Source organism: Haliotis rubra, unplaced genomic scaffold, assembly GCF_003918875.1.
Source record: "Haliotis rubra isolate DU_JTF1 unplaced genomic scaffold, ASM391887v1 Scf2, whole genome shotgun sequence".
In the NCBI taxonomy this organism is placed as follows: domain Eukaryota; kingdom Metazoa; phylum Mollusca; class Gastropoda; order Lepetellida; family Haliotidae; genus Haliotis; species Haliotis rubra.
Window position 1 is genome coordinate 483,294 of NW_025766002.1, and position 72,089 is coordinate 555,382.

General features: G+C 40.1%; 4 protein-coding genes across 4 annotated transcripts; 2 read left to right on the plus strand and 2 right to left on the minus strand.

Moving 5' to 3' along the window:
- The first annotated feature begins 566 nt into the window (after window positions 1-566).
- Window positions 567-4,927, plus strand: LOC124275288. The gene is made up of 4 exons (XM_046710770.1): window positions 567-737; window positions 1,462-1,574; window positions 2,194-2,383; window positions 4,530-4,927. The coding sequence occupies exons 1-4, from the start codon at window positions 604-606 to the stop codon at window positions 4,627-4,629; spliced, it is 537 nt and encodes a 178-aa protein (XP_046566726.1). The 5' UTR covers window positions 567-603; the 3' UTR covers window positions 4,630-4,927.
- Window positions 4,928-9,334: 4,407 nt separating this feature from the next.
- LOC124275241 (ATP-dependent RNA helicase DBP2-like) lies at window positions 9,335-35,229 on the minus strand. Its single transcript, XM_046710723.1, has 25 exons — window positions 34,790-35,229; window positions 33,492-33,547; window positions 32,615-32,726; window positions 31,843-31,923; window positions 30,173-30,253; window positions 27,501-27,556; window positions 26,959-27,070; window positions 25,776-25,844; window positions 25,395-25,481; window positions 23,321-23,402; window positions 21,500-21,588; window positions 20,647-20,702; window positions 20,179-20,232; window positions 19,927-19,991; window positions 19,049-19,159; window positions 16,719-16,860; window positions 14,834-14,934; window positions 13,959-14,046; window positions 12,727-12,786; window positions 12,420-12,490; window positions 11,853-11,918; window positions 11,525-11,632; window positions 10,789-10,863; window positions 10,325-10,412; window positions 9,335-9,580 (listed from the first exon to the last, which is right to left on the minus strand). Exons 1-25 carry the CDS (start codon window positions 34,989-34,991, stop codon window positions 9,335-9,337), a joined length of 2,358 nt encoding a protein of 785 aa, XP_046566679.1. The 5' UTR covers window positions 34,992-35,229.
- A 2,063-nt stretch (window positions 35,230-37,292) lies between these two features.
- LOC124275286 (MRG/MORF4L-binding protein-like) lies at window positions 37,293-45,431 on the plus strand. Its single transcript, XM_046710767.1, has 4 exons — window positions 37,293-37,384; window positions 41,596-41,717; window positions 42,946-43,084; window positions 44,590-45,431. The coding sequence occupies exons 1-4, from the start codon at window positions 37,303-37,305 to the stop codon at window positions 45,024-45,026; spliced, it is 780 nt and encodes a 259-aa protein (XP_046566723.1). The 5' UTR covers window positions 37,293-37,302; the 3' UTR covers window positions 45,027-45,431.
- Window positions 45,432-58,081: 12,650 nt separating this feature from the next.
- LOC124275287 (keratin, type II cytoskeletal 1-like) lies at window positions 58,082-61,804 on the minus strand. Its single transcript, XM_046710768.1, has 4 exons — window positions 61,442-61,804; window positions 59,477-59,532; window positions 58,848-58,968; window positions 58,082-58,516 (listed from the first exon to the last, which is right to left on the minus strand). Exons 1-4 carry the CDS (start codon window positions 61,716-61,718, stop codon window positions 58,434-58,436), a joined length of 537 nt encoding a protein of 178 aa, XP_046566724.1. The 5' UTR covers window positions 61,719-61,804; the 3' UTR covers window positions 58,082-58,433.
- Window positions 61,805-72,089: the final 10,285 nt, after the last annotated feature.

Sequence of the window (72,089 nt, forward strand, 5' to 3'; positions counted from 1 at the left end):
ACTAGTAGGTACGTGTGTTATCACTCAGGTGGGAGGGGAGGGAGACATCAATGTAGCGTCTGTAACTAGTAGGTACGTGTGTTATCACTCAGGTGGGAGGGGAGAGAGACATCAATGTAGCGTCTGTAACTAGTAGGTACGTGTGTTATCACTCAGGTGGGAGGGGAGAGACATCAATGTAACAAAATGAGAGTCTCAGACACTTTAATATTATTATTGATACTATGTTGTAATGTTGTTCTTATTCAGTTACTGTTATTGTATATATTTTGTATCATGATCATCATATTGTTACAGTAATCAAATTTCAAATGATACCATAACCTGGCTAGTAGCAGATTCAGTTATCAACTTATTGTTACTTGATCGAAACTGTTACAAAAAGTATTTGGGCATTTTCTGCGTTCGTTGTCAATATATATGGGTATAGGACGCAGGAATTCAGGTCCTGTAAATCCTTGCTCAGGTGGGAGGGGAGAGACGTCAATGTAGTGTCTGTAAAACATACGTGGCAGACGTGTACGCAGTTAATATTCGACCTTGACCCTGCGTGTTTAAGCTCAACACGTTCCAGCTGATCTGACGTTTGACAACAGTGGAGTAATGTACGTCCTTCTCACCGAGGAGATATCCACCTACTTCGAGCAGATCGAAAATATCACAACTTCTCCCGTCGTTACAAACATGGGCGCTTCCCTTGGTCATGGCAGACGACTCTCGATTGATTCTGCCAACAGGTAATTAGGACGTGCTCGTCGTGGTGCATTTGGAGCACTGGGCCCCGTTTCACAAAGCTCTCGTAAGCCTAAGATCTCGTAACTTTTCTCGTAGCAGTCGTATCTCCTATGTTACAGTATAGGAGATACGACTGCTACGAGAAAAGTTACGAGATCTTAGGCTTACGAGAGCTTTGTGAAACGGGGCCCTGGGGTATAACGCGAGTGAGTGAGTGAGTGAATGAAGTTTAAACCAATTTCTGTTTCTGGATAAATTAATGTGACGATAACGGTTATGCTATTTATGTCTCCTTGCACAGCAGGGAGTGACTTCCGTTTGAAGAGTTGTGGTTTTCGGGGTGGTGAAAAGGTATTGGGAAAGTAAAGCATAACACAGTCTGGTGAATGAGCCGCTTTGAACTGTAATCCATTTATGTCATGGAATGTCAGTTTAATATGGGAGGAAAACCCGAAGCAATGCATGTACCAGGCGTCTACCTACCATGTTGGTGAAACTCACGTGTAAGTGTTTGCTGACAAACCTAAACCGATAATCAATTGGCTGATCGGTGTGAATAGGGACTCGAACCCACGTTTCTCACCCCGAATAGCGGCATCTTAGGTGACTAAGCCACCCAACTCCTAACACAGAAGGGTAAGACAACCACAATAATACAAGAGGGGCAACGGACAATTAAACACATGACAATCAAGATATAAAACGTTAACATGAAATCTATTGAAGGTTAATATACTACACCTCGTCTGCGGGCGTCAGCGTGTTCGACATCAGCGCTAACACACACACCGAGATCAGCGACGCCAATAATGCTTTCGGAATCGGTTATGACGCCATGGGTAAGCTCCCGATTGTTATTACTGAATGGTAATGGTGAATCGATGTTGCATAGCTCACGATACAACACATCGATTAACATCTCATGTATCGCAATACATACAACTGATTACAATACGCTTTATTTTGATGTAGAAATGTGAATAATAACAGAAACTAATGCCTTTCAAGAACTGTTCAAGAACCAGTTATGTAGATTCTCCACAATTTTCTTATTGGCTATGAATAGCAGAATCTATACAGTGCCCCCTAGCCGAGAGCCGCGATGCGGTCTAGTCAAGCATCGCGGCTCTCGGCTAAGTGCCCCCAAGCTTATACGTTTCTCCTCTTCAGTATCTCATTTTTGCAGTGTGAAATTTAACCGTCAGTGATGTATTTAATACGGGTATCTTGGCCTTCTTTTGGACCGTGTTAGTTTTGCAGCGTTACGGCGACTATTTTGATATCATCAGCATTATAATTGCGGCACCGGAAGTGATGCTAGTTTTGACGTTTACCACTTTAATGAAACGAAGAATATAAGATTGTTAATCAGGCTCAAAGCATCCACTGATCCATATCCTTTCTGTATTGGCCCTTTGACTTTGTACTGAACCTTACGCTTCTCTTCACGTGCTGCAGACAACAAGGCAGTGTACTGCTTCGGCGACAGTGGTGACCTCGTTGTCTACAACCCGGCAAATCAGACATCAAGTACGACATCACGTGGAGGATCCGGCTGCTCCGACCTCGCTGTAAGCTCTTCATTCCCAAATGCTCAGGTCGCTGGAGTAAGCAACGTCTTTGTCTACATAACCGCTAACGATCAAAAGTAAGTCAACTTTTAGTTCAAGCTGGTCATCAAGCGTTGCTTCACGCTTAAAGGTAACTTACACCATCATTATAAACATACGGGATTATATATACAATTCCTTACAGGTGGATATAACCGGGAACTCAACATAAGATGTTACATAGGCTCATTGTTTAACACAGGGGATGACCTAAATTACATGGTACTCCTTCATCACGTCACACCTGTATACTCCTTACTCCTTCACACCTGTATACAGGTCCTTCATCATCACACCTGCCTATTCATCCGTCACATCCTTACTCTTCATCATCACCTGTTCCAACACCTGTATATCTTACTTACTCATCATCGTCATATCCTCCTCATCACCTGTCACACCTCACGTCCACACCTGTATACCCCTCCTTCATCACATCATCCTTACTCCTTCATCACGTCACACCTGTATATCCTTACTCCTTCATACATCCCTTCATCACGTCACACCTGTATATCCTTACTCCTTCATCCATCATCCCTGTATATCCCATTCCTTCATCACGTCACACCCTACTCCTTCATATGTCACACCTGTATATCCTTACTCCTTCATTCATCATCACGTCACACCTGTATACCCTTACTTCCTTCATCGTCACACCTGTACCCACACCTGTATACCCTGTATATTTACTCCTTCATCACGTCACACCTGTATATCCTTACTCCTTCATCACGTCACACCTGTATACCCTTCATCACTCCCTCATCACTTCACACACCTGTATATACCCTCATACTCACACCTTCATCCTACTCCATCATCGTCACACCTGTATATCCTCCGTCCTTCCTTCACGTCATCACTCCCTGTATATCCTTACTCCTTCATCACGTCACACCTGTATACCCTTACTCCTTCATCATACCCTTCATCACGCCACACATGTATCTCTTACTGTCATCATGTCACACCTGTATTCACGTCACACCTGTATATCCTTCATCACGCCACACCTGTATACCCTTCATCACGTCACACCTGTATACCCTTACTCCTTCATCATCACGTCTTATCACCTGTATATACTCATCACGTACTCCTTCATCACGTCACACCTGTATACCCTTTACTCCTTCATCACGTCACACCTGTATACCCTTACCCACTCCTTCATCACGTCACACCTGTATTCATCACGCCACAGCTGTATACCTTATACCTCCTTCATCACTTCTTCATCACCTGTATACCCTTACCCTTACTTCATCCACATCACATCACCTGTATACCCTTACTCCTTCATCACGTCACACCTGTATATCCTTACTCCTTCATCACGTCACACCTGTATATCCTTACTCCTTCATCACGTCACACCTGTATACCCTTACTCCTTCATCACGTCACACCTGTATACCCTTACTACTCCTTCATCACGTCACACCTGTATACCCTTACATCCTCACATGTATATCACACCTGTCATCACTGTATACCCTTACTCCTTCATCACGTCACACCTGTATACTCCTTCCTTCATCACGTCACACCTGTATATACCCTTACTTCCTCCTTCATCACGTCACACCTGTATACCCTTCATACTCCTTCATCACGTCACACCTGTATACCCTTCACGTCACAACTGCATACTCCTTCATCACCGTATCACACCTGTATACACCCTTACCCTTACTCCTTCTCCTTCATCTTACTCCTTCACACCTGTATCATCTCCTTCCTGTATGTATCACACCTGTATCCTCCTTCATCACGTCACACCTGTATACCCTTACTCCTTCATCACGTCACACCTGTATGCCCTTACTCCTTCCAGTCATCCTTCATCACGTCACACCTGTATACCCTTACTCCCTTCATCACGTCACACCTGTATACCCTTACTCCTTCATCACGTCACACCTGTATACCCTTACTCCTTCATCACGTCACACCTGTATACCCTTACTCCTTCATCACGTCACACCTGTATATCCTTACTCCTTCATCACGTCACACCTGTATACCCTTACTCCCTCATCACGTCACACCTGTATATCCTCTTGAATTCCTTCTACTCCTTCAGGCACAGGTGTTAGTACTTGCTGGGGCTGCACAATTTGATCACCCACACCCCACTAAGCGGTCATGATTTTAAAATCCCGTTCTTTCTTTCAGCCAAGTGTTTGTGTCCCGCCTTGACGGAGACACCGGTGTACCCCAAATGACCAACGTCTTCAACACCGGCAGCACCATAACTTCCATCACCCTCGTGTAACTGCCGGATGCCAACAGACGTTCTCCGACCGATGCAGGGACATGGCCCAACACACTAAACACAATCAACGATACACAAACATGTCCTTTGTTTTTTCTCTTATAATTCAGTTATTTGCGAACCGATGTGCCGCCGAATTAGACACCACTATATTAGGGATATTTAATGGATGTTCGAATCATGAGTATTACTGAAACACTGAAATCGTGTTTATATTCTGGCAAGCCTCTGTTCAGTGTGGCGTTAGTGTGTTGTGGCGTGTCCTGGATTCTTCCTTTTATTTCTATGATATACTTCGATGCAGATCACCATCGCTTTGAGGTAATAAAAACGTATGTAAATCAAAGTATTCGTGGATTTACCGAAACACATACATAATTCTTGTTACATTTCGGAGCGATATTTACATTTCTCACCACACATGCAGTAGGGTATACCTGATATTTGTTGTGTCTATTTCGTACTAAGAACACCATTCTATTAAACGAACACTTTTGAGAATGTGAGATGAGGTAAAATGGGCTTTAATAACTTACCACACCGATATGATCCGTGAAGATCCGGGTTAGAATTGGTCCACAGCAACCCATGCTTGTCGTAAGAGGCGACAAACGGGGTGACATCGTATCCAAATTGCGTAGATCGATGCTCAGGCTGTTGATCACTGGACTGTCTGGTCCAGACTTGATCATTTGCAGACCGCCGCCCCATAGCTGGAATATTGCGGAGTGCGGCGTTAAGCAACAAACCGCACTGATATATGGAGGTAAGAGCGAACCACCGACTTTTCAGCTCTGGGGACAAACGCTCCATTCGCTAAACCACGGAGGCGGTTTAATTTCTCATGTTCTGGTACCTTTTATATTTGTTACGTGGATCTCGAACGTTGCTATTGATTTAAGCTGCATTAATCCCGAGGATATGTTTTCTGAACAAAGTATTATTTTAAGAGTTTGTCTAAAACGCAGAGGTGCAAGATCTAAAATATCGCGAAAAAATTGGAAGTTGTCATTATCAGTGTCAACTATACACACACACCACATTTTAGTCCATTTTTGCCAAATTGCGGTCCTTAATAGTTTGATATGCTGGTTGTGGACCAAATTCTGGAAATCGGATGCACACCCCTTGAACACATTCACGTGTTTCACCTGTTGAACCAGATATGCCAGGTATTGTCTTCACTCGTTCACCAGCTTCAGAGATATTGTTACAAGTATTCTCACTGGCCACGTGCCCAAAGAAAAGACTAAAACATTACATCATTGTAAACAAATTCTGATAAAATGTTCCTACAAGTATTCACAGTACATGGTTGATATGTGCTCTAAGTGTCTTGACAACAAGAAAAACAACATTTTATTTCAGTCAATTTTGTTGAAGTGGTGTCAGCTTTACGTAGGAGGAAATCCCGAAGTAACACAGATCTCAGATACTTTGTTGAAACCCACATGCAAGCCTCAAACACGGAACAGCTGATTTGGTCTTGAAGGTCTAAATAAGATTGAAACATTAGATTGAAACCAGAGTACATGTTTAGGTCATATCTACACATTTTATGTGGATATAATCTCAAACGTTTGTTTCAACCTAAGGGGTAGCTATCGAGTGAAGCGTTCGCTCGTCACGCGAAACACAATTCCCCACACTGGTACAATACGTGAAGCCCATTTCTAGGTAACACTAAAGGGGCGTTAAACCATACTTGCATACACGAACAATCTGTGGGGATGGTGGCCACACATCTCTCGAGAAAACGGCGCAAATCAGTCCAGTAAGTATTCATTTGACTTGTAGTGAGTGAGTGAGTCAGCAATATTCCAGCTATATGGCGGCGGTCTGTAAATAATCGAGTCTGGACCAGACAATCCAGTGAGCAACAGCATGAGCATCAATCTACGCAATTGGGATACTGTGACATGTGTCAACCAAGTCAGCGAGCCTGACCACCCGATCCCGTTAGTCGCCTCTTACAAGCATGGGTTACTAAGGATCAATATTCTAATCCGGGCTTTCTTCACGGGTAGTGGGACAATGAACATAAAATATTAATATGAGTGGACATAATAGAACTAGACGTGTGTATAATACAAACTTAGTTATTTTGTGCAAAAATAACAAGAATGATCGCAGAACTGTGTACATGTATGTGTCCGAATGTAAATTCATGATAATCAAATGTTTCGTATGTGTTTATGTACACGTACATCACTTCAGTAAAAACAGTGAAAATGCAGTAATTTTATACAAATACCAACTTGAATAGGTGAACTGGTACGTTTTGACCAGAAGCCGTTTTTGCCTGGCATCCTCCCCACCAACCCATGGAGTGTTTGAGTAAGTGAGTGACTTTACTTTTACGCTGCTTTTAGCAATATTCCAGCAATATCACAGCGGGGGACACCACAAATGGGCTTCACACATTGTACCCACGTGGGGAATCTTACCTGGGTCTTCAGAGTGACGAGCGAAAACTTTAATCACTAGGCTCCCACCCATGGACATAACAGTGGCAATTCTAAGGTTTTGGGCCAACATCACATTAGGTTGCATGTACCCATGGACTTTAGTCAGAGTAACTAGGTCTCACTGATTTGTGATTTCCAGGGCTTAAACAAGGCATCAAATGTGTGAGAATAACACCATGTTGTTGTACTGTCATAACACACAAAAGAACAACAAGAACAACACATTTGGTCCCATATTAATTCTTTAATGTGCCATTAGGATAAACAATGACAAATAATGACTAACCTGGAGAACAGATCTGTTTTAAGTGTCAACATACAATTAGATCAAGATAACAAACTCAAATAACCTTAAAATAATCTTTGTTATCTGAACATGCTACCTGACAATAATCCAGTCACTGCCCTTTGTTTCTTGTTCTTGCCAACAGGTCTTCTAACTAGCGGCTGAGGCCTTAGTTTCCATACAGCTGGGATAGATTAACTCAAAATTCACACTGCTTAACACAGCACTGGGCAATATTCCAGCCATCTGGCAGCTGTCTGTAAATGAATCTGGATTCAGCAATTGAGGTCAAGAGCATCAATCTACACTCTTTGGGTACGATCTTTGGGCATTAAAGGAAAACAGAACTCCCTGGATGCCAATTCTTTGAAGTTGTACTATTGACCTTTTTTACCAATCCTTATTTCGATGCTTCCAAAGTAGTAGTTTTGTTTCCTTTTAACCATATCAGTGAGCCTGACCACCCAATCCTATTCATTGCCTTTTACAACAAACCTGGTATGCAGAAGCCCAACTCAGACCTTCAAAGTGCAACAAGGGCTGATAACTCAAACATTAATGGCATAGCATTTTCTGTGATTGTATTTAACTGACAAGAACCAGTAAGATACGATTTATTTAGCAATGAAATGATGTGAGGGAGTATGGTTTTACGCCGCTTTTAGCAATATTCCAACAATATCACGGTGGGGGACACCAGAAATGGGCTCATTGTACCCATGTGCGGAATTGAACCTGGGTGTTTAGTGTGACGAGCGAGCAGACACTTAAACCACTAGGCTACTCTACCACTCTTGCAATGAAATGAACACCTGGATTGGAAACTACGAAACTTCATCACTGCCTAGTACTCCATAGATCAAGATGATAATAAACAAGTCATCTGGAGATAACATATCCCACTGGTTTGTTGTAGTTCAGTTTGCCTTCATATACCCTACTTTTGATTCAGTGCCATTGGATACCTTGACTTCAGTGCAGGATGAGTAAGTGAATACTGTATCACACCACATTGAAACCAGAGTAAAACCTTTGGCAATAAGACACTGGGGACACCAGAAATGGGCTTCACACGCTGTACCCATGTTGGGAATCGAACCTGGGTCTTCAGTGTGATCAGCAAACACATTTACCACTCGGCTACCCCACAGCCCCAGTTCAGTGAAGAAGGACATGTTGCATATGTTTCAGTATCCGAAATCAATAAAAGGCACCAGTTAACCACCAGACTAATCTGTATTACAAGTGCCCCATATTTAACTGTTTTGGAGTTCTGCAGTAGAAATTCATTTTCAGTAACGATCCAACAAAATAAGAGAAGAAAATATAAAAAATTAGAAATCCCAGTTCATCACTAGACTGAATGGTTTATTAGTTCTTCTCTGTAAATGAAAAACAGGCGGCTACATATGGAACCATCTGTCACAAAAGCTAATTGCTACATGCCCTCATTTTACAATGTGTGGGGGGATAAGGGGAACCAGGCAACCAGAAAATACTTCTGTCATTTGTTTTGGTCAGCTCCTATTCGTTTAGTCTACTTTCATAAACCATACATACCAGCTTGTCCATACTTCTCAGTTTAAGAACACATATAACTGTCACCATTCGTTCTTCACAAAATAACACACATAGAAGATCTTTTCAAAACATATCAATGCTCCAATCAGGTCCATGAAAAAGTAAGTAGTCCATTATCTGTGAATGAATATTACAAATTAAATAAACAGGTCCGCTGTGATGGACTGAAAATATGTAAGGGACAAAAGCTCTGGCAATAGCTTTTGTTATATTCTGTAAGTCATGAAATATGACAGATTTGCGTCTTTGCTTGAAGTGAGATTTGACTGATAGTCTCACAATGCTGAAAATTTATTCAACATATGCAGTCCATTCCGTCAACTACATCTTCATCCAGCATCACCAGCCAATATGGATGTCGTATTCCTTGTCACGTCGACCCCTGCCACCCCCCACCTCGGAAAGCCCCTCTACCAAACCCCCCACTGATGAACCCATCATCGTCTCCCCCTCCACCAAATCCTCCTCCTCTTCTACCCCCACCAAAACCCCCTCCTCCTCCTCGTCCCCGTCCACCACGTCCTCCCCTGCCTCCGAATCCTCCGCCTTCCTGAGCCATGCGCTCTCGGTGGGCCTGATATCTTTCTGCCATTTTTATCAGGTTGTCAGGGATTTCCTGGAACGCAAAAACAAAATAAGTGAGTTCTTACACGCATTTAAACAGAATGTCAGTAATATCATGGCACATACGTTACTTTAGACCTATGAAGATTTGGGTAAGAAATTTGTCTTCGGCCACCCATGCTTGTCGTAAGAGATAACTAATGGGATCGAGTGGTCAGGGCTGCTCTCTTGGATGATGTGTGTCATGTCCTATTTGCCTAGGTTGATGCTCATGATGTCACTGGATTGTCTGGTCCCAGACTCAATTATTTACAGAATGCCATCGTAAAGCTGGAATATTGCTGAGTGTGGCATAAAACAACGAATGTACAAAACGTTTCTTTGGGAGGAAGACATGCTTTAGACATTTATCCCCACGAACACTGAAAATCCCTAACAAATGTTGTGTAATATATTATCTATCCACTTGAGTATCCAACTTTTTCCTGTGAGGAGGGATGGACAGCGTCTACTGCCATCTCTAGTGACAAATTTCACCCACCATTGGGTAATAACACACTTTGTCTGCTATAGACTGCATTCAGTAATACGTTGAAGCTATGTATTGAAGCTATGTCCCAGGAGCCTGTAAACTGGAATGGGATTCTAAAAACAAATGTCGATGATGTTGATGTACCCATTATTTATTTCTTGGTCTCCTGTGAAAATGGAAGGATAAAAAATACTCCGATTATAAGACATTATTGTTTCCAAAATAACTTTAGTTAGGGTCCTGAATAAAGAAACATTGTCTCACCTGGTCAGCTTCTGCCATGATGTCAATGAGTTTCTGTGCCTGACGCCAATCTCCCCTTGTGACGAATGTAATTGATGTACCTGTATTCCTGGATAAAGAACGCAATTCTATGCAAAACAGGGTTTGTTCAGATTATCACATTTATCAATTTAATCAAGAATCTTAAGGCCCCTTAGAAACACACGAGAAACGTAAGTAGTTGGATGAACATGAGATTGATGGTCGTAACTCTTAGCTACTATAGTGTGCTAGAAAAGTCTGTGAGGTAAAATTTTTGACATACTTTTTTATACCAACTGACAAATATGTCTGTTTCAAAAACAATGCACACACTTTGTGTACATTCACTATTCACGCAGTCTGCACACTGTTAAACCTCCAAAAATATAAAAATAAGAAAGTCAATTTTTAAATCGCTTTAGGCACAGCAATTATGCAGGTTTCCCCTTGTCAGAGTTACCTACCCTGCTCTGCCCGTTCTGCCGATCCTATGTACATATTCTTCAATGTTCCTTGGGAAGTCATAGTTCAAAACATGCCTGAAAAACATGGTCCGAAATAGTGATAACTCATGCATGTATCAACATCTACAACATAGGGACAATGGTCAATCATCAAACTGTTTTGTAGCTAGCAGTGAACTCAACTGAAGAGGTGAAAGAGCGGAACTCTGCTTTGAACAGTATTTCAGTCATATAACAGCATGGTTTTAGTTTTTTACCACACTGGTGAGCATGTATATGGTGCTGACTCACATAGAGAAACAATCAGTGAATCTGGGATTCAAAGCCATGGTCATAAGTTCCTGGTACACACAAGAGAGGCAACTCTGCAGAGAGTGCTGCATGAACTGAGAGTAGACTCCCCCATGTCAGTTTGTAAAGAGCCTGGACAAGTCAAGGCCTTTGTAGTTGTATTAATTTTTGGTAAAAATCCTGTATAGTGGATACTGGTTGCATGACCATAAAAAGCCCTACGAACATGATGTAAGTGTGTACAAATTTAAGGCTTTTAAAACAATGTGTGATTTTAAAGGCTTTTCACGAGGAACACTGTCATTTAAGGCTATCATAAGCCTGTATGAACCATGAAGTTTGTGAGGCATCATACACACTGACTTCTGACTTTTCCATGAGAACACCTAGATACCCAATCCTCCACATGTTTTCGAATCATAGATATCAGCTGTCAACAACGTACGTGATGTCCTTCACGTCAAGGCCCCTTGAAGCGACATCGGTAGCAATAAGAATGCGGACGGCTCCGGACTTGAAGTCACTCAGAGCAGCTTCGCGGTCACACTGCTCCCTGGTAAAGACACATCTCCCAGTCACATGGGTAATAGTTACAGAACGTGAAGAAACAGCTAGTTAAGGTTGTTTAATGTACTAAGCAGTATTCAAGCATTATACCTGTGGTCTTAATGTAATTAAGTCCGGGTCACACTAAGTGTCTCAAACATATCTGGTTGTCAAGAAAATATTGGGGGGCAAGCTTCCAATTTATTCATATCAAACACATTACTGACCTGTCTCCATGGATACACTGACACTCCACAGCCTCCATAGCCAAGTCACTGGACAGGTCATCAGCTCTGGAAATACGTCAAACGATCATGTCACAACATTAACAGTTATACCATGTTAGCCTGAACAAACCTTTCCAGACACCATGTATACATGACATTTACTGTCTGAATAATCTATGATTAAAGATCATTACAACCTACCCAATAATCTGGGCCCTTATTCTTGAAATGTTCGTAGCCCTAAGAATTCTTAACTTCGATCGTAGCCAATGTGCTAAGAATGGGCTTAAGAAGTTCTTAGGGCTACAAACGTTTCGAGAATAGCTAGCCTGGCAATTTCTAAATAAAATAAGGAGAATTTCATTGAAATGCTAATGTAGATATTTTCACTGCACTTCCCAATGGTGACCCGTTCTCTTGAGTTAATGCAAATACCCTCAAGAGATCTGTCAGACATGATACTGACTGCATAACTGAGTATGATAGGAATTTGATAATCCATGGATTAACGCCTTCTACCAACAGCTGTTACTATGACAACCAGTGATTTCGGAAACTGGTACTCACAAGACTTTCTTCCCTACAAACACTATGACTTTGTCCATGGGCTGAAGCTCATACTGGAGGAAGTCAAACAACTGAAAGTAAAATATAACATATCAGATTGTGTACTTTTGTAATCTTATCAACCACTTCAACATTGGCAAATTGTGAGTGATCAAATAGACAGATTTTGTTATCAGGTAAAAACAATCATTTAGTATCAATATTGTTTCATGCCAGTCAGTAATACACCAGGTATTTTTAAGGTGTCAGACAATACCAGATAGTCAATGAGGTCCCTTGTCCATTATAAACACATGCAGTTTCTTACCCGAGGCTTTTTCTCCTCATCATCCAACACTTCCACCAGCTGTGTAACACTGTGGCAAGCCTATAACGAAGTGAGTGAGTGAAGCTAGAAATGAAATTCTAGACACAGAAATACTTGTCCTATTTTGATAGTAATCACAGAATACTACCACAGAAACATACATATGAGAAAACAGACACTAAGGAAACAACAAAATCAATAAAGATTTCTGTCACCATAAACCAATTACCAAAATTGCCTGAAGCAGTCATAAAATCCTCACTTCACGTCAATCTTACAAAGGTATATTATGGGTCTGTAATGCTTGCAAGTTTCCACTCGGAAATAATGAAGTTAAGGCACGTTAGCCACAGACAACTGGATAGAGGAATGAAAGTCAAAGCACCACAAGACAAGCTCACTGAATTTTCAGTTGGGGGAGCTAAAACTGCAGGTGTCCTTTGTTTGTAATACAAAGAGATGCAATATTATCTGGACATTATAATCTGAACAAGTGAACTCTGCTCAAGATAAAAAAGAGCTGCATCTGGACACAATGAAGTTACATGCCATATCACTCATACATCATTTGAATGTTCCTTATTTGGAGTTTGCTGCTGTTGACAATCCCTCTGAGAGAAGATATGTTTTTCATAAGGAAGCAATCAATATTATCAAACTGAACTGCAGCTATCTCATATCTAATCAGGAAAGTTCACAGGCTTGGACCTGTCGTTAGCTAATTTGTGTCAGTAAATTTTACAGATATTAATTTCATGATTACTGGTTCTATTATATAACATATATGGTCACTGTTCCACTGCACCAGAGTGAGTAATGGGACAGCATACTCGAATGTAAAAATGAGTGAGTGAGTTAGTTTAGCTTTACGCTGAACTCAGCAATATTCCAGCCAAATGGCGGCGGTCTGTAAATAATCAAGTCTGGACCAGACAATCCAGTAATCAACAACATGAGCATCGATCTGCGCAATTGGGAACCAATGACATGTGTCAACCAAGCCAGCGAGCCTGACTACCCGATCCCGTTAGTCGCCTCTTATGACAAGCATATTCGCCTTTTGTGGCTAGCATGGGTTGCTGAAGACCTATTCTACCCCGGATCTTCACGGGTCACATGTAAAACTGAGAGTGTTCGGTAATGTTAAATTTTCAAACCCTTATGAACAAGTAAGGTTGATCTAACACTGATTTTCATGACAAGAACACCATTTGAAGGATTAAAAGACTTACAGCCAGATCAAGTGTCCCGACAAAGATGTTGATGGGGCTGGACATGTACATGTCTGCTAGCCGCTGAACTTCTTGTGGCCAGGTGGCGCTGCCAACAGAACCAACATTCTCGTGGATTGGTTCCAGTAATATCACAGATATTTGAATAATGCCTGTCTCAGAACTGATTAGCAGGTCCAGTCATCAGTGACCAGTCACATGACAGTGACTGACATCATAGTGAGTGAGTATGGTTTTACAACGCTTTTAGCAATATTCCAGCAATATCAAGGCGGGGGACACCAGAAATGGGCTTCACACATTGTACCCATGTGGGGATTCGAACCCAGGTCTTGGGCGTGACGAGCGGACGCTTTAACCATTAGGCTGACCCCACCGCTCGACTGACATCATACCCAGCAGTACATACTCCATACATTGATGTAAGCTCCTCTATCCCTCATGAATACATACGATTTGTAATGGTGAAGAGATATTTATGCGAGACTTCTTTCTTATTCATATCGTTTTTGGTGACAGATTTTTGCCTCAAAATTCAGGTCAGAGCTAAACAAAAAATATTTATAAAAAATAAATTTAAAAAATCCAATTTAAAAAATATTATTTTGGTCATTTCCTCTGGCAAATCATAATTCCATTTTGGAGGTTTTTATATAAAATTTCAACAGGTTGTAATTAGAGTATTTGATAAATTTATGAAAGTAAATGAGTTATTTACATTATGCTTATATCTGGTTGGGGGAATAAAAAACTTCTTCTCAATTTTCAAATGTTTGAAGTCAGCAGATTCGACAACCCATGGCAAGGTTCCACTGAGATGGTAACCAATGACATTTTTGGACAAGGCTTATGGAACTTCTTGTGGCCATAATTACCTTGTCATTACAGTCTGTCGGTCTCGTCTGATGTCCAACAAAATCTTTCGGATCTCAGGTTCAAATCCCATGTCCAGCATTCTGTCTGCTTCATCCAGAACCTGCAATAAACACAAACATGGTAATATTGGGTACACACTCCATGCTTTGCTTTACACACAACATTCAAGGTTTATGCCTTATCCACAGGTGAATGATTGTAATCAATAGGTTCAGGCATTCAAGCATTGGAGTTCGCAAAATAATTCGGCATATATTTGTTTGCATGCTATGGTCATATGAATGAATTTGTGTGCTAAGATTAAGTGAATGTTACATATGTTATATACGATTAAAAAAAGGAGGGGATATTGGATTTACAAGATCGATAAAATGCAAATGATGAAGCAAGGAGGAAACAGATGATGAAGAGAAATTAAGGGAAAATGTGACAATTCATTCCATTCCCTTGGAAATGTTTCATCTGTATGGATATATATTACTTTTTCTCAAATGTTTCATCTGTATGGATATATATTACTTTTTCTCATATGCATTGGCATTGGCTAGTGGTATGCTCGCAAAATGTGATCCCCCACTTTTTTTGAATGGTATATTTGGGATTACACTTTCTTAGTCAAGATTCTAATACTTTTGTTAGGTTGAGTCCCATCTGGGCATTGTGTATTCTTAAGTGAATGTTGTTTTTAGCCACAACCACCAACATTTCATCAATGTGGCAGATTGTAAATATTCCAGTCTAGACCAGGTGATTCACTCTAATCCACACCATCAAGACCCAAAGACACATATTACCTGTAACAGAGCCTGATGACTGCATTCATTTTGGTGATGAGAGTGAGTGAGTTGTGTTTTACTCAGGTTCAGCAATATTCCAGCAATAACATGGCAGGGAGCACCAACAATGGACTTCACACATTGTAACTGGGAATCGAACCCTTCACTGTGAAGAGCAAATGCTTTACCCACTACCCCACGGCCCCTCACTTCAGTAAACCTTTTTAACACAAGTAGGTTGCTGGGGAGTAATTCTACCCAAGACTCTGATGGTGGTCTATCCACAGAGTGTTCACATCATGTATTATCAACTGACATTCATAGGTTAAATCATCACAGCAATTAAGAATAACTAAACGACATTTACGCCTACATATTCATGACAATTGTTTCGCTGTATTGTGCTTGCAGTAAAGTAGCACGGTTCAGTATCCAAGCAGGGATTGTATCATTAGAGTATTCTGTTCACGTATCATCAGACCACATTAATAGGGATAACAAAGCAATAAGGAATAACTTAATGACATTTACACCTAACATGACAGTACTGTAGCTGTATTGTGTTAGCAGTACAGTAGCTAGGGGTGACTATTGAGGGGAGACAACTATTGGGACAATGATACTCTATTGCGACACACTATTGCGATAGTGATAGTCTATTGCAACCAACTATTGCAACACTATGGCAATAGTTTTTCTCTCCTTGAATTGTCTCATTTAAAGTCATTTCCCAAATGAATGTATAGTTTATATGAAATAAAATCAAGTTGAAGTAGCTTGAGTCTCTTTTGATAACTGGCAAGAAACTCTAACCCTAGATCAAGTAAACAGTCATGTTTGTTTAACTGGTAACAGGGACGGATAACTCTAAATCAAAGTGAACAGAAGTCAATTACTAAACTATCGATAGTCACGTATACTATCGATGCATCCATAGTTTTTCGTTTCTACCATCGATTAATTGCTATCGGAAACTCAACAATTGCAATCCATCGATAGTTTGATTCATCCCTACAGCCCTAACAGTAGAACAGGTCAATATACAGGTAGGGAAGGTACAAGTAGAGAATACGGCAGGTGTCTGGTAAGGCTAAGATTTTCAACTTACCAGATATGTGACAGACTTCACATCTACGATGCCATTCATGATGAGATCGTTGAGTCGGCCTGGTGTGGCTACTATGATCTCCACACCTTTCGCGACCACACTGATCTGATTTCTCCGGTTCCCGCCACCATACACGACCACGCTGGAACAATGTATAATAACAATTCATCAGACCGAAATGTAACTTACAGGAGCCGCTCCTGCAGCATTGACCGAGATGTAACTTACAGGAGCCGCTCCTGCAGCATTGACCGAGATGTAACTTACAGGAGCCTCTCCTGCAGCATTGACCGAGATGTAACTTACAGGAGCCGCTCCTGCAGCATTGACCGAGATGTAACTTACAGGAGCTGCTCCTGCAGCATTGACCGAGATGTAACTTACAGGAGCCTGCTCCTGCAGCATTGACCGAGATGTAACTTACAGGAGCTGCTCCTGCAGCATTGACCGAGTTGTAACTTACAGGAGCTGCTCCTGCAGCATTGACCGAGATGTAACTTACAGGAGCTGCTCCTGCAGCATTGACTGAGATGTAACTTACAGGAGCTGCTCCTGCAGCATTGACCGAGATGTAACTTACAGGAGCTGCTCCTGCAGCATTGACCGAGATGTAACTTACAGGAGCTGCTCCTGCAGCATTGACCGAGATGTAACTTACAGGAGCTGCTCCTGCAGCATTGACCGAGATGTAACTTACAGGAGCTGCTCCTGCAGCATTGACCGAGATGTAACTTACAGGAGCTGCTCCTGCAGCATTGACCGAGATGTAACTTACAGGATCTCTGCAGCATTGACCGAGATGAGCTGCTGCTCCTGCAGCATTGACCGAGATGTAACTTACAGGAGCTGCTCCTGCAGCATTGACCGAGATGTAACTTACAGGAGCTGCTCCTGCAGCATTGACGAAGATGTAACTTACAGGATGCTCCTAGCATTGACTGCCGAGATGAATGTAACTTACAGGAGCTGCTCCTGCAGCATTGACCGAGATTGTAACTTACAGGAGCTGCTCCTGCAGCATTGACCGAGATGTAACTTACAGGAGCTGCTCCTGCAGCATTGACCGAGATGTAACTTACAGGAGCTGCTCCTGCAGCATTGACCGAGATGTAACTTACAGGAGCTGCTCCTGCAGCATTGACCGAGATGTAACTTACAGGAGCCGCTCCTGCAGCATTGCAGATGTAACTTACAGGAGCTGCTCCTGCAGATTGAGGGCTGCTCCTGCAGCATTGACCGAGATGTAACTTACAGGAGCTGCTCCTGCAGCATTGACCGAGATGTAACTTACAGGAGCTGCTCCTGCAGCATTGACCGAGATGTAACTTACAGGAGCTGCTCCTGCAGCATTGACCGAGATGTAACTTACAGGAGCTGCTCCTGCAGCATTGACCGAGATGTAACTTACAGGAGCTGCTCCTGCAGGAGATGTAACTTACCTCCTGCATTGACCGAGATGTACTGCTCCTACATTGGATGCTGCTCCTGCAGCATTGACCGAGATGTAACTTACAGGAGCTGCTCCTGCAGCATTGACGAGATGTAACTTAGAGCTGCTCCTGCAGCATTGGCCTCCGAGATGTAACTTACAGGAGCCCTCCCTGCATTGACCGAGATGTAACTTACAGGAGCCGCTCCTGCAGCATTGACTGAGATGTAACTTACAGGAGCTGCTCCTGCAGCATTGATTGAGATGTAACTTACAGGAGCTGTTGCAGCATTGATTGAGATGTAACTTACAGGAGCTGCTCCTGCAGCATTGACCGAGATGTAACTTACAGGAGCTGCTCCTGCAGCATTGACCGAGATGTAACTTACAGGAGCTGCTCCTGCAGCATTGACCGAGATGTAACTTACAGGAGCTGCTCCTGCAGCATTGACCGAGATGTAACTTACAGGAGCTGCTCCTGCAGCATTGACCGAGATGTAACTTACAGGAGCTGCTCCTGCAGCATTGACCGAGATGTAACTTACAGGAGCCGCTCCTGCAGCATTGACGGAGATGTAACTTACAAGAGCCGCTCCTGCAGCATTGACGGAGTTGTAACTTACAGGAGCCGCTCCTGCAGCATTGATGGAGATGTAACTTACAGGAGCCGCTCCTGCAGCATTGACCGAGATGTAACTTACAGGAGCCGCTCCTGCAGCATTGCACTCACAGAACTAGGCTAAATACAAATGTACCACATGTAAATAAGTGTCTCATAACACAGCGGGTCATCCATGGACACCAAGAGGAAGGGATGACTGTATATGGTGGACGGCTGAGCTTACTAGACTCTACAGAAATAATTAAGGTCAAGGAAACATAGAAGCATATAACCACTCACCTGCGTATGCCCCTGTAGTTGATTTTCTTCACCTCCACCTCAATCTGCTGGGCCAGTTCTCGGGTCGGAGACAACACTAACACATTGGGACCACCACGCTGCTCCCTTGGGCTGTGATAATACAGCGGGAGTGAATCAAGGAATGTTCATTCATTAATGCAGTCAGAAATTTTAACGTCACATCACTGCGTCATGTGAACAATATGGTACTGTTGGATGTTGGGTTTTTTCGTCTGTTGTTTAATGCCACACTCAGCTACACCACAAGGGAAGGGGATCAGGGCTCGAATTAGTGCTTTGTTACTTGCATTGGTGCAACCCAATATTACAAAATGCAACCTAGTTATTAGTCTAACTTGCAACAGGTGCAACTCAATTTTTGAGTGGGTAAAACATTTAAATAATTCAATAGCATATTTCTTACATTACATATTACAATAAAAGCAGTGCAACTGGAATTTGGCTGGTTTAACTAGGTTTTATTTTAGGTTGCACCTGGTGCAAGTAGGTTAACTTGTCTTAAATCAAGCCCTGGGGATTTATCAGAGCTTGTCTGCAAAATGTGGAAGGAAAGTCTAAAATGATCCAGGTCATAGATAATTACAACTCTGGTCATCTAGAAACACAACCAGGGCAAAGAGGATTCGAAACGATGATCATAGGTTAATAGCTCCAAGCAATCTAGTGAATGTCAGTGCCTGAGATGACTGCGCCTGATCTGCCACCTAAAAATATGTCTAATAATTGTAGTATGTCGACAATTATGCAGCTTTACCATCTCACAGATATTATGAAACTATTTTCCTTGTCCAGTTTAGCTATTCATAATCGACAAAATCAATTACTACAATTACCCGGTTACAAGATTCACAACTCACACAGGCTGGTTGTCAATGTGGATTAAAGCTGGGAGGAGAAAAGCCAAGGTTTTTCCGGTACCTGTCTGAATAGAAACAGTGGGATCTGAAAATCAACTCAAAGAATGACTGACAAGAGATTTCCAGATCACTTGATGATGATGCAACACACTGGAATATAATTAAGTTAAATCATGTTCTTAAAAAAATGTGTTTTTTAAAATCTTTATAGGACATTCGAACAACTGCAAGAGATTAGGACTGGACACCTACCTGTGCTATTCCAATAAGGTCTTGTCCTTGTAACAGAATGGGCCATGCTTGTTTCTGAAGAATGAATGAGTGAGTGAGTGAGTGAGTGAGTGAGTGAGTGAGTGAGTGAGTAGTAGTGAGAGTGAGTGAGAGAGGTATGGTTTTACGCCACTTTTAGCAATATTCCACCAATATCAAGGCGTGGGACACCAGAAATGGGTTTCACACATTGTACCAATGTGGGGAATCGAACCAGGGTCTTCGGCGTGACGACGCTTTAACCACTATGACACCCCACCACCCCTTGTTTCTGAAGAAAACGATAACAGGATAGCTGAGGAATTTCTGCAGATGGGGGAAACTGACCATGCACAAAAGGTGTATGCACTGCTTAATGCTGTACACTGCAATATTCAGTCATTCAATAATAGACATACTTGAGTTTGGATCAGACGAACTGGTGATTAATATTGTGAGTCTAATACTGACCTGTATTGGTGATGGCTCAACAAACTTCTGATTATAGATCTGTTCTAGAATCTGAGCTGTAAGAAAATGGAACCACTGTATAACTGTACTAAACTTTAAACTTCAAATAATAAGTGAGTGAGTGAGTGAGTTTAGTTTTACGCCGCACTCAGCAATATTCCAGCTATATGACGGCGGTCTGTAAATAATCAAGTCTGGACCAGACAATCCAGTGATCAACAGCATGAGCATCGATCTGCGCAATTGGGAACCAATGACATGTGTCAACCAAGTCAGCGAAACTGACCACCCGATCCCGTTAGTCGCCTCTTACGACAAGATAGTCGCCTTTTTATGGCAAGCACATGGGTTGCTGAAGACCTATTCTACCCCGGATCTTCACGGGTCACTTCAAATAATAACTGAACACACTCTTTACATGACAAACCATGATTCAGTTATTTGTAGTTACAAGGACACTCATTCATTTTAAGTGAAAGAGCCCCAAAAAATAGGCTTCAGCCAGCCTATTACATTCTGGTTCTGGGGAACTACACTGATGGGAATCCCTGTGATTATGTCACAGATATGAAAATTAATAAATCATCAAAAACTTGAAACCACTTTTAATTCGTCTCCTCAATGTTGTCGAACATGGAATTACAGGGACTTTTTCCAGTGCTTAGAGTGAGTGAGTGAGAACAATATTCCCGCAATATCATGGGAATGATCTTCACATATTGTACCCATGTGGTGAATCTAACCAGGGGCTTCTGTGTGATGAATAAATGCTTTAAACACTTGGCTATCCCCACCCCACCCCACCACCACATTCCCACCCCAATCCCACCTTTAAAAGACAAGAGTTTCTTACGATAATGCTGGAAGGCTTCTTCAAAGGTCCTCACAGGATTTGCCACACGTTTGTCCCCGCCTTCAACAATTATGTTGTTGTTCTTCTTCCTGTTGATAACAGTACACTTCCATTATAGGCCATAAACCTGAGAGTTAATTATTGACATATCTGACCAAGGGAATTGGAGTACAACAAGCATGGAATACATAAATTTTAAGGAGGGGAAAGGTATCACAAATTCTCTGGTCAAGCCAATACAGGCAGGTCAAGCCAATACCAGTAGGCCAAGCTAATACAGATCAAGCAATTACAGGCTGGGTCAAGCTGATACAGGCAGGTCAAGCTGATACAGGTGGGTCAAGCTGATACAGGTGGGTGAAGCTGATACAGGTGGGTGAAGCTGATACAGGTGGGTCAAGCTGATACAGGTGGGTGAAGCTGATACAGGTGGGCCAAGTTTATACAGGTGGGTGAACCACCTGTGAAGCTGATACAGGTGGGTGAAGCAGATACAGGTGGGTGAAGCTGATACAGGCAGGTCAAGCTGATACAGGTGGGCCAAGCTGATACAGGGGGTGGCTGATACAGTCAAGCTGATACAGGTGGGTCAAGCTGATACAGGTGGGTACAAGCTGATACAGGTGGGTCAAGCTGATACAGGTGGGGTGATAAGTCAAGCTGATACAGGTGGGTGAAGCTGATACAGGTGGGTCAAGCTGATACAGGTGGGTCAAGCTGATACAGGTGGGTCAAGCTGATACAGGTGGGTCAAGCTGATACAGGTGGGTCAAGCTGATACAGGTGGGTCAAGCTGATAAAGGTGGGTCAAGCTGATACAGGTGGGCCAAGCTGATACAGGTGGGTCAAGCTGATACAGGTGGGTCAAGCTGATACAGGTGGGTGAAGCTGATACAGGTGGGTCAAGCTGATACAGGCGGTCAAGCTGATACAGGTGGGTCAAGCTGATACAGATGGGTGAAGCTGATACAGGTGGGTCAAGCTGATAAAGGCAGGTCAAGCTGATACAGGTTGCCCAAGCTGATACAGGTGGGACAAGCTGATACAGGTGGGCCAAGCTGACACAGGTGGGTCAAGCCAGTAGAGCACGCCTTGACAGTACATTTAGCCCCAAGACAGAACATTCAGGTCAAGTCACTACAGTCAGGCCAATCCAATACAGTCATGTTAATCTAAGAGTCAGATCAAGCCTGTATAATCAAAAAAGAGTGAGTGATCAAGCCAGTACAAGCAAATACAGGGAGGCCAAACCAACACAGGTAGGCAAAGCCAATACAAGAAGGCCAAGCTGATACAGTGAGTGAGTGAGTTTAGTTTTACGCCGCTTTTAGCAATATTCCAGCAATATCACGGCTGGTGACACCAGAAATGGGCTTCACACATTGTACCCATGCGGGGAATCGAACCCGGGCCTAGGCATGACGAGCGAACGCCGTAACCACTAGGCTACCCCACCACCCCAAGCTGATACAGGGAGGCCAAGCCAACACAGGTTGGCAAAGCCAGTACAAGCAGGGCAAGTCGCCCAAACAGGCAGGGCAACAAGGACAGTTTGGACATGTTTTATGTTTCAGGCAATAATCCAGATAAAAATGGCAACCTGTAAAGAATCAAGTTGTTTATAACCAGTTATTGATATCATAAACAATAATCAAAGCCATCAGTTTAAGATGACACAACTATCGAACAAGTCACCAAAGTTAAGTGATCCATTAAATCACCTCATATAAGCATAGTTTCCTGTCATTTGGCTACTTTTTAACCTTCACAACTCTGGACTACACACATACACAACCACACCATGGACAACACATAGCCTACCTGATTTCCTTTACTTCTCCTGGATGCATGTTAGCCACATCAGGATCTTCAAAGTAAAAATTCTTCTCCAAAGGTGGCAGACCTACGACAAAAACATTTACAGCCTTGTGACAAAATGTTGAAGGAGCAAGTCAGCAATATCACCAACCAACAAATAATCCAGTCTTGAATACTAGTTGTTAATAGCATGAGGAACAAGTCAAGCCATATTGAGTTCACACTGTCACAAGGCTCTCTTAAACATGGTGGGCCTGATGATTAGTGTTGGGAATTGGTTAAAATCTCATACCGGGTAATTGAGATCATCGAAAATAATTGGTTAGCGTCATTTATGAAATTTTCCTGGTTATTTTTGTTAAGGCCAGACCAATTTTATTTCTTGTTTTACGGATCCGCCGGTCATATTTTTTCAAGCATAAGAAAAAAAATAAAAATTAATCTTCCACGCCCTAAAAATAAATCCTCATGTTTTTATTGGCAAAGAATGTAAACTTACAAAACAAAATTTTTTGATTTTTTTTTGCCCCATATACACTTCATAACTTGCCAAAAATTAACTACTTTTACAAAGGAATATTACTTTGACTGGTGATTTTGATTTTTGATTTTTTTTCCCTCCTGCCTTTAGGTTTTCTGAGGATAACAATTAGTAAAACAAGAAATAAAATTGGTCTGGACTAATGCACAAAAACACAAAGACAAAACCATGTAGTTCTTTGGGTTTTTTTCAAATTTCACATCTTAACAGGATGATTAGTATGTTAGGAACATAAATTTATTGGGGTCTTTAAGATAAATTCAGTCATGACTTGGAACGAGCTTGTAGTGCTCGTGAAATGTAACAGACAAAAAGAACCTTGTGAAAAATATTGTTAATGCAAAAAGAGAATACCTGAATTGTTTGTAATGCAAAAAGAGAAAACATGATCGATTGCTTGGTCATCTAATCTTTGATTATTTCAATTAATCAGACCACCACTACTGATGATGTTTCTTGGTTACCAGGCACCATAACCATGTTCATCACTTCAGGCTTTCCTCCTATAATTAAGCAGATGATAAATCTAAATACTGCTCAAAGAGGCATCAAACTCAAATCCTCTCTCAAATATCAGAACAGCACTAGCCCGTTTCAGATGTAGTTCCCATGATCTTCTAATAGAAAAGGTAGGCATTTAGGGATACCACAGGAAAAACGCTTGTGTAAATATTGTACTTAGAAGATGAATATCATTTCTTGCTTGTTTGTCCATTGTATGCAAATATCAGAAAAGAATACATAAAGAAATATTTCTACTTGAACCCCCCAATAGACAAATTCCATACCCTCATGACATCCGAAAATCAAACAGCCACAAAATACTTTGCAATGTATGTATACCACGTCATGAATATGAGATCCTCTGCATTACAGATGTGATATTATTTACTATATATTCATTTATATTGCACCCTCTGCTACTGTATGTAAAATGTACTATAGGCCTACGGCCTCTTCAGTACTGTAAAATAAAGATTGATTGAACTACCAGATATATCATAAATGTCACACTGATAAATAGTTGTGAGTCAAGTAGAGTCAACCACTGCTGTGTCAAAGTTGTAAGGACCTATGCAAATGTGTCAAGTTAGACGAGGAAGCCGCGGTGGCTGAGCGGTCTAGGCGTCTGACTTTGTGTGCTGGCGATTAGGTGCCTGACTCTGAGGGTGTGGGTTCGAATCCCGGATGGGACTCAACCCAAAACAGTACTAGAATCTGTACTTTACTGAGAAAGTGTAATCCCAAATATAACATATGTTACATTTGACCACTTTCTAAAATGGCATTGTGTATTTCAAAGTTAGACGAGGATCGACAAATCCACTAAAGGATGACTACATGAGGAATCCATGGTATCAAGCTGAGACAATTCTAAATTTGACAAAATGGTGTCGGACTCTATTGTATGACCACTTATAGTACCAGAAGGCCAGAAATGTTGGACCAGTTTTACATCAAATGGTTCTCTGTTATCTCCTTGCATTGTTAGACATGGTTTTCATAAGCCCAAACCCAACCAGTTAACATTTGTACCTTCAAATTTCTTTGCTTCATTAGCCTCTTTAGCAGCTCGAATGATTCCCCAGTTGATTTTGGGTTTCTCGGCTGGCTCTCCGTTGCCTGCAAGAAACAAAAACCATCAACTGATAACTGGCCTTGCTAAATACAAACAAGAGGCATATAGCTTACAGATTAGCAAATTATGTACTTGGTATTATTTTTAGTTATTAATACCAAGTACATAATTAGTACATAACTTGCTGTAGTTTGTATGTTGGCATCCTTTATTGACAAGATACATAAATAACCATATGTCAGCTGTAATAACATGATGATGATGATGATGATGATGATGATGGCATGTACAATTTAAGCTTTTGGTCTGCATGCATACATTGAAAAGTATTCCTTCACCTGCATTGTCATCTGTGCTTCCCCAGCCCGATGATCTACCGCCACCACCTCCTCCGTAGCTTGAGGAGTCTGAAAATAATACAGTGTTTCAATAAGGCAGAAATAATACTAAAACATGGTTTGCTAGTTTCTTGCAATATTCCAGCTATATGGCGGAGGTCTGTAACTAATCAATCCAGTGATTAACAGCATGAGCATCGACCTACCCAACTGGGATATGATGACATGTGTCCACCAAGTCTGCAAGCCTGACAACCCATTCTGTTAGTCGCCTCTTATGACAAGCATGGATTACTGAAGACCAATTCTAACCCAGACCTCCATGAGTCTGAGAAATGGAAGGACTTTGACAGTTTTTAAATGTCAAACACAGACCATAATTTCACATATTTACACAAATATAGAAAACTGGCCCTCGGTTAATGGTCCAGTGCTATGAAATGCAGCCTTCAAACACAACACTTGTTGTTGTTTAATACTATGGTATGTCATCATCCTGATATATGATGGTCATTTGGAAGTAACAGAGTCTGGATGAGTGACAGGGTATAAAATTGCTCGCGTACTCTGGTACAGTGGTACATGTAAAATCACTTGCCCTGATAATTTTTCCACAATACCGGCCGATTATTAAAATAAACAACATAATTAACATTGGAAAGTCAACTGGACACCGGTACAGTGTGATAGACAAATTTGCTTGCCCGACAGAAAAAACACTGGACTGGGACGTCGGGCAATGAGTTATTTCCACCCCTGAGTGAGTGAGTGAGTGAGCAATCAGCAATATTCCAGCTATATGGCGGCGGTCTGTAAATCATCGAGTCTGGACCAGGCAATCCAGTGAGCAACAGCATGAGCATTGTTCTGCGCAATTGGGAACCAATGACGTGTGTCAACCGAGTCAGCGAGCCTGACCACCCGATCCCGTTAGTCGCCTCTTACGACAAGCATGGGTTACTGAAGATCAATATTCTAACCCGGACCTTCACGGGTGACTCTGGATGAGACAATCCAAGGAATGACATCATGGGCATTGATCTGTTCAACTGGGATATGACATGCTTCAACAAAGTCAGCAATCTGGACGAACCGTTCCTGTCAGTTGCCTCTAACGACAAGCACTTGTTGCTGAAGACCCAAAACGTACAGACAACAAGCAGAAGATGTAGTGAAAACTTACCATTAAATGATTCTGTGAGTTCCTTTATCATGTCTTCAGCTTGTGTTCGAGCCTGGTCACTGCCAGTCAGGATCACGATAACCTTCCCATCTTCTGTCTCATTTCTCGTCACCTGAACATTTGACAAAACCCTGACACTGCTTTAAACAGTATTACATGTACACCATTGTATGGTGGCTTGATTTGGAAAGGAACCCTGAAGTTATTGAATGTAGGAGAAATTCACAACTGGAAAGGGGCAGTAACTCTTTCAGGTATTTTGAAATGAATTTTCTGGTTGGTGCGATGTTAACCCACTTACAGCCTAATAAATTTAAAAATAAACAAGAGTTGTTTATTGCAAAATAAAACACTGTAGGGAGCACATCCAAGATGATAACTCACTACCCATTTAAAAACAGCTTCGACCTTTTTAAGTCATAAAGCTGTGTGTTTTGAATCTCCAGAATTGACATCAGGATGGAACAATTATTGTGAAATAACCATATTTTGTTTGCAGTTGTTCTAAATGATTTATCTGATAGCTGCATTAAAACAATTACTTTGATGCCTGCTCCACTTTCATCTTGAAGCTCTCGTATTTTGGATCCACCTTTACCTGTAACATGGACAGAGACAGGTGAGATAGTGTTTGTTGTTTTAATGACACAGTCAGCAGAATGGACAGAGACAGGTGAGATAGTGTTTGTTGTTTTAATGACACAGTCAGCAGAATGGACAGAGACAGGTGAGATAGTGTTTGTTGTTTTAATGACACAGTCAGTAGAATGGACAGAGACAGGTGAGATAGTGTTTGTTGTTTTAATGACACAGTCAGCAGAATGGACAGAAACAGGGGAGATAGTATTTGTTGTTTTAATGACACAGTCAGCAGAATGGACAGAGACAGGTGAGATAGTGTTTGTTGTTTTAATGAATGGACACAGTCACAGAATGGACAGAAACAGGGGAGATAGTAGAACCGTCAGCAGAATGGACAGAGACAGGTGAGATAGTGTTTGTTGTTTTAATGACACAGTCAGCAGAATGGACAGAGACAGGTGAGATATGTTTTAATGACAGAGTCAGCAGAATGGACAGAAACAGGGGAGATAGTGTTTGTTGTTTTAATGACACAGTCAGCAGAATGGACAGAGACAGGTGAGATAGTGTTTGTTGTTTTAATGACACCGTCAGCAGAATGGACAGAGACAGGGGAGAAAGTTGTTTAAATGACACAGTCAGCAGAATGGACAGAAACAATTAAGATCATGTTTGTGGCCGAATGTATTTCAGCTGCAGGTTAATTAATGGAATATTCAAGTACTGTAATGGCAGCCTACAAAGAACCAACTCTGGAATATTCCAGTACTGTAATGGCAGTCTACAAAGAACCAACTCTGGAATATTCCAGTACTGTAATGGCAGCCTACAAATAACCAACTCTGGAATATTCCAGTACTGTAATGGCAGCCTACAAATAACCAACTCTGGAATATTCCAGTACTGTAATGGCAGTCTACAAAGAACCAACTCTGGAATATTCCAGTACTGTAATGGCAGCCTACAAAGAACCAACTCTGGAATATTCCAGTACTGTAATGGCAGGCTGGCAGTACAAAGAACCTACAAAGAACCAACTCTGGAATATTCCAGTAGTGGCACTCTACAAAGAACCAACTCTGGCAGCCTACAAAGAACCAACTCTGAATATTCCAGTACTGTAATGGCAGCCTACAAATAACCAACTCTGGAATATTCCAGTACTGTAGTACTGTGGCAGCCTACAAAGCCAAAGACCAACTCTGGAATATTCCAACCAACTCTGGAATATTCCAGTACTGTAATGGCAGTCTACAAAGAACCAACTCTGGAATATTCCAGTACTGTAATGGCAGCCTACAAAGAACCAACTCTGACAACTCTGGTAACTCTGGAATATTCCAGTACTGTAATGGCAGTCTACAAAGAAACCAACTCTGGAATATTCCAGTACTGTAATGGCAGCCTACAAAGAACCAACTCTGGAATATTCCAGTACTAATGGAACCAACTCATATTCCAGTATTGTAATGGCAGCCTACAAAGAACCAACTCTGGAATATTCCAGTACTGTAATGGCAGCCTACAAAGAACCAACTCTGGAATATTCCAGTACTGTAATGGCAGCCTACAAAGAACCAACTCTACTGTAGCTCTACAAAGTACAGAACCAACTCTGGAATATTCCAGTACTGTAATGGCAGCCTACAAAGAACCAACTGGAATATTCAGTACTGTAATGGCAGCCTACAAAGCAACTCTGGAATATTCCAGTACTACAAATGGCAGCTGGAATATTCTACAAATAACCAACTCTGGAATATTCCAGTACTGTAATGGCAGCCTACAAAGAACCAACTCTGGAATATTCCAGTACTGTAATGGCAGCCTACAAAGAACCAACTCTGGAATATTCCAGTACTGTAATGGCAGCCTACAAAGAACCAACTCTGGAATATTCCAGTACTGTAATGGCAGTCTACAAAGAACCAACTCTGGAATATTCCAGTACTGTAATGGCAGCCTACAAATAACCAACTCTGGAATATTCCAGTACTGTAATGGCAGCCTACAAATAACCAACTCTGGAATAGTCCAGTACTGTAATGGCAGTCTACAAAGAACCAACTCTGGAATACTCCAGTACTGTAATGGCAGCCTACAAAAAAACAACTCTGGAATATTCCAGTACTGCGATGGCAGCCAAACCAGTGATTGCTGTAATGAATGTATGCGTTGGTATCAATGCTGCTGTAGCCCAAAGTGATGAAGGTCTAATATGTTTAACCCTTAGGTAAAACACAAAAGCATGGGTACGGTATCAGTATCTGGCAAGCAAACGAAATGCAAAGTGAATTCCAACGAATTTGATGACCGGGGCATTTCATAATCATTGACCCCTGTGCTTGAGGTACAAAACATCAGCCATGTCACTAAACTATGACAACCTGTACCGTGAAATTGCCTCATATTGGGGTTAAGTGGACCTGTGAATCAGAATTCCTTGTGGCTTGCTCCTACCACAAGTATGAAGTGGAGGCAGCCTAATTCAGACCAGGAATTCACTGTTGTAGTTAGTGAACGAGTTTATCTGTTCCAGTTAAATGATCTTTTGTTTCAAATACCATAGCAGAAAAACATGATTTCTAAACAGTGACGACATATATGAAACTTGTTTTGAACAAAACCGTACCAATAATTCTTCCTACACAGCTCTGGTCCACATACATTTCTGTCTTTTCTGAGCTTGAGCCCCACACCTTGTCTCCATTTTCTGGAATAACAGCATTTATAGTTCAAAAGTATTTGCACAAAGTGAAGACTAAGAATGGAGAAGCTATATTCAAAGGACAATAGCCGAGAATGTTTTCCATTATTTTCTCTTAGTCAGCTGAAACTTGGTCTCAAACATTCAGATAATCTTGTCATTCATTGAAATTATACTTATCTAAAAATTATTTTGAGTCAATTGAATGAAACACAGTACAACCAGAAATTATTGAGAATTTAAAGATTGTAAATGTTTTTATTTTTTTCCCTCATTACTCACGTATTAAATGTGAATATTAGCAGAACATAACTCCAGATTCAAAGACAGGTGAACAGTTAGTACTTTGTCAAGTCACCATGGGCAGCAATGCAGGCTTCAATACGGCGGGGCATACTACTGATCAAAGAAGTTAGAAAGTCGTGATCCACGCTGTCCCAATATCGGACCACCTCTTCTTCATTTCAGCAATATTTGTGAGATTTTTCTTATTGACACTTTCCTTCATAAGTCCCCAAACATTTTCTATTGGATTTAGGTCAGGGCTATAGCTTGGCCAATCTAATAATGTCATATTTTGGGTCCGAAACCAGGCCTGTGAATGCTTTGAACGATGTTTTGGGTCGTTGCCCTGCTGGAAAATCCAAACATTTCCATAGAACACGTGAGAAGATGGAAGTAAATGTCCCTCGAGAATATTTGTGTACCGCTCACTGCTCATATACCCTTCAAATACACAGAGGGGCGTTGCCCCTAACACAGATATGCCACCCCTCACGTTAAATTTCGGACTGTACTTTGGGCGCTGATACAAAGGTTTTTCAGTTTGTTTGGTCCAGAATTTCAGTGTATTAGGAAACAGACACACACAGAACTTTCATCTGAGAAAATCACATTGTCCGAAAGTTAAAATTTCTATGCTGTAAGCACCAGTTCAACCTTCGCTCCTTTTGTTCAGGTTTCATGATCGGTGATGGAATTCCGAGACTTTTCAGCCAACCCATTGCATGCAGCTCAGTTCTAATTGTCTCCTTACAGACAGCCACAGTTCCCCTATCAATCATATTCAGCCTTAAGTTTTCTTAACTCCTTTGTTTGTTTTTAGAAACAAGAATACCAAGCCGCCTCCTGTCACCGACAGTCAATTTTCTGGGCCTACCTGCGCCTCCCTGGTGCTCAATGCCATATCCATTTGCAATATTTTTCAAAACACGATAAACAGTGGACAAAGGGATGCCTGTTCTACTTGAAATCACTTTAGCTGATCTGATGTCCTTGTTATAATACTCTAAAATCAACTTCCTCTTCTCTAAATCATCCATACTGAGGATCACTGAAAATGTCCTCTGCTAGCAAGTAAACAAAGGGGGATAACTCTTCACAAACTAATGAAAAGGATTAACGGAGTTGTCTCTCTTGAATGAAACCAAGCACTTGATAGCTGGTCAAGGTTGTTTATACTAGAAATCCAATTAAACATATTCCTAAAATTCTCAATAATTTCTGGTCATACTATACCTTCATATGGAATGTCTGAGATGACCTGTATGACAATGAGAAAATATACAAAACATCAACTTCCGGAGTCAACTGACCTGCCGAAGACCCCCAACTGTCCTCGCTGCGCCCCCTGCCTGAGCGTCCTCTGCCCCCTCGGTTGTTGCCAGCAGACAAACCTGTGGAATATGTGGACTGTCTGTTGCTTAAAGCCATTGTTAGACATCTGCCACTTTGCTGATACCTATGATCAGGGATATGGCGATGACAAATCAAATCAAATCAAATTGTGAACTTTGCATATATATCCAAGATCATAGATTCTGGGCATGCCTTGGGGATGTAACTCTACTGTATACTACTGGCAGGATAAGTTGAGCACCAACCTGACAATTGACCCGTATTGGCATGTATGAGTCTCGCCCACTGATGCTTACCATTGTTAGCGAAGGGGACCCAGGTTGTGCGCGATCAAGTGTAGTGCAACTTGCTACACTGACGTGAGAGTCTTATGAGCTGAGCAAGGCATGTGAAGCTACGCGCTGAATCAAGTTCATCATCATGCAATGCACGTGCACTAGCCTACATCTGCTCTACCTTTCATAAACCAATTAGGTTTGCTCATTGCCGTGCAACGTCTACTTCTCGTAAACGCGTTCTCTGCGCCGGTCCAACTTATCCTTGTTTGCCAGTAATGACCTGTTCTGACTTGGAATGCCCACAGGGTCAGTTAATCATGTCCACAGGCATTCTAAAAAGCCTACAGCATGTACAGCATCCCAGCCACAATAAATGCCTTGCTTCACATTCCAGTTGTCAACTGTGGTGAAAGGTAAACCTACAAACCCACAAAACAGTATCGTCTCTTACCATTAAATGATTCTGTGAGTTCCTTGATCATGTCCTCTGCCTGTGTGCGAGCTTCATCACTGCCAGTTAGGACGACAAGTACCTGCCCATCTTCAGTCACATTTCTGTTCACCTGAGTTCAACAAAATTAAGGCTGCTACATACCTACACAAGACTTTTTGTGTGTGGTATGCATAACCACTTTTCAGTATGCTGTTGTAATTTCTTTCATTTATGGATAAACCTCAACAACAAAACCTACAAAACATCCCACATGGCTTTAGGGTAGCCTCGTGGTTAAAGTGTTTGCTTGTTACGCCCAGACTCGATTCCCCACATGGGTAAAATGCGTGAAGCCCATTTCTTGTGTCACCCGCTGCGATGTTGCTGGATATATTGCTAAAATCAGTGTAAAACTAAGCTCACTCACACACTAACATTCCACAAGTCCTGGCAGCATTTTTCTCCACATTAGTGTCTCATTGGAAGTAGAAAATCTACATATTTTATTGTCTGTCTATACTATCAGCCCAAAGACTGACTGACTGACTGAGTTGGGTTTTACGCCGCTTTTAGCAATATTCCAGCTACATCCTGGCGGGGGACACCAGAAATGGGCTTCACACATTGTACCCATGTGGGGATTCGAACCCGGGTCTTCGGCGTGACGAGCCAACACTCTAACCACTAGACTACCCCACCGCCCCTCAGCCCAAAGAACGTTGAACTGTTTACAAGTTACTAATCATTGTCTGTTTTAAATTAGGGTTCTATTATGTATTTGGTACACGAATGATCCTTAGTATACAATAACTACAAGTCATATAAACATAAATAAGAGGTGGATAAACACAGTTTACAGCTAATAAGATATCAAACACATCTGAGACTCCTGTACCTTGATGTTTGCTCCACTTGAATCTTGCAACTCTCGTATTTTCGATCCACCTCTCCCTTGGATAATGAATAAATAGGATAAATGTTGAAAATGAACATGTACATCCTATTTTTGTTAAAGGCAAATAGAGTCTGAATCTGACACTTCATATTTCAATGACCAAATAGAGGCAGACCAAAACTTTGAAATAAGCAAGTTTGTTAGTTGTATAACGCCGCACTCAGCAATATTCCAGCTATATGACGGCGGTCTTTATATAATCAAGTCTGGACCAGACAGTCCAGTGATCAACTGCATGAGCATTGAGCCTACGCAACTGGGATATGATGACACTTGCTGAAGGTAAATTCTAATCCTGATCATCAATAATATTTTTTGTTCAGAATAGAAGACATGTACAATGTAAATAAAGATGTCTAATGACTGGATACATATGAGTTTTCTGGGGGTTTTTATACATAAATACATCATTTACTCACACACCCATACTATAGTAATAAAGAAATAAATTCATTCACATTGTCAATAATGTTTACTCTTGAAAAAGATTTCATATGGTTTTTATTTGTGATCCACAATAATATAATAAATATACAAGTAAAGGTGTCACAGACCACAGACATGGGCGATCCAGGAATTTTGAAAGGGGGTCGAATCCCTGAACCCCACATTGGCTCCGCCAATGACAGACAGAATAGCATTTTGCTTGTTTTTGCTTCATAAGTTGTATGGTTGTGGGTGGGGGTGTTGTACACTGATTATGCCTGGGATGTGGGTATGGTACACTGAATTCATGGACATCAGGTTAAAGCATGGTGACTCTTTCATTGCATAATCATTCTTGACAATATTATCTTATGAATCTATCACGACAAACCTGTGCTGTTAGTACATTTTGTGTCAAACCAGTTAATTTATAGAGTAGGAAAACATTAAGGTAACACACGTACAAGCATATCAAAACAAATGTAGGCGATATTGGTCATTTGGGAACCATAATAGTAAATTTAGCGATTCGGAAAGAGTTCCTTCCATTCCCCAACACTAAACCTAACTCTAAACCTAACCCTAAACCTAACTTAAATTTTGGACTTTTAGTCATTTTTGTGAGTTCTCTAGTAATTGTTCTGATAAGTTTTGTTAATAATTTTAGTATACATTAATTTATAAATATTATTTGGGATGGGGGAACGGGAGGAACACTTACCTGTTTATTTTTCTGTTATTAACAGGCCTAATTATTTGAGGGTATATATCTGTGTGCAAAACATTAGCAGGATAGAAAAGCACTCTCTTACCAATGATTCTTCCAACGCAACTTTCCTCCACATACATTTTAGTTGTTTCATTCTCGAAGCTTGACTCTTGTTGCTCAGAATTCTGAGAACGCCAGTTGGAAGAATCTGACCTGTCCTTGTCATCAAACCCGCCGTCCCGTCTGAACCCCCCTCCCCCTCCCCGCCTTCCCCATCCTCTTCTACCCCGTTGACCAAACTCCATTTTCCCGCTATGTATGAAAAGAGGCAAGATTTTCACGTGGTTTCAATCTGTCAAATTTCGTTTGAAACAAGTCGTGATCTAATATGTGATATAGTTATACGTTCTGGTACACCATGTTCATCATATTATAAAACGTATGCAGCGGCATGAGAAATAACAGTTATTATTTATAAGATACCGAAACTGAAAGTTCCACTCCATCTCTTCTACATGCCCGCAAGGAATATAGTGAGCTCCATGCACAGTTTCAGTGAGGTGAGTTTGAAGGTGTGTCTTCGATTAGAGCAACCTACCATGCTTACAAGCTTCGTGCTAACTAAAAACCCTACCGTTTACATAATGGAGAATAATATGTTTCATTAAAAATACAGCTACCATAGGCGGGTTTATGTTAGTCTGTCTCACAGTCCCTGAACCACATTATTTCCCCTACTGCCAAGCCCTCCTTGCAATGTTAAAGCCCTTAATGAAGCAAGTCTAGATTTCCCCGGGTTCAGGGAACCAGCTCACTGGGGCTCCTTTTCAATTAAAATGTGTGTTTTTTGTTACCATCAAAATTATTCAAGGACTAAGCGTTAATCTATGTTTATTTCAGTTCATGTGGCACCATGTTATATAACAGAGTTGCTCTTGTGGGATTATGAATTCACGGAAAAGTTTAATCAGAGACCATATATATACCGATATGGTATATGGTCTCTGGTTTATGAACATATTTTCAGTCTATATCTTTTTGTTGCAATGGGATTGTGGTTGGTTTTTATTTGCTTGTTTTTTTGTTGTTTTTGTTGTATATTTTTATCAAAATAACCTTCAGGTTGGGTCGGGGTGCGTTAAACATTGTAATATCCCTATGATATAACAACCCTAAAGAGGTGGCCACACTTGGTCTCTGCATAAACCTGTGTTTTCACAGATTTGGGAGATTTAGAATCCGGGAATATCTAGACTTGCTCTCTTTATATTTATAATATTGCGTTTAGGGTTCTGTGAATGTTCAGGGACAGGGGACAGACTATGGCAATGTAACTTAACCATGTTCTTAATACACCCGTTGATATCAGCTTTCATTGTTTAGGACAACTTACGATAAGTTTTGAGAATTTTCGAATTGCTCTGAAACTGTTAGAAGTGTGCTAGTAGACGGGACATGCGCCTGCATATACTTCGGGTCGATTCAACGAATGGGTGTAATGTATGTAGTCTTGTAGGGTGTATTTAGGACTGGTCGGTGTTATCATTATTGTCACAGGAAATCATTTTCAAATGATTTTATGACACTAAGTTAAACATTGCGTCATGTTTTAAAATTGATTCTGTTCTACAGGATGCTTATTTAATTTCAGTTGGGCATTCACAACCCCGTTAAAGGTGGATTTTCCACTGATTAAGTTAAAGCTTTCAATCTCCCAAACACCTTCAGTTAATTCTTCATGCTGCTAGCTGCATTAAACGGGTTTTTTTAATTTAAATATGTTTTCTACTAAACTGACGTGCAGTATGCGACATCCCATGGAGTCACGGAGACATTGAACATTACATGATGTCAACTACGGATATACCGAACTCAAAAGGCGCCACTAATTCTATTTCGTTATAACCGCAGTTCTCTATACACATTACGACTGTCAGACATCTTTTATCAAATCATGTTACCGCGCCATGTGAATAAAAAGAATTAGGAAAGTTTGCATTGAACTAAGCTTATACTTCTCACACACGAGTAATGTACATTATGAATGGATCATTGAGACTGTTTCGTTGACATACATGTGTCGAACGTCACTACCTAAAGCGTTCTACTTACGATGTGCGTTTGCAATCAGAACTATTCCATCAATGATATCCTACATTCCAGTCGTCGCTATTATAGATCGAATATGTCCACCTCAGATGCTAGGGCGGTGGGGTGGCCTAGTGGTTAACGCGTTCGCTCGTCACGCCGAAGACCCGGGTTCGATTGCCATATGGGTACAATGTGTGGAGCCTATTTCTGGTGTCCCCGCCGTGATTGTGCTGGAATATTGCTAAAAGCGGCGTAAAACGAAACTCATTCACTCAGATGCTACAGCCTAATCACTGTCTGCTGAAGTTCTTGAGCGAAAATTTATTAAAAGGTTGGTTTTTTTCGTATGTTATTAATGGAATAACTGTGCTAATTTCATGAGTAAAACACAACTTCGACTTGTGCAGAGGTTAGACACAAATTCTTATATCTGTGCGCTTTTTTGAAAGGTCGTATCCGTTATTCCAGAGACTGCAATGGTCCAATCGAATAGAGCATACCACACAAAGGTGAAGGTTATCAAAGATGGCTGACTCTGAAAGCACGAACTGGAATGTTGATATGGAAGTGAATTTATTTCACGCAATGAGACGACATAAGCCAGCTGGTAGGTATATATGACAAGATGAGAGTGTGTCTGTGTCCTACGACACAACTGAATAGCCCTGATATTTCTTAAAGTTCTTCATTTTCGATTCTTTGTTTTCATCGTCAGGGGCCGGTAGGATAGTCCCTAGAAATCAATGTCCCACCGTGTTGGGGAGCTTATTGGAGGTAGCATCTTTGGTTGGAATTTTTGGAATTTGTTTATTCAAGTGGTGACATCTGAGGCGGTGAATATATCCAGTCTGTTTGTGCAGTTTTTGTGGCATTACACTTAATTTACAGCCATGGTGATTCACTGTCCAGCTCATGACTTACAGACCCGTGCAAAATGTATTCGGACACTTGACGTAATTTCCTTAGACTTACATGTTATTTCAGTGCAGCATAAATAATTTTCATGAAGTGAGTTTAGGATGGATCTTTGTGAAATTTGACAGGCAATTTTGAAATCATCTCTGCTCTGTGCACAAACTTTCAGTTCAATTTTCCGACTACTATTTAACTGATGACATCACATTTATAAACTTAGGTATGGTTCCACAATGCACAATCCCATAGGCTGCCATGTTAAGGGAGTTAACCGCACTGTACACATGTAGATTAAATTGTTGCCATTCGATAAATAAGCATCGGAAAATTAAACAGAAATTATGTGATTGTTGGTAAGATGATTCCTCACAAATGTGAAAAATTTGACTGGGATCTTACGAATTTTTTTGGCACGACTCTGTATGCCTCAATGCAGAGTCGGAAATCACGTGCAATGCAATCAGAGGACCTTTCCTGTTACTAGAAATTTCCATTTATGTAAATACGAAGTCATTACCATCAGCATGTGACACTCAAAATACCATGTCAACTTATCCTAATTTTAATACACAATTGTACAGGTTACAATTGGTCTTCAGCAACCAATGCTTGTTGTAAGAGGCGACTAATGGGATCGGGTGGTCAAGCTTGCTGACTTGGTTGACACATGTCACAGTATCCCAAATGCATAGATCAATGCTGATCACTGGATTATCTAGTCCAGACTCTGTTATTTACAGACCATAGGAATATTTCTGAGTGTGTTGTTAAACAATAAACAATACTGAACATCTTCAATTCATTAATGTTTTTAATCTTCATTAATAAATTTTTTTCAAAATTCTGTCTATATGGTCAATGATAAATTCAGCAAAATCATGTTTGAATTGTTGGTAGTGAACCAACTCACTGTTATTTACAGCAACCATAGTGAGGCCTTGAAAGTAACTTTTTCACATTTTTCAGTCCTGCCTTATTTTGGTTCATTGCAAGTCATATTTGTCAAAATTTGACTATAATATGTCAACATAACGTTTTCACGATGGAGAGTGAGGAAGCCTCATCAGGGACTTGTCATTAACTAAAATAATGTAATATTGAAATATATTAATCATGATAAACTATAAGTTTCAGATATAAGTCTTCTGATCATAGCATAACAATTATTTAAAGTTATTTTATTAGGCATTGTTTTAAGCACATTGTTTTAACCACAGGTACTGGGATCAAGTGGTAATCTTGATCTTTGCATATAAAACAATGCCAGCAGATGAGGAGGTATCATTCAAAGTGAAAATCATTACCGGTATGTCTAGAAATGTTTTATCTCAAAATTCCCTTGGCATCTGGGCAACATAACCATGGTTATACTTATGTGAATACTTACTCTTTATCAGGACCCAGGTGTTCAGTCGTATTGCACCATGTAGGATTATTATGCACCATAAGGGCCCCTTATATTATTTTCAATGCACCATTTCATATTTCAATGTGTGTATGGGGCACTGTCCAAATTAATCCTTGATCATGTTGATAGAGGTATACTTTACCAGGGTAGCGTGCATCAGCTTTTGTGTAGGTGGTAATGCAAAATCCTGGGTATGGGTGGGTGTAAGATTCACTAACCACTCATGCCAAGCATCATGCAGGCACAGGAGCAATGATCTATGGCTTAGTCTGGTTGTCTAGCATTGCCACATACTGTTTGAGAGGCATTCTAGAACTTGTAAGTAATAGGAATGACAATTCTTTATGGATGATCAACTTGGATGGCTGATTTATTGTACAAATAGTAACGTTTCGTATACATTCTTATACCGTTTTGAAGCATGCCACATAGGGCTCATAAGCTGCTGTAAGACGATTTGCCAGCGGGTAACATGAGACTGGGTGCCCACCTGTAACATGTGTAAGGACGTCTGACCTAAACTGTGAGACATTTACAGTATTATGCATATTGTACTTAATTTCTTCAGTCTAAACAAGCAGACAAAAAAAGAGTGGTGGATGCCCATCAGATGTCTTTGTCTAGAAATATCCGGGATGGTTATAGTCTGATTTTAAGATAGACTATTCCAGCAGTGTCATGAGTGAGTGAGTGAGTTAAGTTTTATGCCGCACGCAGCAATATTCCAGCTATATGGCGGCGGTCTGTAAATAATCAAGTCTGATCAACAGTGATCAACAGCATGAGCATCGACCTGCGCAATTGGGAACCGATGACATGTGTCAACCAAGCCAGCGAGCCTGACCACCGGATCCCGTTAGTCACCTCTTACAACATGCATGGGTAACTGAAGGTTCATTCTAACCCGGACCTTCACGGGTTAGCAGTGTAATGATGTGGCAAATGTGTAAAATTTCTGTGTGATGCCACTTATTATAGCCTGAATTAAATGTTTTGTTCACAATCATGATGCAACCTGCCTTGTTTTAGTCTTGAGTTAGCACTGCCTTCTAAAAAACATGGGATACAAGGATACTAAGGTAGGAGTGGCATTTGCATTTGTCATTTGATTCATTTTCAACTAGAATTGTTGGTTAAATAAGAACAAATTTTAAGTTTGGAAAGCACACTTTTTCAGATTTCAGTTTGTACAGTGTGGAGGATCAAACCCAGTTGAAGCTAAGCTAATGAATTAATCTATTTAGCCAACACCCTACCAGTGGATGACAGGTGTTATCACAAATTCATTTACAAGCCATGAGAGCATGATCAAAAACATGTCTGTACACATGCAGTAGCCATTTACTCTGAGAAACTCGGAACTCTTCAAACTGCATTGGAATTAATTGTTGAAAGAGGTAGGTCACCCATACCCTTCACCACAGCTATCCTTTTGGATTGTCAAGGCCGATCTATTAAAAAAACACCTCTAAGGATCATAAAGGGGTGTTTGATTGAAAGGGGTACCTAACCCTAATGATCATTAAGGGGTGCTAAAAGGGATGGAGTTGTATGTAATAATAATTATAATAATATGGACATTTGTAGAACGCAGTAGTAACTCCACACCTCAAGGGCATGCTCTTTGCGCAACAGTAAATATGTACACTATATACAGGAAGAAGTGTTATAAGATTTAATGGTGGTTGAACAAGAATATTTTGAGTCTTGATTTAAAGATGGAGATGGAAGGAGATGACTTGACATGGAGAGGTAGTGAGTTCCAGAGGGAAGCTGCGTGAACGCTGAAAGATCTGCCGCCAAAAGTTTGCAACTTGTATTTTGGGACACTGAGAAGACCTTTGTCTTGAGATCTGAGAGACCGCGCGCTGGAGTGTAGGGTGTTATAAGATCTTGCATGTAGGAGGGCGATGGACAGTTTAGTGCTGAATATACAAGAGACAGCGTTTTGAATTTTATTCTTTCGCGAGTTGCAAGCCAATGGAGTGACTTTAGTATGGGAGATATGTGACATCTGGATTTGGTTCTAGTGACAAGTCTTGCTGCGCTGTTCGGGATCTTCTGAAGTCTGTCTAGTTGTTCAGAAGTGATGCCTGCACAAAGACTATTGTAGCCTACACTAACCCTGACACAAGTAACCCTTAGGATCAAAGTGGTGCACAAAATCTGTGAAGCAAGATCCAGAGTTGGCAGATAGTGCCAATTAGCGCATCTGAGGAAGTGAAATGAACTGCTTCAAGTGACCACATGAAAACGTTTCATAACGTTTGACAGAAGACATATTTTATTTCTTGTTTTGGACATGTTAAAGGATGTGGGAATAAGGGAACATTCAAATTTCCATGCTATTCTGTTACATGCATCATGTTGAAGGATGACATGAAATCGTTTGTGTTTTTCTCATGTATTTACAATTATTTGATGATACCAGATCCATGTCATTTGGTAAAACAGTTATGTATAGATTAATGAACTTTCTTCTGTCTGTATTTCAGGTGTAAATAGGTATTTCCAAATGATGTTTATCCATGATAAGCTGAACAACGCCAGCAGCCGGAAGATCTCCTCCAAGCACATATGGAAACATCTTACAGAGATGTATGATTTACAGGCATTGGTCAGTACTGCAGTACTTACATTTTCAAGAAATATAACGCTTGATTCATGGAATATCATTTAATCCAAATTCAGTAGTGTTGCAACCAGTAATGAAGAATCTTGAATTGGGAAGTTTCATGGTATTCATAGTTACATGTTACATGTATTTGGAAATGTTTGGGTTAAATTATTTTTATTGGAAAATATAGGCAAATTCTGCAGTTTCTCTACATGCAGTTAATTGCTGCTTGCTGACTGCTGAGTATGTTTCATTATACCCTAGGACGGCCTCCATGGTGTAGTGGTTAGAGCTTCCGCCCGGAGAGACCGGAAGGTCACGGGTTCGATCCCCGACCATGTCATACCATAAAATATGGTACTTGTTGGTCCCTGCCTAGCGCTCGGCATTAATGAGTACAACAAGGACTGGTCGGCTTGGAGTCAGTATAATGTGTCTGAGTGGGGTATTCATGCTTCACTGCGGCATGGTATCTCAGTGGGCTAGCACTATAAAACCAGCTTAAGTCTGGGCTAGTACAAGCAGCCGCACATCCACACACACACGCATGCAAGTCGTCATATGAGCGAAATATTCTCAAGCATGACGTTAAATCCAATTTCACCTCACCTCCTCACCTCATTATACCCTAGCCACTGGATGTTGCTCAATGTCCAGGTACTGATTTGGCTTGACTGTGGCATCAAACAAAAACCAAGCAATTGTTAGCATGGTTGGTGAACTGACCAAATCCCAGGTCTAGTCAACTGCGGTTCACAGATTTGTTTTGTCAGTGTCACTGTTAGAGTTTGGTGGAGGAAACTGAAATTTAACAAAGAAAAGTTGGCAGCAGCTTCTTTCTTTTTCTGGATCAGAGATTTGCTGTATTAATATCAAGTGGAGGAAAAAGAAATAAATGAAAATCCCATCTTTAATGTCATGTTCTGCGGAAAGCTTATATTTTTGTTTTTCTTAGAAGTTTGAATGTACATGGGACTGAATTCTAGATTTATTATACAAGCAATTGAACCTGCTGACTGAAGGTTTTCACAAAGTATTTTTGTGGAATTTATAGATGACTGTATTTAGATAATAGCGTAGTGAATATGCCTAGATTAATATTAGACTCCATGGTATGTTATATATAAAGTAGCCATGTTGCTACAAACATGGTTCATGTATGTACAATGTATTTATTTTTATGATACCATACCTTTTCATTTTCTCTGTTTGTTTTTGTTTTTGGCAGAATGAATCTGAGATTATTCCCTTCCCAAACAAGGAGGTAGAGTTCCTGCTACCTGAAGTCGACTACCATTCTCTAATGGATAAGCCCTACCCGAGGATTGAACAGGCATCCGTCAATGCTGAGGGAGAAAAAACAGAAGGTACACTACCATCTCACTTGTCTTTAGAATGTATCAATTCACCGAGTAGTATACTCTGTGGCCCTGGGGGCGGTGGGGTAGCCTAGTTGTTTAAGCATTCGCTTGTCACGCCTAAGGCCCAGGTTCGATTACCCACATGGGTACAATGTGTGAAGCCCATTTCTGGTGTCCCCTGTTGTGATATAGCTGGAATATTGCTGCTAAAGGCAGCGTAAAACTCCACTCACTCACTCACTCTCTCTCACTCTCTCGTGATATAGCTGGAATATTGCTGCTAAAGGCAGTGTAAAACTCCACTCTCTCTCTCTCTCTCGTGATATAGCTGGAATATTGCTGCTAAAGGCAGCGTAAAACTCCACTCTCTCTCTCTCTTTCTCTCTCTCTCTCTCTCTCTCTCTCTCTTGCCTCTCCAGATACAAGCATCACATGGTTCATCCCCATACTTACTGACTTTAAGTATGTTTATTGTTAGATACAACTTCTGCTAAAATTATGCAATGATAAGACCACAAGTGTCTACAGAGTTATGTCCCTTGGGACCTGTGAACATTCTGAACACCCAACATATGACCAACATAGTCAAGTCAAACAGCTTGGCAACTAAATGTCTTATACCATGACAACCATACCTTTTTTAAAACCTTACTGAGGCCTGAATGATGTAACCTGATCAAACAAGGGTTTCATGATCCTCTTGGAAAATCTTGACTCTGAAATGTAGAAAGCTGAGAATGGAGATGCTGAAATAATGCCGGACATGAGGGGTTAGTTCACTGTTGGAAACTTGAAGTCACCGCTCTTGTCAGTCGTGTAGGGATTTGACACCATCCATCACAGTTTTTGCATATATCTAGGTATGAAATAGATGAGACAGTCTCACTGGTCGGTGAGTGGTCGCTGTCATTTCGTGTTGGGCACTGGACTGAGTTACTGTGCTTTAGAAACAAATTTTAAATACATTTCTGAAGAAAAAACAAGGTTAACTGTACTGAAACAATAGTGTTTTGGGGTATTTGTTTTTATCACAAAATTTCCACAGAGTTCTGAGAACTGAGATGAGAATACTTTTCATTATTTCACAAAATTCAACTTGGGCAAGAGATAGGAAACATTAGAAGATTCCAACCCGTGAAGGTCCGGGTTAGAATATTGATCTTCAGTAACCCATGCTTGTCTTAAGATGCACTAACGGGATCGGGTGGTCAGGCTCGCTGACTCGGTTGACACATGTCATTGGTTCCCAATTGTGCAGATCGATGCTCATGCTGTTGATCACTGGATTGTCTGGTCCAGACTCGATTATTTACAGACCACCGCCATATAGCTGGAATATTGCTGAGTGCGGCGTAAACCTAAACTCACTCACTCACTTAAAAGATTCCAACAGCCTTACATTCACTTGCTGAATACCATTTGAGTTACCTCCTCTTACCTCAGCATTGTTTTTATCTTTATTGATGTGGAAAGTGTAGAACAGTGCTGACATGTTTTGTTATACATTCTAGGTAAAGGATCAAAGTATGATGGGAAAGGAAGCGGCTCCTCGAATGATAAAAGTAAATATGACAAATCCACTAACAGAGGCGAAACAAAAGGCTCTTCAACCCCACATTCTAAAGAGAGTAAAAGTGATAGTAAAGGCACATCAACTCCTCATGGGAAAGATAGCAAAGGTGACAATAAATCAGGAAAAGATTCCAAAAGTGACTCTAAAGGTTCCTCTACACCTCATGGTAAAGAAGGCAAGGGGGAGGGAAAAGCCTCCTCCACCCCCCACAGTACAAAGGGAAGTAAGTCTGGGGTGTCTGGGTCGGGCGGCACATCTGCATCCAGCACTCCAGAATCAACACCCAAGAGGAAACGCACACGACAAGCCAATTCCACTAATGCGAGTCCAGCCACTCCATCAGATTCACAGCCCACTAAGAGAGGCAGAAGGTGATAGCTGGAAGCTCATGTTGGTGACAGTGATTGTGAATATTCAAATAACACTCTGCAGCAATATGACTAAAAACAGTTTTTTAACTGAACTTTAAGTGACAAGAGCTGAGTTCCCCTTGTGGGTTCGAGAGGTAAAAAGAGTCCTCTTGATCTCCTAATCAGGTTCATTCGTTCATATTAAAGAATGGGCCCTGTGACCGTCATACTGCAAGGTATTCTTTTTTTGAAACTGGACCCAAGTCCCAAATCATGTTTCCTTACAGGGGAATATAGATCCCAAGATACGCACCTCACCATACTCTGTGAAGGATGAACCATGCATGCAGCATGTACAATGATATGAATTGACTGTTTTGTACCCATGTCAGGTTATTGGTCACCTAGTGTCCACTTTGGTGGTCTAGTGGCAGTGTTCACAAATGGTGTTTCAAAGTAACAGGACATTGGGTCCTGTAAGTTTCGGATGTCTGTCTGACCCATTGAAAATTCACATGACCCATAGAATAAAATTAAACACACATTACAGATTTAACATTTCTTATAATTGGCATTGAAATTATTAACAAGCATACGATTTATAAACAGCAAACAAGTGTCACTTGTCACATATAACAACTTCAGTCAAAGTCATTGTGAAATATACAGTCAGACACTGGGGCCGGCGGGTTGTACAGTTCTATCGGACCATTGGCGAATCTGCCGGATTTGTCAGAGGGTCACGCACTATTCGTAAACACTGCTAGTGGATGAAGCTTCTGCTTGGAGAAGAATAATGACACTTTTTATGGATATACAACTTCTTTTATTCTGTGGAGGCGACGTTTCGAGATATATTCTAATGTTGTTGTCAAGCAAGTGATTCTTGACAACAACATTAGAATCTATGTCGAAACGTCGCCTCCACAGAATAAAAGAAGTTGTATATCCATAAAAAGTGTCATTATTCTTCATCAACTCACTTCTAAAATGTCCATCAAAGACGTCTGCTTGGAGTGTGAAAGGTCAGTGGTTCAATCCCCAGGTGCATCATACCAACAGATATTCTTCAAAGATTTGTTTTTCTGTCATATGCAATGTATTCCTGTCTAGTGCATGTCACTAATGGGAGGATCCATTGATGATGGGATTGAATCCAAAAGTGGCAAGCATCTGCAACACACATCATTTTGGACTTTCCTTCCAGATTTGACTGACATGCTGTTATGCAAACAGGTAGTGTTATAAAACTGTCAATGTGTTACCTGATGTAGGTGTACAGTACCTACTGAGTCCCCATCTTTAGACAGAGCCCCTGTAGTGTTTCTGGGTTAAAAGGCGTCTGGAGGAGTCACTGCTGGTGGTAAAGGGCTACTTGTTTTCATCTGGTGGTCATTACTGGAGACTTGTTTGGTGGTGTCATTGCTCACAATGTCACTGTATAGTCTTGTCTGGACTTGATCTTTAATGCGCCACCATTAAACAGCTCCAGAGAAAATATGTTGACAATAAAGAAATGACTGTGCATGACTATACATGGCTATAGCAGTTGGAGTCTATTTGCATTGATCACATAATTTGCAGATTTGCCATCTTGACCTAAAATTTCAATATGCTTGAAACTTTCATGTATGATTTGAAATATCTGAATGACTGGTATGGAATAAAGAAATATTTTGTCATTTGGAATCATCATCTTTTGTTGTAGCATTCATAATTTTGACCTACGGGCTGAAACCACTTGATTTCGGGACAGCTACCCATGGTCAGAAATATCAAGGTGATAACTATTTGTGTCTGATGGAACAGATCAGCTGTGAACATTGTTTAAAGCATTAAAGGCTTTGACAAGTAATGAGGTACATTTGTATATTCATGAGGATGACACTAGTGTGTCATACCTGGTGACAGGAGACAGTCACCAGCAGAGGAAGAGGGGGTGGTGTCACAACAATATTGGGTGTAACATCTATTTGCTGTGATAAGGATGAGTGAGTTTGGTTTTGCGCTGCTTTTAGCGATATTCCAGCAATATCACGGCGGTGAAGACACCAGAAATGCAGTCTAAGTAAACTTAGGCTCAGTATTATTATACTAGCAGTGTAACGAATAATATTGAGCCAAAGTTTACTTAGACTGCCAGAAATGGGCTTCGCACAATGTAACCATGTGGGGAATTGAACCCGGGTCTTCGGTGTGATGTGCAAATGCTCTAACCACTAGGCTACCCCACTGCCCCTGATAATGATGAGGCACTGATGGCACAGATTAGACACCAGGTGATTGAAACGGGACTTGTAGGTGCTGTTCAAAATGAACCAAGGATTGGCATATATGAGCTGGCATTACCTGTTGGTTCTGTTCCTATTGTAGGGGGATGTTCCATCTCATCTTTAATTCATTTCGTGATATGAATTCTATTGCAGATGTCTATCATTCTCTGTTAGAGATATATTTAATTAATATATGATATGTTCAATTAATTTCAAGATATTATGAATTTAATTCAAGATGCTCTTAAAACAAATAAAGATATCAGTAATTTCGAATGTGAAAACGGCTTTCCATAATATTGTGAAAAGAATTGATTGATGTGTTAAATTGAATCAATGATATCAGAATAAGATTTAAAGACATAAACAAATTCATGTTTTCAATGGTATTAGTAATTAAGTACCTGTTATTTTGCAGTTAAATACAGATAAAAGAATTGATGTGTTAAATTGGATTAATGATATCAGAATAAGTTTAAAGACATAAACAAATTCATGGTTTTAATGGTATTAGTAATTAAGTACATGTTATTTTGCAGGTAAGTACAGATAACATTCATTATTCATTGATATCTTCAATGGGTGATATTTTTTGTGACTGGAATAATTTGTTTGCCTGGTTTCCAATTACTAATATTACAGATATTTAGATATCTTCAAACAAATTTCATTAACAAGTCAGCATATCTTGAATATGATTAAATAATAATTGATATGATGAATGATATCTCTAATTGAATTAAAGATATCTTTCAATGAGTAGATAATATCTACAATGTACAGTTTGATTGTAATTGTTTTATTGATATCTCAAACACAGAGATATCATGGAATAAGAGAAGAATTCAAGGTTTTACACAGATTTTGAAAAAAGAGAGTATTTACGGTATTTATTTTTGGGAGTCATTTTCAATATTTGGGAGTCATGAAATATTTTGTGTACTATTTCTTTATGTATATCAAAAAGCAATGGTTTTGCAGAGATTTTGTTGTTTTGTGTTGTATTGTCATTTCTATGTTAGTTAATAAATAGTATATTTTTCACTGTTCAATTCAGTAATAACAAACTTCAGTATACTGAACAAATAAATAATCATGCTTGTGATTTAGTCACTGTAAGATAACATGAACTGAAAGAAATATCGAAATTAATGAAGAAAAACTATCATTGTTTGCTTATCAAATCGATTTTATTGAACTGTATTCTGAGAGTCAGTGATAACACTTGCGTCAAGCTCGACTCGTATGATAATATTTTGAAAGTCATTTACAAAATTGTTGCGTCAAATGCAGGAATCAGGTGTCATGTAACATCCTGAGAATTCTTATTGGACAGATCCTGATGTCTTCTAGTCGTTAAAACTATCAACAGGAAAAGTTCGAAAATATGCTAGACTAAGTCTCTGATCTTGATGGTGGACAGAATCAAGAAGTTTATGGTAGCGTTTAAGTCCACCATAGACGATGGACCCATAAGCGAGCTTAGAACGGATGAGTGTTCTATGTAAATGTAGATTGGTTCCCTGCCCAACTCGAGAAGGCGCAACTTGTATTATATTAAGCGCCTTCAGGCATTTATTCTCTAAATAGTTTATATGTGGCCGAAGGGTCAAACGGAGATCGAAAAGTATTACCAAAAACGTGGCCTCCTTCACAATTTTAATAGGAGTACACACTAAAATTAACCCCGGCCGTCGACAAGAAATAGTAAAGTCATCCACCAACAGCGAACGATCAACTGAATCGTTTAACACTTTTGATAAACTATCGATTTTTTATGCTAAATAATGTGACAGACAAAATACCGCCTTGGGGGACACCCTGATCCTGATTATAATGATCAGACAGGTTGGAACCCCTGCGGACTGCCTGTCGTTTGAAAATTTGGATATGAATAGAAGTAGGCGGCCATGCATGTAGTCAAAAGTCATGTAAATCTTTAAAAATCCCGCATTTCCATGTAATGATTCTACACGCACTAAATGATGAATGGTACTTCACAGAAACTACATTGTACATCAGTATAAGTAGATTGTTGGTTTCCTAGTACCAAACTAATCGATTATATTGATCGTGCGTTCGATAATTTTGCTAACGCGGCTTGTTAGTAAAATTGGTCGATAATTTGAAGGATCGATATGATCACGTCCAGGCTTAGGTACAGGAACAGTTACAGCATCAAGCCATGACAAAGGCATTTTCCTTGACGCCCAAATGTAATCAACAATATATGAAAAGGGCCTCCAAACATGATTCTGGTAAATGCTACAGGACCTCATAATATATGAGGGGCGGTGGGGTAGCCTAGTGGTTAAAGCGTTGGCTCGTCACGCCGAAGACCCGGGTTCGAATGTGTGAAGCCCATTTCTGGTGTCCCCCGCCGTGAAGTTGCTGGAATATTGCTAAAAGCGGCGTAAAACCAAACTCAGTCAGTCAGTCATAATGTATGATTTGCTCCTTTAGCAGGATTGTGAGCTTGTTCAAGAGCAGTATATAGATAGAATACAAGATATTTCATTGTCATCTTGTCTTTTGTCTGAATTGAAATTTATAGTTTTCTCTTCTTGGTGATTTTCAGGAGGAATAATGTTTTTCCAAAGTTTCACCAAGTCTATCAACAATATTATAGTTACTAACTGGTCTACGTCTTTAAGATGTTTAATGCCAGATTTAGAGCCCTTATACCTTTGATTTTATGGACCATATTCCATACCGTTTATGTCGACGTTCGTGAAATGAGTTTGGATGCATATTTTCGCCGTGCTTAAGCATTGAACATTTGGGATGGCGACGGAAATAATGATCAGCCTCTTTCTTTGCCTTACTAGCGTGTTTGCAGTCATCATTAAACGGTGGTTTCCACAAGAAATTTCAGATGACCAATACACACGTCAGCTATGTTATGTACTTCATCAGAAAAACAACATTTTATAACATTACTAACGTCTTTAAAGAGTTCACGAGTAAGTCTGTTACGACACAGTGTTTCTTACATTTGCCACTAAGCCCATGCGGAAAGTTTTAGAAGTTATGCTATATATATTCAGAGATGTGAGATAGCAAAGGCTTATGGACAAGTGATTAAAACGGTGAAGGAATGCACCAGATCCGATTGTCAGGCTCGTTGTCGTCGTCGTTTCCAACTGTGTGGACCGATGGCTCATCGTGTCATTGACGGACCGCTTCCATATATAGCATACATATTGTTGAGTACAGCGTTAGACAGTAAACAAATCAAGGTCAGTGGGGTTTTTCTCTGAAAGATTCCTCTGGCACAGCTCACTGGAAGATTGCCACCCATGCATAGTTGCACTACTGCTGCCACGAGGGCTTCAGAGAACTGTGCATGTAGAAGAGCCCACATTCGGCCCATGCATGTATACTGTTTTCGAACCTCGGTAACGATGCATCTGAGCCACGTCCTCAACAAGCACTAGAGTCAATTGGCAACTGGAGACATTCAATCCTTGTTAAACAGAATGTTATCTTGGACCTGATACACTTATTCATAATCACCAAACTGTTGCAGAGTTACTTACTTTACACGTGGCTTTTGTATTATGCTATCTATATATTCCACATTCTTCAACCCTTCAGAAGACTGACCTTCAAACTCTCCAAGACCATCTCCAGAAACCGTGTATTATTACGGCTGATTTGAATGGCCAAAAAACACCCTGGGGTGGTAAAACTGCAAATGCAGAAGGTAACATACTGGAGTTCTTTTCAGATAAGGATATATGCATATATAATGATGGTTTAAACACATATTTACATCCTGCGGAAGGTAACATACTTGAGTTCTTTTCAGATAATGATATATGCATATATAATGATGGTTTAAACACATATTTACATCCTGCGGAAGGTAACATACTTGAGTTCTTTTCAGATAATGATATACGCATACATAATGATGGTTTAAACACATATTTACATCCTGGCACGGGAACCTATTCCGCTCATCAGTTACAGACTCAAACCTACTGAATGAATTTGAATGGTCAGCCATAGTTATTATCAGTGTTCGGTGGCACAATTAACAGTTGTTTATTTTTCACGATTCACTTGATGCTCAGTTAATGAATTTACATCCTTACGTACATCTTATTCAAGTTATTGTCGTCTAATCAATAGTAAACCTTTGTTCACAGCCATTATCTATGAGCACAGCAGTTATCAGCAATGACATCACACTTCCCCGGTTATATCCTACCCAAATGCCCTTCCTGCATGTACAAAGACGTCAAAAGTTGGAACTTACTATTTCTTTGTAAGGTTGCTTTGGCACAGTAACTCAATTCAAACTCTATTGCATTTTGACGAACTTGAACCCGAGACCTGGTGTTATCACCATCGTGAACATTCCCAGCGGTCGTATTCATATAAGGGTAATGCTATTTTTGAGGGCATTATCATTTGCAGAAGCCCGAGGAAACAATGAAGGAATTTGACTGTAAGTTTACTCAAAACCAACTTCTGACGGGGTTGACTGCCCGAATGCAATTACGCCATCGAACAATTCAAGTGACGTCACAACAGAAAGTGACGATTTAGACCTTGGCCTTTGACAAGACCACAGCCTGCAACATGTCAAACTATGCCAGTGTTCGGTTTTGATCAAACAACAACGTTAATAGTACAATAGCACCAGCAAGAAAGCCAATATTACCGCTATTTAAAGCGGGAATTAGGGTTGCTTTGACTTGTTTGACCCAGAATATCTGCCAGTCCAAAGCCAATGTCGAATGAACCGTAAGCCCGCGCACCCACTGTGACGTCACTTGACAACAGAACTGATTTGTGGCCCGTCGTTAGGTTGAGCGGTCGGATATCATTTGCAGCGGCCCGCTAATTTCTGATAATGGGAGGGCCGTTTCATGATAATTCCATGTATTTTAGCTATAATAAAGGTTATCAGAAGTTGCAAAGAACTTTCTAAAATGAGTCTTAACTATGAGCTACATTTGAGTGTAGTCATTATGGTTCTGAGAGCAAAGTGTAACACTTTGTTTGAACAAAGACATTCGTTTGAACAATGGACATTTCATAGTGTGGCTATATTTAGAATTTCGGGCGCTCTTCAGATTAAGAGGCTTGATTTTGGTATCACGTGACGGTCAGGTGATGTAAACAAGCAGACGTGAATCTGTCGTCTGGCAACATACACTAACGAATATATAATTTTGTCAGAAACAAACAATTCCTTTTAAATTGAAAAGGACCCCCAGTAAGATAAACTTGAGGAAATCTAGGCATGCTTCATTTGTAAAAGTCTTCATCATTTCAGAAAGGGCTACGCAGATAGGGGTTCAGGGACTGTGGGACAGGCGATCTGTCAACACCTCGAGCGATGGATTCTGCAGTGAAACGCACCCCAAATATAACGAGACATGGAGAACGAAAGGTAAGTTTAGCCTCGGAGTTACTTCACGATTGAACACCGGAGGCAGTGGTGGAGGGAAGGTTACAGCAAATATCAATGTTGCATTTCCGAAACGGTGAAAAGCGTTTGAAGTCAAGTTGGAGATTTGCTTTAGGAATGCCATTTTCATCTTACATCATGCTGCTAAATGTGACGTAAGAACATTCATGGATTTACTTTTGGTATTTCTTAGATTTTTTCAGACAAAAAACTTCTTAAGAATGTTCAGAATATTTATGATTAGAATCTACTTGGATAATAAAACCACATAAAACTAAATTTATTAAGACTTTATGCTGCATTAATTTAAGATTTTGGAAGGTTGGCTTGAATGTGAAAACTACCCCAACAATAAAATGAGTGAATGACAGACATTTAACACTGAAGTCATCAATATTTCAGACATATCAGTTAATCATAGAGTCTGGACCAAACACAATCTAAGTAAACTTAGGCTCAGTATTATTCGTTGCACTGCTATATACTGCTCAGTATAGCAGTGCAACAAATATATTACTGAGCCTAAGTTTACTTAGACTGAACCAGACCAGCATATGAAGATAAAGAGCACCAAACACGTTTGTGGTAATAAGGATGCACACCTGACACAAAATATTACATTAGAGTTTCTCTCAAAAACATCTTTTACAACTGAATACCCAAATCATATTGACACATTTCAGAGATCTTACTCTGAAAACCATTATTATTTAGCTATACTCACGAAACTGAAATCTATTTTATTCTACTTTGGTTGCGAACATGTAGTTCAAAGTCACTGGTGGCTGTAAATTTGGACAATTTGACTTTAGTTAGGTGCAGTTATTGTGAATTTCTATTTCTGTTTTAGTCTTCCTTAAAAGGAGTAGAGAAGATTGATCATTTTCTGCAACCCAGCAGCTCATTTTGAACAAGTAGACTTTGTGAAATAACTAGGCCCTGGCAAAAAAACAACCTCCGAATTTTCACAATTTTAGTGGCCATATTTGTCCATGTGAAGCAAGGAACCAAAGAGGTAACGTTCTGTGGAAACAATATTGGTATACATAATCAGTAGTACTGAAGACATGTGTTTAGTGGTAACAGAATGGTGGACGAATGCAGACCAGTCATTGCATAAACTCACTTCACTTGTGTCATGTAGGTAAGAGATTGTTGTATCTGAGCGCTGCCACATTTAATATAATGTTGAACCACAATTTCAGCAAGCAACCAATAGCTAATATAGTTGAATGGGAATGAAGTCCTTTTGTGATATTTGTTACACTACTGATGTGCTAGTAAACAGTATTTGCTGCAGAACTGGAACCAGAAATCTGGGGATATGCCAAAGGGACCAGTGCAATCATTTGAATACAATACAGGACATATTTCAAATTCTTCTGACCAAGACTGCCAAACCAGATTTTAATACAACCATAAATATTTCTTTTTGTCAGTTGGTTTGCGGGTTGACAGATGCAAAATACCGAGAAAATGATGACCTATAAAAAATGTATATTGTCTCTGATCCAAATAAAAAAATAATAACTAAGCGACCTTGCTATCAAAATTCCAGTTTCTCACACTGAAATGAAAATTTAAAATGAATATGCAGTACAATGTACAGAGACAATAACTGTCTTTTCATTTAATCACAGTCTCATGGTCACAATTTTACTGGGCAAAGTGCAAATTCAAGTGGCCATCAAGTTAGAATTCACACACCAAACTTAATTTGGGGTGTGGGGGTGTGTGTAATTCCATAAATCAACACACGAAACAGATATTATAAAAACAATTCTCGGTATTTCCCCCTTCCTAACCAGTTCTTTTTTTTGAAAAATGTCTAAACCAATGAATAATGAGAATGGGTTTACACCACTTTTAGCAGTATTCAAGTAATATCCAAGCTGGGGATACCAGAAATGGGCTCAGAAAATTGTGCCCATGTGGGTAATCAAACCTGGGTCTTCTGTTTGATGAGCCAGTGCTTTCACCACTAGACTATCCCACCACTCCTCACCAACTAATAACAAAATGCCTCAGTTACATGTCATGCATGTAGCGTAAGGTATATTTTGGATAGGTGCTCTGTTAGTAAAGGACAAATTATACTCTGTCACTTGATGGATTCTCGTATCAAGACACCATGTACAAAAGTACACTGTTCAGACGGGTACACAAAACGAGTAAGCTGGACTACGTTTTTGGACTTTTTTGTGGAAGCCTCGGTCACCTAGTGGGGTAGATCACAGGCATTGTGTGCTGGTTAAGGACTGCTACATCCAATGCGTGCTGGTGCCTTACCCTGGCAGTGTGGACATGAAACATGGACTGGTACCCTCCAACAAAAGTACCAGATTCTATTTGTATTTGTACTTGAATGATGTACATGTATGTACAACTAGGTTCTTGGAAACAAGTGTTAGAAACATCCAGGAAAGTCGACACTTTCAGATAGATATCATGTCCCCCCTGGTTTGGTTAAGTTTGGTTGTTGTTTAATGCTCGGCAATGTTCCAGCTATGTGGCAGCAGTCTGTAAATAATTGAGTCTGGACCAGACAATCCAGTGATCAACAGCATGAGTATCGATCTATGTACTTGGGATATGATGACATGTGACAACCAGGTCAGTGAGCCTGACCACCCGATCCTGTAACTCGAGAAGTAGAAATCCTTGAAACATTCTTATGTAAGGGGCCGTTCATAATTTATGGCTAGGGGTGGGTGGGTGGTGATGATGATTTTTATGGACAATGATGATTTTTATGGACAATGATGATTTTTATGCACAATGTGACTGACCCCCCCCTAAAATTTATGTACAAAGTGAGTGACCCCCTTCTGCATGTCATGTGCAAAATCAATTACCCCCCTTCCCCTTCCCATGTTTTGTAAGCCTAATTTTTAAATATTTTTATGTACAAAATTGATGACACCCCCTAGAACACCTGTACAAAATTGATGACCCCCCTACCTCCCCAGAACAAAATGGGTGACCCCACCTTAAAATCATCATCACCCCCCAGCCATAAATTATGAACGGTCCCTAAGTACATCCATAACCCGATGAACTGTGTAGGTATTGCAAATGATTGTTTTACACATAGGTTTTCATCACCGCGAGTCGAAAGAGATGTTGATGAATATGTTCAAATATTTTCATTCTGATGCCTTGCAAGCTTCACAAGTAAATTGAAAAAAGATATGACTTAGTAATGGAGAAAATACCTTATTTTGAATGTTGTTGATTAATTTAAGGAAAATATCAATCAATGCCTCAAAGGAATACTAATGTATGGACTGGTTTTGAGGTATCTGACCATGCTTTCCAGTAAATAAGGATTAACCTTTGGTCATCAAGTATGTCAAAATACATTAGGTTAATGTCCTCCACAATTCATTGTGTTTAAATACCAAGACTGTATTTTGAGCCAGATGTCAATGACAACACTTGAACCTCTAAATTAAACATCACAATAATGAGGAAAAGGAAAGAGCCTCTATCTCCTGGGCTATCATTTAAGCCACCTGAACCTACACTAAACCCTGTATCCATTCCCATGTTTCTGCAATCACAAATTACCCACATACCCTTGATTTTCATTAAAGGTTTACCAAACAAACACTGACATAAGGAAGAGGGATGTAACATGCATTACCCCCAATCCGGCTTCAGTGGATATGAAGAAATGTTTTGATGGCGAATTTAAGGGTCAGTTTGAATTTCTCAAATCCTGAGCCTGTTGCAATTGTTACATATTCAAGAAGAGTGATTGAATTGAACATCACTGTGAACGTACATGGATAAATTAAGCCTAAACCTAGGCATTGCTGTTTCTGGTATGTAAGAATGCTGCGAAGACAAATTGATCCAGGCCCCCTGTTGAGTGATTGTTAATTGATAATTTCATTAAAATCAGGTCTGATTGCTCACCTCTCAGATCACAGGACTTCCCACTACAGGTAAAATCAAAAGGACCTTTATAAATTTGGTCCCATCGTGAAATGGCTATCCCAAATTTTACATTAGTCAATCAGAAAACTACTTTCAGCTTTTTGCTATAAATTTCAAACTGGCAACTCTCAATCCATTCAAAGATGTTTACAAAAATATTCATAAAATTATAACCAAACAAAAGGAAATTAAAGGAAGTCGAATAAATGGTAGTTATTTTATGACAGTACTTCCCAAGGTGTGGAAAGTCTCTGTTTCAAATGTTCATACCTGCAAGACTGAGAAACCATGGATTTAATTCAATCTGTACAACTTTTGAACTGTCGGTCACACATTCGTTTTAGTCTGTTCCTAATCAGATTACCATGCACTATTTTAATAGTTTGTCATTACATTTAACACTCATGATGCCTCATCAACGTCAAAGACGTCGGTTGATGTCAGAGCAATTGGGGAGATGCTTGAACCAGGCTTCTCACGATGTAACCTTGCGAATGCACTAACCGTCAGACAAAGCATTTTAACAGAGCGTGGAACTGTAATCGAACTCTTGCTATGACAGCACACCTTCATATTGGTGGTCGTCAAAGGTCTACTACAATGACAAGACCACTAATCACGTATGGGAACTTTTGATTTTGACTCAAGATCATTGTCACTTTAAGAATGCTAAAAATTTTGAACATGATCGCTATGAGAGGATCCATCATGGACTGTGGAGGAATCAGCAGAAACAGAAAAACTGATCTGCATGTCATGGGGAGGGTACGATGACAGGCGTTCAAGTACAGGGATGAGACCCTACACTGGTGCCGTTGGTCCAGAGTTCATTATGATGGACGATAACGCCTGTCCCCATTGTGCTAGTTTCTGGAACAGGAAACAATTGTCTGTATGGAATGGCCTGTATGCATGCCGGACCTAAACCCTGTCGAACATGTGTAGAACATGCTGCAGGTTGCCATTTCCGGACATGACGCACAACCTGGGACTCTAGAACTTGGAAATGCCCTGGTCGAGGAATGGAATAACCTTCCAATGACTAGTATCTGGGTTCCTATTGACAGCATGAACCGGCAATGCCAAGCCGTCATTCAGGCATGGGGAGGTCATACCCATTATTGGCATGAACTTTGAAATGGATAAAATCAAAGACACCTCTCTGTACCCAGTTTGCCTTTTCATGATCAAATGCAATTTTTGGAATGTAATGCACCCAATGGATTTCTCAACCATTAAGTGAGTTAATTCTTTATTGAAGTCTTATTTAATGGTGCATTAACCCCACTCTTAACATGTCATGTTATGCTTACCAAGCCATGTGTTGCAACAACTTTGCAAAAGCTTAGCTGCTGAAACTGTCATAACTGATGATGCAATAGAATTGGCTATGAAACTCAATTGGGTCCATGCCCCATGAGCCAAGGACAAGATTTGACGAAAAATCACATTTTTTTATTCTTGAGAATGGATTTACATTTGCATGAATACAGTAGAGATTCCATATTTCAATGGAGACAAAAAAAAATTATTACATTTAAAAAAAATGAAAAACAATTACAAAATGAATTTGTGATGAATATCACTTTGTTAAAAAGCTTCGACAGATGTTACAAACCTAGCATAATTAGCAGAGTGGCAGCAATTGCTCATGTCAAATAAAATGCGTAAAAATTCAACACAGGGTCTCGAGTAATGCAGGTTGCTCAGCAAGTTTGATTTGGATGGTGTTCAATGTGATAACTTTTACTGTGCATCTTCTTTGGCTGTGCCAGGCAGATGTTACTATGGATTAATACTGCGGATTTGGGCATTCACGGGCGAAATGGCCATCTGCACCGCACTGGAAGCAAGCATTGTTGCGATGACGTTGGGCTGAAAATAAAAGAAGTTAAATGTTAACTGAAACACAAGATTTCACAGGAATAATTCAGACTAAATGAGGCATGATGTGTGGAGACATGCAATTGTCATTTCTTGTAGTATTCGTTAAAATACAGAATTGGCCTAATCAGCATAAATATAGTATGATCTATTGATTTACAGTACGCAGATTTGGTGCAGTTTAGATTCCTGAACTGACATTCATTAGCAAATTTCTGCATTAACCCAGCAAACGTGGATTAATACTCCCATACAAAAAATGTTACAAAATTATGCAACATATCTTAATAACTCAAGAAAAAGATTATGAAATTTTACTCACGACCGCTCCTGTCCTGTGGCTCTTCCAGTTCCCTGATCAATGCTTCTGCTGCTTGTCTGTGCTGACTCTCTCCAGACAACTGGATTCGAACTCTTCCACCTTCTGCCTGGTCACTGAATACCTTAAAATGATGTTAGGACATAATCAGAAACAAGTTTCCTTTGAACATTTCATTACAATTACTCCATATAGTACTGTTTACACTCATTACATCAATCACCCAAACTGAAAAGTCAAAAGTCACTTGGATGACTAATCATATAGCTAAAGCCAGCATTTGTTTAATTCAACTGCACACTTTAGATCAGTGATGGAAGTATATAAAAAGCAGTCGTTTAAAATTTTCATTTTGGATGTGTCCCACCAACAAGTGAAACAAATCAATTTACTCTAGTTCAGCTTTCTATCAATTTATTAACATTAAAAACATTTAAAATAATATTCTGAATAGAAATTACTTTAAGATTTAAAAACACTTTGACGAAAACATTACTCATGTAAATACTATGAATTATTAAGGGGATTCCATTTTTTGTTGTGCCAGTCATGTGCTATTAATGTATAACACATGGCATACCTCATAGTGGTATCCCAAAAAAGCCCTCCAAAATTCCTGTAGTTCAACATACTTTAATCAAAGCTCCACTTTGGTCCTGCAGCTCACGAATTCTCTGACCCCTTTTCCCTGCAAAGGTAACAGACATATTTACATCATGAAAGTAAATCTGTAACAATATCAAGTGTTCATGTTTGTCGTCATTTGACCTACATCATTTGATAGGGATTACCATTACCGGTTATTCCATTACATACATAAACAATTATCTTGGTATCCATAATGAAAGTAAACAAGACCTTAAAGGGCCAGTATATCAACCCTTCTGAACTACTGAGAGTAAATAAGAGATAACCCTCAACTTGACTCTGCTGTGGCTTGCTTAAGGTTAGGTGTGTAAATTCTACTTCCAGGAACCCATGTACAATTTTTATATATTAAGATTCAGGTTTTGAGGAGAAAATGTCATGTGTGCATGCATGCAAAAGTACAGAACATGATCAGGGATTGGGAAAGGCAGGGGACCTGGGCCATTAGAATAAAAAAATGGCCCATTAAAATTTTGAAGTTTACTATTGACACAAGGGCAGTGACCCTTTCAAAATTCAGAAAATGGCTAATAATCCTGAAACTGGACCATTGTCAAAGTTCTCTCTCCCGATCCCTGCATGATCAATATTCTTCACACAACCCTCCCTCAATGAAGTGCTCACTTTAAGTGCGCTACTCATAAAATTGTCTGATTTAAAAACACCCGCAACTACCACTGGCCCTTTAAAGCTTCTTGGGCTGGGACCGTACAGGCCGGGAGCTGTCCCCTCTGATATTATCACAATACTTCCATGTGCTATTTGGTGACTAGCATTTTTTTCAATAGATACGATGACCAAATGCCTGTATACTGTGTAACCACTTGGCCAGTCTGTTCGCCTTAAGCTAAAAGGGAGACAACTATACCAACATTAAAAACACATGGAATGGGGTGACTGCCAGTGTTAATTATGGCACAATGAGATGAAAATATTTCACTTCTAATTGGGCTCTTTGGGGGTCACTGGTGGATACTGTATATTGTCCCAGCCCTAAGAGCACAAAGTAAAATGTCTAATACTTTCAAACCTGTTTACAAGAGAAATAAGACATTAAAGAAATTTATATTCCAACATTTTGAATACACCATCCATGTACCTGAGCTTTTACTCCAAACAGATTCATAGAGTGCAAGATTTGTTTTCTTAATTATAAAACACTGATCAATGTCAAGGAGTGAGAAATGTAACAAAAAAGTAAGCCTTTTTACTTACTTTATAATGACACATTTTACATTAAGAGACACTCTCCTCCCCACCCCCCTGATGGTATGACGGCCAATTAGAGCCAATTTGGTACTGTTAAATATATGGCATCCAAAGAAGAGACTGCAAAAGACATGAAAAGAATATTCAAATTCGGCTGGGGAGAATTCAAGTGCATTTAAAAAAAATCTGGTGTAATTAACAAACATAATTAAATTGAATCGCCAGAGGAAATTACTCAGGAAACAATGTGGTGTTTAAGTCGCAATTATATATGGAACGACGAGCAAACATTAATATTCAAATAATCAGAATCCAAATTATGGTATATGGTAAGAATATGATTCATGTAAAATGAAAACTGAACGAGAAATTCTGGACTCACTTTACTTACCGGCACCAGGACAATCACTGACAAAGCACATGGCCCACGAACACATGGTCATGATTTGGCTCGCACAGCATCCTCAAAGCGAGGCAAAGGCGTTCAGAAACATACACGACCACAAAACAAACCAAAATCTGTCGGACAATCTGATTCCACACAATTTTCACAACAGTTTGATAGCAAATCTCGAGCTCTGGGGCATTCTCAGTCGCTAGGTAGCTTTATCGAGCTATGTAACAATGGCCGCCAAAATCTGACCGACATGTTCCCAAAGAAGCGCACATGTTATGCCGAGAACATCCTGAAACTCAAGACAAAAAACACCCACAAATGAACAATAATGTAGCATGCTAACCGATTATTCTGCCGACAATTGACTGGTCAACGTAAATGTCTGTTTTTCCACCGGGGTTGTTCCAGTTCGAATGATATGAACCACCATCATTGCCTCGGCCGCCATCACGGCCTCCGCCATAATTATCACGTCCTCCGCCATAACCTCCATCTCGTCCACTGCCATAACTGCTTCCCCCAACTCTTCCTCCGCCATAACTATCATGTCCGCCGAAACCATCATTTCCGCCAAATCCACCACCCCTTCGCCTGTCTGATCGCTCGTACCCTCTCTGCATTGTGTCTGTTGTCTGTCAAAATGTCTGCCCCTTCAAGAACTTAAACGAAATTGCTTGCCTATCCCACAATCCCCTTCACCGGAAAAGACGGAACAGCAGCAACACGCATGATACGTCACAAGTTGAAATTCGTACAATGCCTTTTCAGTTTTAGACGCGCACATCGATTTCAACTGTGTATGAAATCTTTACGAAGCTTACGCATCAAGCTCATCGCATTATGATAACTGTAATCATTTAAAAGAAGAATCAATACACCCTTGCCACATAAACATATTCGGATTGTTCTACGTAAATGTGAGGAAATTCTTACCCATCTAAAACAACTTCACGCAAATTGTCCGAACCGGAACCAACAGCGATTGGCCTTGAGTTCAAATGATTCATTCAGTGAGTAGTTGTGCAAAGAGTAAATAACTGGGGTTGTTTGGTCTTTTTGTACATGCGCATTGTATGTTATGCATAGATATGGTTATAACAGGATATGTGTCAATTTGATGTTATAAAACGAGTGCATTCTTGTATGCTATGAAGAGATGGTAAAAGTACAAGAATTCTTATACGAGTTTTGTAAGATCAGTATTACACACATGCGAGTGATCTATAGAAATTTATCGGTGTATGTGTGTCATAGGCTTCTACGAGACTCGTGTAATAATTCTAATATTAGCCGGAGGAGAGGTACGACACACGTGGGGTAAACTATTCTTTTTCTTTCCCATTTCACATGTTTCTAGTGTGACGTCATTCCGATCTTACGTCACAATAGGATTCGAATCACGTTAACATTCAGATGATGTACACATGACCCATGTATTCATGAAAAGATTTGTACCTAGTACATGTGCGGTGTCTAATAATTGGCAGATGTTTCTTAACCTGTGGGTAATAAAAGTAAACTAGATTGTGCGTTGACCAATGACACACTACCTTTCATATTTAGATAACAATGGTATATTAGAACTAAACTGAAACCAAAAAGAGCATTTTCAGAAATACACTCTAGAATGTAACAAGTGACATTTCAGGGTAAGTGATATTTCATATCTGTCACTGTAAACACTTTTCAAGACACGTAAATTACATCATACTCGCACATGACAAAGTTTAACAAATTGGAACTGATATATATTTGCTTTCAGTTTTAACTTTTAAGTTAAATATTCAACGCAAGGATGGGATATAATATGCTACTGTTATGTAACTTTCATAGCTCCTGGCATAGTTGTAACATTACAGTTAACTTTGTTAATGGTCGGTTTTTAAGTGTGACGAGAACTCGAATTTAGAAATCAGTTGTTAAGGAAGAAAGTATCATTTCATATTTATGGATCTTTTCTTTGTGTTTCGTATTGAAAACAAAGTCCACAAATTATCGTTTCTTAAAAAAGTTTGTCATGATTATATGCGTTGTAGGAAAGTGCATCCGCTATCACATCAGTCACATTGGTTATTTACAGGCACGCACGCACACACACGAGAGAGAGAGACAGGGTTGATTTGAGGTTCAACGTATAATCGAACAAGATCACTTATAAACAACAGTTAGAACACCTGGTTTCTAGTGCCTTCAATTTTTTTTACAGAGTGACCTCCCTTCCACCATTTGAGGACCCATAATCTGCTCAGCGAAACACGACATACATGGTTAATGCCGATTCCGTTACTCTCTGCAGTAAAGCAAAATCCAGTTAATCTATTTCAAAATGAAATAAATATGAAAAAGACCTAACATAAACATATATATTTTCTTTCTGTCAAGGTATGTGAAAAATTTAGGCGAGAGGTATCGTATTATATTTGCACGACCGAAGGCAGTGTTATATTCTATTTAATTTTGATTAGAAAAGAATACATTGAATATATAATGTCATTGTCGTGGAGGGCATAGGTAATGGCACATTATATTTACATTTATATCCAAACATTCAACAAAGGTGCCTGATATACCGTGACAATCTTGACATGCACTCACTGACTCAAGAAGTGATAATTACATTTAGAATAAATTAATGAATAAATAAATATTTGTTATCTTTTAAGCAAATAAAATATTTTGAAGTTTGTTTACTTCTGATCTTGTAAAAATCTGGCTAAAGGTTCGAATATAATATAATACCGCTCTAATATCGGCGGTCTCGCATTGCGTTCGTGCGAAAGGAGACATGAAAATACATGTAAGTTTGATCCGAAGTTTGGTGAAACTAAATACATGTACACACTTCATGAGTGAAATTGTAGCTGCAATACGTGACAAACGCCTTTGACTTGAAAATCGGCCGTCAGATACGCATTGGTTCTGGTTACAAATGTGGTTTTGCTGGTACAGGGCTAAAAGCGGCGTAAAACTATACTTACTCACTCACGCACCCACTCACTCAATGTCTGGGTATCCAGACTAGGCAGCCTGTCCGCAATTCACATGTGATAATATTTAAATGGTTTATGGATAATTGTCTGTTGATAGGCATTTCTTAGAAATTTACGTATGACTTAGTAACTAAAAAATATTATGGACAGCCTATCTATGTAAGAGCCACGTTTCGTCAAACATGACAATGGTATATGAATAAATACTGCATTGGCGTTATTCAATTAAAGTTGTTGTCCATATTCTTGTCTACTTTGTGGTCCGGTATTAACGGTATTAATGCTGAAGAAACATATTCTGGAATGTGTTTCTACACGCTATGGTGTATGAAGGGTTGGTTTCTCTACAGCTGCAGCTTCCTTGCTTTGTGAAGCCGGAGGGCGATTGACAGGGTGCCAGTCTATGCGGGATCCGACACTACAGTTAGACTTCGTTTTCTTTTTTGTAGCGCTGTAAGGAAGTGCGCGATAGCGATCGATGAATAACCGTCGCCCCGCGTAAGCAAGGGACATCTGAAAACTGCTCTCTGATCAGTTCAGGTTGCTTGGTTATTTCAAATAATACATGCCTGACTGCTTTTTAGGGAAGGGAGGTTACGTTGTCGGCGACGGGTTCCGCGATCCAGACATGTCGGCGTGTTACCCAATGAAAACTCGTCATTGATTCCAGCCATGTCGGCCAGAAATAGTGTCATTACGTCGTTACACGGGATTTCCTTCTTGCACACGACACCATTGCGAATAAATTATAGACTGGGTTTACGACGACCCGAAAACTATGGTCCCACTTTACAACAGAGGCTGTGCATTCGAGCAACGTTATCAATTGAGTCGACAGAGTAGAGCAGAGAAGAGCTGAGCTGCCCCGGGGCATGGTCGCAAACACAAAGGCCCAAGATATTACGGGTTAGGTGTTCGGGATGGACAAACAGAAGTGATCTCACTTTTTCTTTATTTGAACTATGTCAATGTTATCACGACAGGTAGTTACCATGGGCATAGTCATTAATTATGTAAGATGATACGTCTTTAAGATAAGTTGGGAAGGCAATCTCTTTTGTCTCGATATCCTCTTGTGCTCTCGTACAATGCAGCCAGGGCTAATATTTTATTCGAAAGGAGACTTTTAAAGGGTTACTTTGCTGACCTAATTAAATTCTATTTTAGGAGCACTTCGCGGCGTATTGTCTGATGGGGTTCCAAGTCGAGAGCTGCGTGTTCCTTAAAAATATATATGCCGCTCAGTATCTCAGTGGTTTGAGTAGCATATTAGGTGACGTAACATAGGCAACTCAATCATTTTAAAAAATGACATTTTTATTAATTGTGTAACCTCTTTACAAGTTTAAATCATTTTCTACTGGTCTTTGAATTAATTTATCACGTAGGTCGAGACTCTTTGTTTCAGAAACGAATTTTTAATTAACCTAGCTGAGGAAAGATCAAGGTGACCTAGGTTTTCTGCAACGTTCTTCCCGTGGGTTTTTTCTTTCACCTCAAATAGTCTACATAGTGTATTCGTGTTTGTTTAACGCCGCACTCAGCAATATTCCGGCCAAATGGCAGCGGTCTGTAAATAACCAGACATTCTATAGTAATCAACAGCCTGAACGTCGATCATAGGAACTGCATGGGATATGATGACATGTTTCAACCAAGCTATAGCGAGCCTGACCACCCGGTCTCGATGGTAACCTCTTACGACAAGCATGCATGGGTTGCTGAAGACCAATTCAGCCCGTATCTTCACGGGTTATCTCCATATAGTGAAACTGAAGCGAATTAGGAAATAGGTATAGGAGTGGTCACTCCTCGAAAAGCCCCTTAGCGTATGCCTCGCCTCGTCACGTGACCACAGTGTAGCCAATATGGCGGCAGCGTAGTTTTTAAATAGAGCCCGGTTTATTTTCAACAGCTGATAACATTCGCTGTGTGTTGTGAAAACTAAAAACCTACATGTAGAAGATAAGTTACCTATTCTGTCACTTCATTGTAAGTCAAATAATTGTTATTAGTGACAGTATTAGTACAGTTGATTTGTAGTAAAGTTTCAAGTCATGTTGTAGCTCACTGGCTTCAATTCTCAGTACACAGCGAAGAAAGACTAAATTCTATCGCTAAAAACTTCTTTCACATATTCGTTTAATTTTTAGAAGGGAAATATACCTTTAGTTGAAAGGTGTTTGCAAGTAACAGTGATAGTTTTATACCTAAAAAAATTGTAAGGGTGTATTTGAGGTGTGTGAAAAATATGACCTATCGCCGATCTGCCATTGAAATACTACAGGGCGTTGTTTGAGTGTTTCTAGTTATTGCTCGAAAACATCTTTCACATACACCTTTAATTTTTATGAGGGGAATATACCATCAGGTGAAAGGTGGTTGCAAGTAATAGTGATAGTTTTATAATTTTAAAAAAATTGTTAGGGTGTATTTGAGGTGTGTGAAAAATATGACATATCGCCGATCTGTTCTGATCTGCCATTGATGCTTGTGACGAATCAAGTCACTGTGTGCGTTGGAGCATGACGAGGCACACGCTAATAAGTACAAATGGTAAAGAAAGCAAGCGAGTGACCTATCCCTGTTGTAGATTATCCCTGCTAATACCTTCTGATTACTGCCATCCTAACGAAAGAGGCATCATTAACACCTAAAGACTGAAGTAATAACATGTTCCACTCTAGTCATCTCGTAGGAAAGTTCTAATTTTAGAAGTATTTTGTGTGGAGAAAATAACAAATTTGGTATTAGGTTTTCAAACTGACCATTGATAGAAGACAATGTATTGCAGCATACGGCGTTATGTAACTATTGCGGGGTGGGATGTAACTATTGCGGGGTGGGATGTAACAGTGCCAGCGTGGGTGATGTAACTATTGCGGGGTGGGATGTAACAGTGCCAGCGTGGGTGATGTAACTATTGCGGGGTGGGATGTAACAGTGCCAGCGTGGGTGATGTAACTATTGCGGGGTGGGATGTAACAGTGGGTGGGATGTAACAGTGCCAGCGTGGGTGATGTAACTATTGCGGGGTGGGATGTAACTATTGCGGGGTGGGATGTAACAGTGCCAGCGTGGGTGATGTAACTATTGCGGGGTGGGATGTAACAGTGCCAGCGTGGGTGATGTAACTATTGCGGGGTGGGATGTAACAGTGCCAGCGTGGGTGATGTAACTATTGCAGCGTGGGTGATGGGTGGGATGTAACAGTGCCAGCGTGGGTGATGTAACTATTGCGGGGTGGGATGTAACAGTGTCAGCGTGGGTGATGTAACTATTGCGGGGTGGGATGTAACAGTGTCAGCGTGGGTGATGTAACTATTGCGGGGTGGGATGTAACAGTGCCAGCGTGGGTGATGTAACTATTGCGGGGTGGGATGTAACAGTGCCAGCTTTGGTGATGTAACTATTGCGGGGTGGGATGTAACAGTGCCAGCGTGGATAAAGTAACAATTACGGGGTGGCATGTAACAGTATCAGCGTGGGTGATGTAACTATTAAGAGATGGGATGTAACAGTGTCAGCGTGGATAAAGTAACAATTACGGGATGGGATGTAACATTGTCAGCGTGGGTGATGTAACTATTGCGGGGTGGGATGTAACATTGTCAGCGTGGGTGATGTAACTATTGCGGGGTGGGATGTAACATTGTCAGCGTGGGTGATGTAACTATTAAGAGATGGGATGTAACAGTGTCAGCGTGGATAATGTAACAATTGCCGGGTGTGATATACCGTTGTCAGTGTGGCTGAAGTAACTATTACTTGATGGGATATATAACAGTGTGGTTGAAGTAACTATTACGGGATTCGATGTAACAGTATCAGCGTGGTTGAAGTAACTATTACGGGATGGGATATATAACAGTATCAGCGTGGTTGAAGTAACTATTACGGGATGGGATATATAACAGTATCAGCGTGGTTGAAGTAACTATTGCGGGATGGGATATATAACAGTAACAGTGTGGTTGAAGTAACTATTGCGGGATGGGATGTAACAGTGAGTGAGTGAGTTAAGTTTTACGCCGCACTCAGCAATAATCCAGCTATATGGCGGCGGTCTGTAAATAATCGAGTCTGGACCAAACAATCCAGTGATGAACAGCATGAGCATCCATCTGCGCAATTGGGAACCGATGACATGTGTCAACCAAGTCAGCGAGCCTGACCACCCGATCCCGTTAGTCGACAAGCATTGGTTGCTGAAGATCAATATTCTAACCCGGACCTTCACGGGATGGGATGTAACAGTGTCAGCGTGGATAATGTAACAATTGAGGTATGTGATATAACAGTATCAGTGTGGCTGAAGTAACTATTACTTGATGGGATGTGACGGTGTCAGCGTGGATAAAGTAACAATTGAGGTATGTGATATAACATTGTCAGCGTGGATGAGTAACTATGTATAGTAGTAAAATGTTCCGCCTTTAAACATTTTATAAAGTGCATTTGTAAATCATCCTCCGCCGCGCGTTTAGCGCGAAGCGGGGGTTTAAAGTATTAGGCACCGTCGGTCCGTGGGTACGAATTGGCATATCTTCAGAACCGTTCACTAGATTCTTTTCATATTTGCTACCTAGGTTCATCACAGTATGCAAAAGGCCCCAGTCACGTTTGGTGACCTTGACCTTCATTTCAAGGTCACAATGGGACTTTATCGTTTTACCCGTTTCAGCAAGATATCTCAAGAACCAATGACTAAATTCTCTCCATATTGGACACCAAGCTTCATCGAGGGAAGACGCAGGGCCCAGTTCATTTCGGTGACCATCACATACTTTTCAAGGTCACGGCTACACTTTGAAGATTTCAGCACGTAAACCTGCATGTTAGGCTTGTCAGCAAGGTATCTCAAGAACCAATCACTGGATTCTCTTCTTATTTGACACCAAGCTTCATCTAGGGAAGGCGCAGGGCCCAGTCGATTTTAGTGATCTTCACGTTTTTCAAGGTCACAGCGACACTTTGAAGATTTTAGCATGTTAACCTGCATGTTAAGCTTGTCAGCGAGACATCTCACAAACGATTCACTGTATTTCTTCATATTTGACACAAAGCATCGTCGTGGGAAGGTGCAGGTTAACTGGTAATGCCTTTGTTGACATTTTACTTCATCTTAAAGTACAACCGTCACTTTCCTTACTTTTTAAGTTTGATTTCATAATTTGCGGCGGGGGATTATGTCACCTTAGTGACAATGCTTGTTCTTTTTGTACAACATCGGAATTTATTATATAGAACAATTTATCTTCATGAAAAGGTTAAATCTAATGTCTATATAAAAAAAGTACATTTGATCAAAAAGTGAAATCCATCTTCAATAAAATATGTACAAGCATTTTTACAATATTTCCATAGCCTTTCTTCAAGTGGTATAGAAAGCTTGGTATATCTACCCGTTTCAACATAAAATGGTAACATTCCACTCCTAAACGTAGCTAAAATACGTCGATGGTCTCGAAAGATAACATTTTTTACATAAAATTGCACAGCGTTGTGTGATGTAACAGTGTCAGCGTGGACCAAGTAACTATTACAGGGTGTGATGTGAGCGTGGATAAATCTTTCTTTTCTTGCACAGTTGGCTCACTGACGTTACGCAATAAAAGTATTATGGGAGCATTTAGGGTCACAGCTTGACCGACCCGTCCTTTGTGAAGCTACCCTGCCATCTGGCATTTAAGGATCGCCCTAAGCGAATCCCTGCTTCGAATTCGTGTCAGTGGGATTCGGTTGATTGTGTGACAACTCAAATCGAACAATTAGGAAGGCCTAGTTTTGAGATAATGGCTAATTAATCAAACTCACTGGAATGTCATCTTGTAAGTTCAACTTATCCAATTACCTACTGTGTAAGAACTGGCACGTATGACAATTGGTCTAAACAACTTGATTTGTAAACCGTTGTGTTACCAATTAGCTTGTATATTTGCTAATCCATGTCATTGTTGATTGGGGCTTCGATCTCTAAGATTGCAGTTACTATTAGCTGTTAATAATAAAATTGTGACGTTTCGTTTTCTTGTATATTCCCTGTTGTTGCGTTATACGACATCCAAAGTCTGGTGTACCCCGCCGTGATACTGCTGAAATATTGCTTAAACCGGCGTTTTACTCACTCACTCACTTTCTCACTCAGTTGTACGACATCCGGATGATCATTGATAATCCCGAGGTAACTGCTATTGATATGAATATATGCATATGTTTATGCATTTAAAAATATATATATATTACATTTTTTTAATTTGTTAAATATTTTTTTAATTTTTTAAATATTTTTTTATGGTATATACTTATGTGTGTGTGTAAACTTTTAGCATATATACAAGTCTCTCGTAACTCTTATAGAGTGGCTCATATACTAGTATTCCTTATACTGCTATATTTTTCCAATTGTACGTGTACTTTTACTGTATATATGAGGTGAGACTCAAATAAACTATCTGTCTGTCTGTCTGTCTATGAACGATGACTTACAGCGCATTGCTGAATGGGCAGAAAATGGCAAGTATCTTTTAATCCCAATAAGACAGTCAATATGCTTTACTCGTAAATTGCAACCAACTCCAATGCCGAACGGTAATGTCATTCATTCCGTACAAAGCCATAAACATTTAGGTGTTATACTTCAGCATGATTGCTCATCGATTGAACACATTAACGACTGTGCTAAAAAAGTTGCACCTATGATGAATTGTCTTAGAAGAAAAACCGAAAAACATTAGAAACCATGCACAAACAGTTAATATTAAAAGTTTTTGATTATTGCAGATTATTACTAAACAGCAAGCAGATATACTTGAAAACCTCAATCTAGATGCCCTAAGAACCGTGTGAGGTGCTGTTCGTGGTACCAGCCATCATAAAATATACAAAGAAACTAATTGTCACCCGTTGTGTCGTAGAAGGTACCTTCATAAAATGACTGTTTTACAAAATGGTCAATAACAATACGACAAGTTATCTTAGTAACCTTGTACCGCCTAGAGCATGAGATGCCGTTGGTTATAAACTGCGCGATGATTCAAATCTTCAGACTATAAACTGTAAAACTGTAAATTATGCGGGGTCCTTTCTTCCACATGCTGTCAAACTATGGAATTCATTACCAGCCGAACATAGTGAATCGCCGTGCCCATCGATATTCAAAAATGTAAGTTTAAGCGATTCTAATATCTACAGTAATTTTGACTTTCGGTAGCAGATTTTGTCAAATCATACAATCTCGTCTCCGACTTGAATGTAGTAACTTTACAAATATGAAAGATTTACATCTCCAACATCATCTTGCTCTTGTGGCCATAACTATAAAGACTCTGTTCATTATTTCTTCTCATGTATTCTTTACAGCGATATACGTCAAATTATGTATTTTTATACTAAAGGGTTTGACCTAAAATCAATTTTGTTTGGAAACTAAAACTGTTCCTCAATATTAAAACAATGAACATTTAATTTCAGTGCACTCGTTTATATATTTAAGAGGCAGATTTGAACCAAAATAATTTGTTTATATGACGTATGCTGTTTAACCATGATTGGTGATATTTCAACAATTATATATCATTCACATAGTACATTGATCATGACATGTGTACTCTTCCTTCCATTGTATCCTGGGCCCCGTTCCTCAAAGCGATCGTAGCGCTACGACTGTCGTATGTCTATGTTAAAGTATGGGAGTTACGATCATCATAGCGCTACGACTGTCGTATGTCTATGTTAAAGTATGGGAGTTACGATCATCATAGCGCTACGACTGTCGTATGTCTATGTTAAAGTATGGGAGTTACGATCATCTTAGCGCTACGACTGTCGTATGTCTATGTTAAAGTATGGGAGTTACGTTCATCTTAGCGCTACGACTGTCGTATGTCTATGTTAAAGTATGGGAGTTACGATCATCTTAGCGCTACGACTGTCGTATGTCTATGTTAAAGTATGGGAGTTACGATCATCTTAGCGCTACGATCGCTTTGAGGAACGGGG

Excerpts from the sequence above, each read along its gene's own strand:
- LOC124275241 (XM_046710723.1), bottom strand. The coding sequence starts at position 34,991 with ATGGAGTTTGGTCAACGGGGTAGAAGAGGATGGGGAAGGCGGGGAGGG. Across the intron at positions 20,703-21,499 it reads AGAAGCCTTCCAGCATTATC|CTCAGATTCTAGAACAGATC; the intron begins GTAAGAAACTCT and ends ATTTTCTTACAG. Across the intron at positions 19,160-19,926 it reads CACATTGACAACCAGCCTGT|CCCAAGGGAGCAGCGTGGTG; the intron begins GTGAGTTGTGAA and ends GTATTATCACAG.
- LOC124275287 (XM_046710768.1), bottom strand. The coding sequence starts at position 61,718 with ATGCAGAGAGGGTACGAGCGATCAGACAGGCGAAGGGGTGGTGGATTT. Across the intron at positions 59,533-61,441 it reads AATTGTCGGCAGAATAATCG|GGAAAAGGGGTCAGAGAATT; the intron begins GTTAGCATGCTA and ends TTACCTTTGCAG. Across the intron at positions 58,969-59,476 it reads AAAGTGGAGCTTTGATTAAA|GTATTCAGTGACCAGGCAGA; the intron begins GTATGTTGAACT and ends CATCATTTTAAG.
- LOC124275288 (XM_046710770.1), top strand. The coding sequence starts at position 604 with ATGTACGTCCTTCTCACCGAGGAGATATCCACCTACTTCGAGCAGATC. Across the intron at positions 738-1,461 it reads TCGATTGATTCTGCCAACAG|GTTAATATACTACACCTCGT; the intron begins GTAATTAGGACG and ends AATCTATTGAAG. Across the intron at positions 1,575-2,193 it reads AATCGGTTATGACGCCATGG|ACAACAAGGCAGTGTACTGC; the intron begins GTAAGCTCCCGA and ends CACGTGCTGCAG.
- LOC124275286 (XM_046710767.1), top strand. The coding sequence starts at position 37,303 with ATGGCTGACTCTGAAAGCACGAACTGGAATGTTGATATGGAAGTGAAT. Across the intron at positions 37,385-41,595 it reads GAGACGACATAAGCCAGCTG|GTGTAAATAGGTATTTCCAA; the intron begins GTAGGTATATAT and ends TCTGTATTTCAG. Across the intron at positions 43,085-44,589 it reads TGAGGGAGAAAAAACAGAAG|GTAAAGGATCAAAGTATGAT; the intron begins GTACACTACCAT and ends TATACATTCTAG.